This window comes from Quercus lobata, chromosome 2 (genome assembly GCF_001633185.2).
Source record: "Quercus lobata isolate SW786 chromosome 2, ValleyOak3.0 Primary Assembly, whole genome shotgun sequence".
NCBI lineage: Eukaryota > Viridiplantae > Streptophyta > Magnoliopsida > Fagales > Fagaceae > Quercus > Quercus lobata.
Genome location: NC_044905.1, coordinates 65,823,344 through 65,876,651, shown reverse-complemented (window position 1 = coordinate 65,876,651; position 53,308 = coordinate 65,823,344). Strand labels below are relative to the sequence as shown.

Below are 53,308 nucleotides of genomic sequence, written 5' to 3'. Positions count from 1 at the left end.
ACAGGAGATAGCCTAAAGATCATTGCTCGAGTCTTGTCAACCCACTGATATCAAGGAATCATCAATCTGTAATGCAGTTATTCGTTAGTTCCAAATTTTATATTAAAAATATTTATTTGTTTGGTTTTTCATAATTTATATCAATTTAGTTAATACTAAAATTAGTTTTTTTTTTTCATTTTAATAAAATCTAACAAACAAGTCGACGTGACTAACCCATTTAATAAATGAGTTGTGTTAGGATTGAGGAATTTTGACCCTTTTAATAAACATGTCAGGTTAGGGTTAATCCATATAATCAAATACTCATGAGTCGACACGACACAAACCAAACACGGGAACACGAATTGCCACCTTACTAAGTTTTAAATTTATCCAATTTAAGCCTTTTGTCCAATTTTATTAAAAATTTGCCATTAAAAAAATATTTTTCTCATATAAAAAAAGGGTAAATTATAACTTACCCACTTGTAATTTAGCTAAAATTTAAGTTACTTACCGGCAGTTTAAAATTTCACACTTTACCCACCTAAAGTTTGATCGAAATTTAAGTTACCTGCTTATAGTTTGAAATTTCATGATGCAAGTGTTCCGATGGATTTTGTTTTATCTTATTTGATCTTATATTTTTTGTGTTTTTGGAGAAGAGTGACATAGAAGTTGAGTAAAATTACATATTTAGTTTTATTTTTAACATATGTGAGTCATAGAAATCTAACTAAGCTAACATCAGGTGAATAAAGTGTCAAATTTCAAATCACATATAAGCAACTTAAATTTCGGGCAAACTACATGTAGGTAAGTTGTAATTTGCTCTAAAAAAACTATAAATTTAATATAATTTTTTATATTAAATTTTTTTCATTAATTAATTCTATACTTAACAACAATTTTTTAATGGAATTAAACGAAAAGCCTGAATTAAATAAATTTAAAATTTAGAAAACTCAATTGAAAGAAAATAAAATTAGAGGATTGAAATGAATTTCATTGAAACTTAAAATGTACTATTTGTATTATAACCTAAAATAAATAAAGTAACATACCAATAAAAAAAAAATGATAAATATTGTTGCATACAAATATATAGGATAAATATTATATGTAGTGTAACTTGTCTCACCCTCCCTTAAAAGTTACCATGATTTTTAAATGGAGTTGTGGTGTGCGTTTGTGTTAAAACTCATTTCCCACTCCCTTGTATGTGTATGTTTGTTTCTCAAAAAAAAAAAAAAAAAAAAAAGAATGGGTAATTGTCTCACATTGCTTAAGAGAGTGTGTTGTGTGTAGTATAACTTGCCCACCCTCTCTTAAAAATTACAATGGATTAAAATGTACCATTTGTATTATAACCTAAAATAAATATAGTAACATACCAATAAAAAAAATGATAAATATTGTTGCATACAAAATATAGGATAAATATTATATATAGTGTAACTTGTCTCACCCTTCCTTAAAAGTTACCATGACTTTTAAATGGAGTTGTGGTGTGTCTTTGTGTTAAAACCCATTTCTCACTCCCTTGTACGTGTATGTTTGTTTCTCAAAAAAAAAAAATGGGTAATTGTCTCACATTGCTTAAGAGAGTGTGTTGTGCGTAGTATAACTTGTCATACCCTCCCTTAAAAGTTACAATGGTTTTTGAGTGGAGTTGTGGTGTGCTTTTGTATTAGAACCTATTTTCCTCTTCATTGTATGTGCATGTTTGTTTCTCAAAAAACAAAAAAGAAAAAAGATTAATATTGTTTCAAATCATAATTTTAATTTCTTTTTCAGTTGGGAGTAAAAGTAAGTATAATAAACACTACTTTAAAAAAATATATAAAAATAGTAATTTAGCAAAGTTGAAAGTTTTCAACTTTGCCTACACAAAAAATCATACCCTCTCCTAGAAGTGTATTTTTTTTTTTTTTTTAAAGAAGATTATTTAAATAATTACAAAAATAATTTGGGCATTGCAAATATGTGATTAATCATTTTCAGCGTAACAATAACATTTTTAAATTCATAAAAAATACAAAATAAATTTAAAAAAAAAAAAAAAAAAAAAAAAAAAAAAAAAAAAACCCCTAAGCGGGGGTAGTTGGTAAAAGGTGACGTGTGAAAATGAAAACGGTCGTCTCTTTCATTTGAGAAGATCAAACCTCAATAAGTATATATTGAACTGGCAATGCGTTTGGTGTGTGTCAAATCCAATCTCCTCCACAAAGTCTCACCTTCTCTTCTCTTCTCTTTCAGGTAACATTTCTCTATTCCTTAACCATTTCCAATACCCACTTTTTCAATTCTTCTCATTTTTCATTTCTTTTATTGCATTTTTTTTTTTTGAGAATCTAATTTCCAATACTTTATATAGTATTCTTCTGCCACTATATGATGCTTTGGCTGAAATTCTGCATTTAAGAAGGAAAAAAAATATATATATATCAGTGTTCATCTTCTATGCTAAAAATATGATTTTTTTTTTTGGGGGTGGGGGGGGGGGTTGTCATGGGAAGTGAAATTCTTGGAATAGTTGTGTGTAGAAAACTCATGTCCATTTGTCATGTTTATTTTCTAATTTCTTTCTTTCTGATATGTGTAATAATCGAAAGAAAGAAAATCTCCTAGTTGATGTTGTGGTGTAGCTTTTAATTTTCTTTGTTGGTGCTAAATTCTTAAAATGAGATCATTTTGATGACCCTTTTTCTTTTCCTTTTACTGTGTTGCGAAATCTGATTAAAATGGCTAGATTAGATAAGGGTTGTTGGAAGATTTCATTCTTAATTTTCACAAAGAAAGGGTATGTTTAAAATTTAAATTAAAAAATAAATAAATAAATATAGGGCTAGATTAATGAGTAAGACAAAAGGGTACCTCTCTGATAATGAATGATTTTTTTTTTTTTTTTTTGATAATTCAATAATTGGGCTAGGGAGGATTTGAAGTCTTCGTTGAAAATACTAAGAGGCGTCAAATGAGCTATAAGACTCTTTTGTAGAAAATTTTAAAAATAAATAAATAAATAAAAATGATTCCTTTTGTTTTCTCTGCTCCTTTGTAAAATTAGTAATTGAATATGAGGCATTCTGGAGGAGAGTCCTTGAGTGGTCATTTGAATAGCATGCAGTTTCCTTCTTCTTTGTCATGACTAGACTTTAAGTCATGTTCTTCAGGTAGCTCTCAGGTTGCTTAAAAGTTAGTGAATTTAGGGCAGACGTACTACTGGAGGTAGTAATAATTTACGTAGATGTAAACATCAAGCAGAGTCTCACAGAAAAGAAGGCCCTTGCTTGGACTGAAGGGCAGGATTTATTGACATATTTCAACTGCTTAAAATTAGGATTTATGTTTAATAAAAAGTTAGTGCTTTGAATAATAGAGCTTTTCAAGTAGTCATGGGTTATGCACCTGGCTTCATTTTGATCCAGGGTTCCGATTCAAGAGTACATGTGTTTTGTAATTTGTTCAGTTAATAATTCTTTGGTAGAAAATGTTATCTTGAGTTATAACATGTGAAGAAGAAAAACTACTGTACTTCACTGCATTCAAAACTGAATCAATATATTTCAGAAAGCTTGCGGACACAAAGGCATCATGTCTGCATCCGAGTCGGTTGGAAACAACACTCAGAAAAAGCTTATAAAAATAGATATCAGTTCAGACACTGTGTGTCCATGGTGCTTTGTGGGCAAAAAAAATCTTGACAAAGCTATAGCTGCATCTAAAGATAACTATGACTTTGAGGTTTGCTCTCTCTCTCTCTGTGTTTGCACGTGCATGTGCACGAATGTTTGTGTTCCCACTCTTATCTTTTATCAACTACATTTGCAGATTAGATGGCATCCATTTCAACTTAATCCTTCTGCCCCAAAAGAAGGCATCAATAAGAAAGAGTATTACAGGAACAAGTTTGGATCTCAAACTGAGAGGATAGAAGCTCGGATGTCGGAGGTTTTCCAAATATTCTCTGAATCACTTATATACATATCATTGATTGGTTTGCATTAAGTTTGATTTGGCTGGTCATTGTATGCAATAAATAATTATGACTGCTTTGCAAATTTTCAGGTTTTTAGAGGCCATGGATTGGAATATAACCTTTCAGGACTCACGTAAGCATAAAAACAGTTTTAAATATATGGATAACTTTATATAGGTGAGGAAGCTATGAAGCAACTTTAATCTATTGGAGATTCCACTAACATTGTCTTAAATGCACACAGGGGAAATACTCTAGACAGCCACAGGCTTATGCATTTCGTTGGGCAACAGGGTCTTGATAAGCAACATAATCTTATGGAGGTGCTCTCTCTTGGCTACTTCACTCAGGCAAAATTTATTGGTGACCAGTAAGTTTGGCTGTGGAACGTTTGATCTTTATATTTTCTAAATGTTTAGGCTGTTTGAATAAATTTTATTTTCCTGTAAACAATGCTTAATATTAATTTTCTTATGGATTGATTTTTGTTTAACATGAATACCATGTAGAATGCACCCCTCCACCTCCAAAAAATTAAAATAAATTCTTTCAAAGATCATGAGTTATTAGAGACTAAACAACTGGACAAATCCTCGTTTTGACTTGAGCTCCACATGTTCAACTCACTTATCAAAATAAAATTGAAGAAAATATATTGCTTTCTAGAACCAAAATTTCTGCAATTATTGACCATTCTACTTTAGTTTGACATGGCACTGGCAGTCAACTAAAACTGCTGGTCCCCAGTTGGTTCTTTCCTGGAAATAAAATCCACTATGAGAACAATGATACTCTAGGGGCCAGTATTTGAAAGTTAAAAAACAACTTGGGAAACACCATTAGTCTTGCTATTATTTAACCTGAGTTGTTTGGCATGAAATGTTCCTCACCAGGGTAACCCAATAAGGATATAAGATCCTCCTGTGCAGCAGGCTTATTTTGTTTATTATCAGTGTAGAGTTGATTATCTTTGCACATCTTACTTCAGATATTAACAAACACCAATATTCGCAGGGAATTTCTTCTGGAATCTGCTAAAGAGGTTGGGATAGAGGGGGCAGAAGAGTTTCTTCGAGACCCCAACAATGGGTTAAAGGAGGTCTTTTTCTTTGCTAATTCTTATGCTGCAATTGGTTGCCAAAGATGATATAATAGGAGAAAATAAAATCTGACTTATTACTGCATTTTGGGGTTGAACTTGTAAGTTTTAGATATTTTTTCTTCAGCAATGTGGGCAATCAACTGGAGCATCATGTACATTTTTTCTTCTGTGCTCCTTTTGGTTGCTGAGAAAGTAAAAACTTGTAATTCTGCAAATGCATACCTGTCTCAATGTTTGTGAAAATCATTATTTATTTTCAAATTGTGTTCTCCATAATAGACCACGCCACAAGTTCTCCTTTGATGTTTTTGATAGAACTAACCTTACTCCTTTTGTCTGCTAAGGTTAATGAGGAGCTTGAGAAGTACTCAGCAAGTATTTCAGGCGTCCCATATTTTGTGGTGGGTGATAAAAATTCACAATTTGTAAACTTTATTTTTCGGTATAACTACCCAAGCAGGTCCATTCATACTATTGGTTTTTCTTGACAGATTAATGGAAGCCAGAAATTGAGTGGTGCCCAACCCCCAGAGGTCTTTCTAAGAGCTTTCCAAGTAGTCTAGTTGAGAACCTTACAGATTAAAGCTTCTATTTCAGTTGTTAATAAAAGGACAGCATATCTTTGCCTGCTTTAATATTATGATATGTGTGGTTGAGATACTTATTGGTCCCTGTATTATGCCTTGTGTTTACAGTTATAGTGACATGTATGTCTTATAGTAAAATGGTGTGAATAAGATTGTCTTCATTTAATAATGCTTTGCAAGAACATTTTCAATGATTTAAATTATGATGAGAAGTCTCCAAGTTGACAATTTTTACATTGCTGACTGTGAAATGAAAAAGGTTGGAGACTTCAAAAGAGTTTTTTTTTTTTAAATAAAAAAAAAAAAAAAAAATTTGAGATTTGAAGAGCTGTCAGGCTCAAAATTTAATCTAGGGATATAAAGATAGAATCACACCTCCAAGTTGACAATTTTTTTTTTCTTGAGAAATGGTGTTTTTACCACTAAAGAGCATTCACATAAACTTATATTTATATACAATTTCTCTAATTAAACCACCAAAAACCTTACTTTTTCTAAAGAACCACCTAAAAGAATATACCCTACGCTCCGTTTGTTTTAATGGAAAATCTTGTGTAAAGATAGTTTTCCATGTTTTCCAGTGTTTGGTAGCATAAAAAAATGAGTCAAAGGAAAACTATCTTTGGTCAACATAATAAGTAAGGCTTATTTTTAAAGATTGTTTTCCATTAAATTTTTTTGGAAAACAACAATATCTCATAGCAAGCTAAATAAGGGAAGTTAGGAAGTTGTTTTTCAACTCATTTAAAATTGCTACCAAACATTGGAAAATGAGATAGTTTTATAGAAAATACTTCTTAGAAAATGACTTGTTTTCTAGAAAACGTCATTACTGAAACAAACAGAGCGTACATCTCATTCTATATTTTGTAATGCATTGTATTATTATTATTATTATTATTTTCTCTCACAAATAGGATCAACACAACCCAAATCACTCAACCACAGCTACCTATCACAAAACCTGATCAAAACATCTCAAATTACCCAACCATCTTGCCTCTGGCAACCCAACGCCACCACAACCTGTCAATGCAAAACCCAGCGCCACTGCATGTCTGCAACCCAGCAACCATGGCCAACAACCTGCAACCCACACCCAACATTTTGCCTTCTAAATATCTCAAAGATAAAACAATATTTATATTAAAAAGTAAATAAAAATAATAATAATAAGGCCGAATAGAATTAATACAAGGTATAGGACCTCGATTTCTACCCTTTTTCCCAACAGTTCCTCTATTATTCGAGTTTTTAGAATTTGAATGATTGTTTGATTTGGCGACTGAACCTAAGATCTTTTTATCAAGCTGCCTACCTACTCTTTTGAAGGGATCAAGTCATAACATAGTTCTTGAACTACTACACCCGCACATACCTCTTCTTGCTTACTTCACTAGCAAGGTCTTCCCAACAAAGATCTTAACGTATCCGCCCTCGTGAGAAGATATTAGGATTTGAAATCCCTCTTCCTCCCTCTATTTATTCTTAGTCGTCTTTCGAGGAGTGATTGGTCTACAAGACCAACCCAATTAAAAACACAAATTGCAACTAAGTAACCCTCAATGCTGCAACTAGTTTACTTCAACGCATTTGTGATAACCACCATGAGAACTACCACGCATTTGGTTTACTTCAACGCGTTCACGAGGATCACCATGCCAACACCGCCCATGTTGATGGGGAACTGAGCCTCGATGCCAAGAGTGAGAAAGAGGCTAAAGAGAGTCTTTTTTAGGTTTTTTAGGAGAGAAAGTTTGAATGAAAAAAGAAAAAGTAATAAATACAAATGCTATAGCGCTCCTTCAAATTTAAAGGAGAATTATATCATTTTGCAAAATTTGACAATAATAAAGAACCAAATATATAGTGTTTTCTGTAATCTTGTGAACAATATCATCTTATTTGGCTTTTAATGGATTTTGGAGGATCGAATGAGAATGCTCTAAGTGTTAATGAATTTGGTTTGATGTAAAAACAAGGAGACAGAAAATGATAGATTAATATATTTTGTTCTTGTTTGGTAGGGTAGAATGAAATGAAAAAAAATTACAGTTATTTTCTATCCATGTCCATTTTTAATCTTCATAAAGTTCAGGCAAATTTTACAAGTAAATACATAATCTATGTGAATGCTTGGTTTTCTCTAGAGAAATGGGTCCATAATTCGTGTGAAAAATATTAGAACAAAGTTTAGTTACAAAATTAGTTGTAACCTAAGACTACAATCTTAATAAAATAAACATTACTATATATTTTGAAAATCTAACCGTTGAATTACATGTTCTTTACGCTCTTAATACACAAATTAAATTTTGGGTCAATTGGATATTATTTACTATATGATATATAAACTCATATTTTATGCATAATTTTAAACTAAAAAAATTTACAATTTAAACAATTTATTAATAACATAACGATTAATCTTTAATTTTCTAAAAATTTTGCAAACATAGAAAATATAAGAAGAAAATGTAATCCAATGATAGATTTGTCAAAAATCACCTTTAATAAAAAGATATTGAATAAGGTAGCTAAACTTTGTCCAAAATATTATTCAGCTTCAACAATTTAATTATAAACTTAATAACCTAACATAAATTGTAGTAACTAATAAAGAGTTTAACTAGACTCGACAAAGTAAGAAAGTCATTATTTAAAAAATAATAATAATAATAGCCCTAAAGTAATCAATTTCAATTTCATTGGAATAAATTAATATTTTAAAATAAACAAGTAAATTATAAGAGGAAAAAACCCTTAATTATTTGAATATTTGATGTAAACAAGAAAAATAATATATGCCATATGATTGAACCCCATAAAATTTATTTAGTGGGCTCAATTATAAAAGATTTAAAAACTGTCTAATATTTTATTTATACCCTATATTCTTTTTAAATATGTGGCCCTGCTATCAGTGCTATGACCTCAAGTCCTCTCTCTCTCTCTCTCTCTCTCACACACACACAAACACAAACACAAACACACACTGATCACTGATGCAAAAACAAATGTGACTGCCTCTTGTGCATCTTTCTTTAATAATTAAAGTGAAAGCCCTGTTCAAGCTTGACCCGTCATCTACCAGATGTATAGCCAACAATGCAAATAATAACACCAAAATATAAAAGAAAAACCCAAAGCTATACAGTTAGACCTAGAGGGACTTCAAATGCTTCTCCTCAGTCCATTCATGAGAACCTGTATAATGCCATACTGAAGAAACCATAGCCGTATTTCAAATAAAATTGCAAGCTTGTTTCAATTAGAAACAGTGAAGGAATTAAGGACATTTGGAACACGTACTCACAACAATCGATATGAGGAACAATTTTTAATATTTACTATATATAACAAACACTTTAACCTCTGATATTCACAATGACTACACTTTGGTTTTCTTTCTCCTCTCCGTGTGTTGCTGGCTTCCTCTACAACGAAAACCTTTCAATCAAGATTATGTTGTTTCATCGAATACCATCACCTATAGAAGCCAACCAAGTAAATACTAAGTCAGAATAAGTAAAGATTAAGGAAACAACATAATTTGTTAACAAAAATTTAGAAATATGACTTCTAGAAATTCATGCTTTTTTTTTTTTGGGTCCAATAATAAGCCATCCAATTTCTACAACTTACAAAGCATCATCAGGAATGAGTGATGCAGCTATAATGTCACCATTTCTGCAGAACTACCCAATCCAACTTGGGTTACTCATAAAATGATGATGAAACTTCACATATCAATAAAACGTAAGGTCACCTAAGCATGAAACCTTAATTGCTTTGCTTGAAAAAACAGTTGTTAAATACATAAAACACGTAGGACACCTACATTTAAGCTGCAAAAGCTCAGCAAACTGATTACCTCTTCACTGCACACGAAGAGCGATACCTCAAGATGCTAGCTGTTGTGATGCAGTGCATTAAAGCAATTGCATACACTCTTGTAACAGCTTGTGCTGTCTTTTTGTAACAATTACTTCCTTCTTGTAACAAATTGTAATTGGTATATTCAAGAAATCTTGGCCAAGAATTACTTAGTTAAAGATTAGCCAAGAATTACCAACAAGTAGTCATAAAGTAGTTTAGCCTGAGCCACACAACTTTGCATCTATAAAAGCAAATTCTAGGCATTCGTAAAGGGGTCTTTGAGTGAATTTTACAAACCATTCAGTTTAGAACTGAGTTTTCCTAGAGCGATCTTAAGGAGTTGTTCCCTTAGTTTCCCCTCTATGCAACTTAACATCCTTCCCATTCCTTCGTTATTTTCTCTATTGCATCCTAGCACATCTTGCACATACTCTGGTTCTCAGGTGTTCTGCAAGTTTTCTTATCCTCCACCCCTTTTCAAATAACTTTACAAAATGCTCCTCACATATTCTATTCCATCCAAACAACCTACAAAATATCTGTTCATCTGATAAACCAATACATATTCAAACTCTGTTTATATATATATATATATATATATATATTGGGTTCTGATAAGTAAGCTTTGGCCCAAAACAGAGGGTGATGGGAAGATTCAAAGTGGTGAACTCCGCTTCATGAGGTATAGTCCTCAGTTGATTGTGTTACCCTCACAGTTAATAAGAAATATCAAATTTCAAGGACCCATCGATTTCCCTTACAAGAGACGAATGGATGGAGATATCATGGATTTAAACCATTGAATTCTTAAACCAATAACTGACAAAAAAAAAATGCACTTATAGTATTGGTTGTAAATCAAATCTCTAAGTGGGTTTTCCAAATGGCAGACCTTGATCCTCAAAAATATGCACACAGGGCATGTAGAACGTTTGTTCAGTACACAGGGCATGTAGAGTGTTTGTTCAGTATAAATGCATTTTGAGATCTCATAAGAACATCCAGTATAAATGCATTTTGAGATCTCATAAGAACATGTGTTTTTTTTTTAAAGAGAAGATCTAACTTAGTGAGAGGGGAAAAAATGATTTCATGGATTAAAACTTTAAATAAATGGCCTTTTCTGAATAGTCAATTACCTTTTCAGGTATTTGAAAATATATTGAAGGGACTTGTTTGGACTTTTCAATCATATAACAACAATTTTTAATTGTGCCTTGAAGTGATGGAATGAGATCAGCAGCCAAAAATTTTATGCAAGCGGTAAAAACACTTGTCTATCCGAAAAACCCGCGTATATTAACAATATAGCCAATGGCATGGGTCTTTTCAACAAAAATTCGACATCCTATGTTAACAAAGAAAGAGAACTAATGTGACAAGATATCTACATATATGCTTCTAGAGCTAATTTTCCATCTGATGCAGATCAGGAGCAATAATCTTTCTTCCACTAGTAGAGTAATACTATCATGATCAGAAAAGAAAAATGAATATGCATATACTAAAAAGAAACTAAGGAAATTTGAGGATGGTAGGGAAACAAACCTTCATCACAAGTTCCTTTAAAATTATAATGATGATGCCATACCTTGCTTTCAAACAAATAAATAAATATACATACATAAATGTGCCCCCATGTAGACACATGCATAGATACATACATACATTACATACCTACATACATATATGAATGTGTGTTGTGTGTATATACAATGAACAAATATGCATAAAAGAAAATTTTACCTATCAAAAAAAAAAAAAAAAAATTACCTTGCCACAAACTGGACAACTGTCACTTCTCTCCATCCACTCATAAATGCAACTCAGGTGAAAATGATGAGAGCATTTGGTCATTATCTTGGGGTTCTCTGTAGTATATTCTGCACATCAAATGTAAGTTTCAAAGCTGTGAGAATTTACACAACAAAAGATGTACTCCATAAAAGTACATTTTCGAAGATAAGTTATCAATTGCAACACATATCACAAATCCACAAAATGCGGCTCCGAATTAACAGATTGGATTATATGCCCTCTGTCCTTACTAAGATAGCACTCTTGATCAATGCACAATCAACAGGTCTATGCCTCCCACCTTTGAGCCTAGTGTAGCAGAAGGCCAAAAAAATATGGAGATATAAGTGAACTGTGTGAAACATTCACCATTGATTCACCACATTTTAGCTTCCAGCTTCCACAGAAATTACCCTTATAGATCAGGCTGTTGGGGAAAATCTGCTATTGCCCTTTCATAGGAGGATTGGAAGGACATGAATACTAAAAAAATTTAAGGGTTAAAACTTTTCTAAAATAGAAATAGAAGAAAAATTTTTAAGATCTGTACTGTGATTTTCAAAAGTTTAATAGCTTCCAATAAGGTTATCTATTTTTGGGGTTTTTTTTTTGGCCTGTAATATTAACAATGCTCTCAGGCATTCTTGAGCACGGAGATCCAGTTTTTCACATCCTTCATCCTTTCTTAAGATAAAACAGTTACATGCATCACAACCTCTTAAATTTGGAAAACTACACATTTTTCTAATACACGATAACTGAATAACGAAATGCTCAAATATACAAAATAAACTTAAAACAAGACTTATTAAACACTTGGTGGATCACACTCAAAGTGGACTAATTCATGAATGGAATCAAATGGACCCTTTTAACTAAGCGGTAGAGTTGTTCTTTTTAAATGTAGTTCTTCAGAGAGGTGTCAAAAGAAAATAAACAAAAATACTTATTAAATTCCCAATCTTGTCCTAGCACTTGTCAAGTCATGTCTGTGTCAATTACCTTCCAACATATTAGAAAGTAACAGAAAAGTTGCTACAATTATATGTTCTCCACAATGCAAAAGTGAATATTAAAAGAAGAATTAAAAAATTTTACCTTCAAGACATGTAGGACAGACGTCCTCATCTTCTGATGATGTATAAAAGTTTCCAACTCCAGTTATAGTAGTTTTTGCTGATGAGATCTTAACTGAGGATTTAGAACGGTATTCTTTTGATCCATCTTCACAAGCAGATTCATTCCATTTGTCTCCTGAATTTAAAGATTCCGGATCTGTATCAACATCACTTCTTAGAGGCTCTGTCTCCTCATGTGAATGACTTGATCCCTTCTCACGTCTAGAGACAAGTCCATCCCGCTGCAAGCGGAAATATCTGGGGTCAGCATCATAAGGCAAGGGCCTTGGAGGAGAACGATACATGCCAGATAGAGAGTTGTCCAGTGATGCTGTAGAAGTCATAGATGCTGCCCCCTGAATAGACGAAGGGATGGAATTCACTTCCCCTCTTCTAAATAGTGATGTATACTACAAAATATGAAAAGAACCCAAAAGTCAAACGAAAAATATATGTTTTTATACTAAAGGTAATGATCTCATCATTAACATTAATATCTTCATGAATAATTTTAGACTAATATGTGCTTCATAATGAACTTGCATCAACATAAGCTTGTCCTACAAATTCAGAATAAGAAATGCTGCTGAACATTCCTAAACTGAGAAATGTAAAATAATCTTTTAACATGTTTCCATTTCTTTCAACAACCTTTGTATACAGTTCTTCAAAGAAATAAGCAAGCAATACATCAGCTTTCAATACAAAACCACAGCAGAGGGCAGGGGTTAAAACAATAAATAGTATACCTACGACTCATACAGTAAAAGCAACACTTTCCCCGTGTAGTGTCAAAATTAGATATAATCTTCTGTATATTACAATGCTGAAATGTTTGTAAAAAGAAAACAATTGAAGATGCACGTGCTTGCACATAAAATTCTTAGGCTTGATAATAAGAGAACAAACTTAAAGACTCCAACAGTAAAATATAGCAATAGAAGGGAAATGCTGGATTAAGTAACAGTATCATAACTGCAGGTATTGAATGTAAAATTTGTAATTCAAACAGATATCGCCCACAAAGAAGACAGATCCCCCTCCCCCTCCCCTCTCCCAAAAAAAAAGAAAAAAAGAAGAGTAATAGGAGTTAGATACATACCACATTAAGAAGGTTCTGAACAAAGCAACTGAGACATGTACAGTTCCTATATACAGCACTAGTTGGATTCACATACTCTTCTAAGTCATCATTATTCAAACAACAACAGACGGCACCCATTTTGCCAGCCGTAATCTTTTTCTTCCACTTAAAACCCTCCACAGAAACTCTCCAATCTCATCAACAGAAATCAATTGTGGTATGCATATGCCTCAAGAAGAAACAGCTCCTGTCGCAATAAGTCTACTTTGATAAATAAGAAACAACAAATAAGAGAGGCGCTCAGCTCGCAGAAGTCCCACAGCCTCCACAAACCAGTACCCTCTCTATTCTGTTTATAAATCACAAATTTCTTGATACTACTAACTTATGGCTATATTTCTTCACCTGTAGCAAACGAAAATAACTAAGTTAAAACAATTATGTGAATAACAGAAATCAAAAGGAGGCGAAAAAGGTGTCCTCAAATCAAATTGATGAATCAAAATAAGCAATGTCCATTTACAGAACCCAGAAGCTACTCTCTAATAACGTAATCAGAGTTCACAATTCTTAGAATAATCCAGTTATCCCCATCTTAATCTTTTAAATAATAATAATAATCTTTGGGTGCTCAATTGCTGCTGCAATTCTACAAGCCAATTATCCATACAAAGTTTGACAAATCAAAAGGGGAAAAACTGTCAAAATTGGTAAGTAATTACCAGAAAATTCAACAAAAAGTAAAATTTTCCTGTCAAGATTTTTACAGTTCTTCAAATTTAGGAGAAGGGTTCTTTCTTTTAGCAGCAAGGAATGGTCATAGTATCACATCAAACAACGGCAAAAATCCACCCACAAACAAAGATGATAATCATAATTATGGAACATATAATTGAGCCAAACGCATCCATTCCATAAAAAGACACGGAATTGAAAAGAAAAACAAATAACTTTCAAATAGCATTGAAAACCCAGGAAAGATTCTATCAATTTAGGACGATCAACCAAGAGATAACACATAGAATCATCAAAATAAGAGAGACCCATTTGAGATAATCGATGAGAGAGAGACCGAGCAGTACCTTTAGGAAGAGCTGAGGACTTGAAAGGAAGAAAGAAAGAGAGATTCTAGTCGTGTTATTGTAATTTATTTTTCGTTTATTTTTTGTTTATTTATTTTTTATTAATGGGTTTTGTGGGAAAGACAAGGACAAAGAGTCAAAGACAGAGAAACCTGAAACTCCGAAATTTGGGTGGTCGGATCAGATTAGATTGTTACTAAACTTACTATATGCTTTGGAAAATCGAATACTATATATGGGTTTGTGCGTGTGCCTGGAAATTTTTTTTTTTTTTTTTCTTTCTTTTGAGGAAAAAAGAAAAGCCTATGAAAGCGCGCAATTAAAGCCAACCCTCTCTCTCTCTCACTTTTGTCTCTCTGTGCGGTGGGTGGAAGAATCTAATCCAACTTTATTCATTGAATGATTAGAATTAATTTTTTTTTACATGAAAGTATTGTATATTATTGGGGTAAAGATAAATTTGAACATTATTATAGTACCATTTTCTTTAGTGGCTCAATTAATTAAGGATTCATTACTTTGTCTACTTGTTAAAAAAATATTAGTATTAAATATGAAGTAGAGCATGCTTAAAAAAGACAATACTAGGTGTATAGGTTCTAATAAAGAAGTATTCATAGGATACTTAGACATATCAAAGAGAAAAAGAAAAGTAGTATACATAGGTATTTTTAGCTTCGAGTATCTATAGGTCTTGTTTCATGTTATGAAAAGTTAAAATGAGAAAGAATAATTAAAATATCTTACAAAACAAATGGTATATGAATATTGTGTATATATATATATGTGTGGTTTTTTATATATATAGGAATATATATAGTTTTTGTTTAGCGATTAACATGCACCTATGACTTTAATATGGTTTTCTCTTTTATCGCTTTGGGCTAAAAAGAAAAAATGGTGTGACATAGTTTCATTTACGATGAGTTTGAATTGATATTCTATGAAAGTTATATTATTTGAGTTCATTTTGACATGTTAGTGACATTTTAAAAAAAAAAAATTAGTGACATGATTTCATTGACGATGAGTTTCAATTGATACTTGATTAAAAAAAAGGGTAGTGTACCCTTAATGCTACATAACAACAAAAACTAAAAAGTGACGGCAAAGTTATAATTTATTGACAAATATTTTAGGATAGACATTGTAGGGTATCTAACACCCTATTCACATGTAATAGAACTTTAGGTTAATATTTTTGGTTGAAAGTGTTAAATTTTACCGATTATCCCAAAAGTTTAAACTATTAGGAAATGGTGAGTTTAATCACTTAACCATAATTCTAACACTCTCCATCACTTGTGGGCCTAAACTTCCCCTTAATAAGTGGGAGCTCAACAAGTGAGAATTTAATATTTTAAATAGGAGATAGAGTGAAGACAGGGATCGAACTCAGGATTTTCTGCTCTGATACCACATTAAATTACCGATTGTCCCAAAAATTTAAGTTATTAGGAAATTGTGAGTTTAATCACTTAACCATAATTCTAACAGAAGGCACTTGTCTCCCTTTTAAGCTTAAGAATCCTTATGATTCCCTTAGTTAATTCATAAATAAAATAAATTAAACATAGGTGACCAATCATACTTAAAAAGCTCATAATTGGCAACGACTCCTAAAAATAGAAAATAAACAAAATGACTCATTAATGCACACACATCATTCAAATGTCTACACAAGTCACCCATTTTATACACACGTGTCACTAAGAACTCTCAAAAGAGTGGTAAGCGTCAAGATTTGGCGTCAACATGAACCATGAGGGGGAGTTTGCTACATGAGCTTGTAGAAGGTGAGATCATATACGTATGGCCTTAGAGAGGAAGATTGGCATATGAGAATGGAGGAGGTGAGGTTACACATATGGACCTCAATGGGAAGATGTCCTTGTCTCAAAATCCATAGGGAAAATTATCATCTTAAGTTATGTCCTTATTTATGATTCTATCTCAACTGGGGGATTTGAAACTTCAATGTCATTCATTTTTGCATGCAGGGCCTAGCTTGAAGAATTTTTGCATTGAAAACTATTCTTGACTTTATTTTCATATTGAAACTTTAACTTGAATAATTTTATGTTGAAAAGTAACTCCTCGCTAATTTTCACTTTAAAACTTTGATGTCATTCATTTTCGCAATTAAGGCTCATCTCGATGAATCTTCACACTAAGAGTTATTCACGACTTTATTTTCACACCGAAACTTTCACTCGAGTCATTTTGGCTTGAAAAGTGACTCCTCACTTGCTTTTGCACCAAAACTTCAACTTCATTTATTTTTCACAATTGAAGCTAACCTGAGTTATTTTGACCTAAAAAGTACCTCTTCACTCGTTTTTTCATGGAAACTTCAACATCATTAATTTTAATTTTTGTTATAGAGTCCCAACTTAAAGATTTCACACCAAGAACTATTTTCGATTTTATTTTCACATCAAATTTTCACTTGAGTCATGTTGGGTTGAAAGGTAACTACTCGCTCGTTTTTGTAACAAAACTTCAATGTCATTCATTTTCTCACCAAGGCCCAGCCCAAAGAGCCTACACACCATGAGCTATTCTTGACTTATTATCGCACTAAAAGTTTCATCAGTTGTTTGGCTCGAAAAGTAACTTCTTACTTGTTTTCGCATCAAAACTTTGACATCATTCATTTTTCACATGCAAGGCTTAGCCCAAAGAATCTTTGCACCAATTGATTATTATCTTTATTTTCATACAGAAAACATTTAGGATATATTTGGTAACGATTTTTTTTTCTATTTTCAAAATTTTTTTTTTGGAAATATAAAGAAAAAACAATTTTCTTATATTTTTGAAATCAAAAACATGTTTGGTTAGTGGAAATTAAAAATTTAATTTTTTGAAGAAAAAAATAGAAAATACTAAAATATGTTGTTACTGGGATTTGAATTTTAATGCTAACTCATTAAATGAAGATTCGTTTAATTAAATGCGTGTTTTCATTAACTTTTGAAAACTAGAAACTGAAAACAGCCTTTTTCATGTTTTTAGTTTCCTTCACAAATTGAGTTTTGAGAACAATTTTTGTTTTCTGTCCATTTTGGCTTGCTGAACAAGTTTTTTTTGTTTTAAAAATAGAAAATTGTTTTTGAAAACAGAAAATAAGAGGAAAAACAATTACCAAACATACCCTTAATCCTCTTGGGTTAAAACTCCTCGATAGTTTTCACTTTGCAACTTTGGTGGCATTCAATTTTGCACTCGAGGCCCCGCTCAAAGAATCTGCACAACAAGAACTATTCTCAACCTTATTTTCACAACGAAACTTTCACCCAAGTAGTTTTTGACTAAAAAGGTTTAACTCCTTGTATTCGTTTACGCAATAAAACTTCAATGACCTTACTTTGATTATGATCTCTCTTGCTACTTGAGAGAGAACATTTTACTTCCATCCCTATAATCTATTCCAAGCTCGCTCCTTTAATTTTGTGAAGGCTTATCTTTCGGCTCTTCCAACAGAAGATAACATTACTAAGTATTTCTAGTATTGCTTATTGTAAACATTCCTAGCATTGTCTTGATTTTTTCTTGTACGTGCTCGAATATTTTGGCTTGAAAAGAGTGTGGTATTCTATTTGTTTATTTATTTATTTGTTATAGGAGGCTTTTTCATATTCGTAGAGATCTCTTGAATATTTTGGATCTCACATTTTGTATATTTGCAAAAGAAAAAGGCTAATATTTGCACAAAAAAGAAAAAGAAAAAAGAAAAGAAACAAAATGTGAATAAGTTTTTATCCTTGTATGTTCATTACGATCCCAAGTAGTTGTCTTTCCTCCTCTAATACAAACCCATCGGTATAACTCACTCTTTAAAACTGGCTTACAAAGGGAAAGTTTCCAAGAACTTATATACATATACAATTAAACTTACACTTAATTCATGTGAGACATTAGGATCATAATATCCTTATCTTCCATCAGAAGTGCATGTAGTCCTTTCGAGCTAAGGCTTTTTGTTGCCGTTATTGGGTCTATATAGATATATATATATATATATATATATTTATATGAGCTAGAGTACTTTGGTTACTTCATCTGCCTTAAAGTCTTGCGTGAGCACCCTGTTCATGTCATCCACAACAAACCTTTTTTTTTTTTTAATGAGACAAACCTCTTTCAACTTTGGAGGATAGGAGACGTGTTTTAGGCATGGTTTTAAAAACAAGTCCGAACCGACCAGGAACTGAGTACCAGTTCGATTCGATAAAAATACCCAAAACCGGTAAAAAATTGGGAACTAGAGGCAAATCCGGTTTTGCCCTAGTCCAATTTTTAAAATCATGGTTTTAGACTAGAGTAAGTAAAATTGTTTTTTTATCAACCAAACAACTTACTATTATTTTTGAAAGCAACAAATCAATAATAATATGGCGAGTCACTTAATAGAAAGTGTAATAAAAAATCAAGTTGTAAATTCTGTCCGTTTAGGATGGTAGAAATTGAGTTTAATAAATATTAACAAAAAAGACATGTTCCTATAATAAAAAAATAAAAAATAAAAAATAAAAAAACAAAAAAGACATGTTTATCACTACATGCAGGGAAAAAAAAACTAATGGACTTTATTTTTTGGAGGAAAACTAATAGACATTTTTTTTTTTTTTTTTGGGATAGAAAACACACAAACTTTATTAATAATTAAGAGCAATAGATACATCATGGAGAAGAGCCTCTACAATAAAAAAAAGGGACTCTCTTTAATCCAAACAGAAAAGTCAAAAATGCTTAAAGCATGTTTAGCTAACTGGTGAGTAGATATATTGCTGTTCCTATGAACATGAGAAAATAAGACATTCCGAAACTCAAAAGAAGTAACTTGCATCCCATAATTCAGAGCAGCAATTGTTGAAGCAACATGAGAATTTCCACTAAGAGCAGGAACAATATTAAGTGGATCTCCTTCTAAAACAAAGTCCTGAATACCCATATCCTTAGCAAATTCCCAACTAGATTCAAAGGCCTTTGCCTCAACTTCAATAGCTCCTAGAGGACACCGAAACTTCTTGCTAAGACCTACAATAAAATTTCCAACATGGTCTCGAATTACAACCCCCACTCCAGCTTCTTTTTGTTCCTTAAAAACAACACCATCTATGTTAACCTTATAAAAAGGAAAAGCTGGAGGCTCCCATTTTGAAACATGAGCTTGAGAAAGCTTCATTGGGACTTCCACAGCCGCCCATTACTCCTCCAAGTAGTGAGTATACACCATAGAATTAGTTGCTTCCCATTCTTCCTTAATCCATCATACTGAACTTCATTCCTATTTGTCTAAAGTGCCCATAAAATTGTGATTGCAATAGCCTGATCTTCACACAACCAATCTGCCTTCGTCAAGATAAACCATAGGAAATCCATAAAACACCTAAATTGCACAGAGGCAAAGTCATTGAAATTTTGAAATAACATCCATGTTTCATGTGCCTTAGGACATTCCCAACAAAGATGCAGCAAGGATTCAAAATTATCACCACATTCCTCACAACCACCCTCTAATATAACATGTCCATGTACTAGATTCGCCTTTGTTTGGGAGAATATCACAGGCTGCCTCCAAATAAAGTGTCGAATCTTATGAGGAACTTGGATCTTCTAGAACTTTTTCCAAAACTGCCTCATGCTATCACCATCTGAGCTTGAAGCAAATTCAATAGGCTTACTCAAATCCATAGCAACTTTATAGGCACTCCTAACCGAAAATAAACCATTTGAAGTCTTTGCCTAGATTTGTTTATCTTCAAGAAGTCGGGTACTCAGTGGAATACCTCCTATAATTTCTGCCTCAAAAGGAAGGAAAATATATTTAAGTAAACTAAAATTCCATCCCTTATCTCCAACATCAATTAGATCACTAACCATAGAGATTTGTGGATAAAGAACTCTAGGGGAGATAACCTTAAATGAAGGAGAGTTAGGAATCCACTTATCCTCCCATATTCGGATTTTTTGATCATTGCCAACATTCCATCTCATCCATTTTTTAACAATTTCTTTGGCTACATAAATACTTCTCCATACATATGAAGGTCTATTTCCCAAAGAGGCATGAACAAAATCACAATCCTTAAAATAACGTGCTTTAAAAACTCTATAAACAAGAGTATTATTAGCCATCTGAAGTCTCCAGGCCTGTTTAGCCAAAAGAGCCAGATTAAAAGGCTTAAGCAATTTGAAACCCATCCCACCACATGATTTAGGCACACACAACTTCTCCCAACTCAACAACGGCATCTTTCTTTCATCCTATTTTTGTCCCCACCAAAAATTTCTAATCATACTAGTTAGATTATCATAAAGGGAATCAGGGATTTTGAAGCAGCTCATGGTGTATGTTGGGATAGCTTGACCAACTGCCTTGATCAAAATTTCTTTCCCGGTTTTAGAAAGCAACTTCTCCTTCCATCTAGCTAACTTTTTTGCCAATTTTTCCTTCACAGCATTAAAAGTATTTCTTTTATTCCTCCTGTAGGGGCAAAGACCCCAAATCATGTAATGGGCCTTGGGCCCCATCCAGGACAATTAGCAATGCCCGAGGAGAGAAAATGGATGCTAAAGGGATTTCCAACCTAGTTCTCGTAGACAAGGGGGCATTTGGGAGACGGTCCGAGGAGGGATGCCTCCTCGGATGTGATGAATATGGCTCAAACATGCACTCTATCTATTAGAAGGACCCCCCTAATAGACATTAGTAGTAGAGATGTGTCCTACAGACCCATAGGAAATAATGAAACATAAAATATCCAAGGAGAGGCTGCTGCTACCGCATTAAATGCGTTGTAGCTACTTTTTTGGCCACATTAATGTGGAGAAGACCTGTGAACAGTGTTGTCTTGGCCACCACAACTCACAGAAGGCTGAAAGAGGGTGTCCGATGGGACAAGCACTCAAGTAAGGGTCCAGATGATCAACAAGTGTAAGACCACGATGGCTTCAAGAAGACTATATAAGATGAGGAGTCCTCATGAGGAATGGACGGAGAAAAAAGAAGAGAGAACACTGTAGCAGTATAAGCGACCATAATCTTCAAACAGTGATCGACATATATTCATCTTATCTCCTCGAACTGAAGATCTATGGATGTTAACGTGTTTTACTTGTGTTCAACTGTTGTATAGCCCAATACCAATCGCTATCCAACTCGCTAAGACCTAGCTCTACAACCCACTTTCTACAAATTCATTGTTTCTGGGCTCCTTGGACCAAAACCCCTTACCTTTTGGGCTTGAGCCCTAAATTGTGACCCTACACCTCTCAACTAAAGTTGGAAGACCAAAGTATTTTTCGTGCTATCTTATAATCTGAGCTTCAAACCTTGTCTTAATTTCTTCTTGAAGTTGCTGATCTGTATTGCTTGAGAAAAACAGAGAGGTTTTAGCCCTATTCAATTGTTGGCCAAAAGCATCTTCATAAACTTTTAAGACATGCTGCAAAGAATCACACTCCTCCAAGCTAGCCTTACAAAAAATAAGACTATTATTTGCAAAAAATAAGTGTGAAAGAATAGGAGCACCACGACCAACAGCCACCCCTTCCATCTTACCTTCCTATACAGATTTTTTAATCAAAGTAGAAAGACCCTCTGCACAAATTAAAAAAAGATAAGGAGACAAAGGGTCCTCTTGCCGTAAACCTCTTAAGGGAATAATATTACCTCTAGGTTTACCATTAATATGTACATAATAGGAAATAGAAGAGATATATTACATCATCAAACTCCTTCACCTAGAATTGAAATCCAATTTTTCCATAATTTTATCCAAGCAAATCCACTCCACTTGATCATATGTCTTACTCATATCCAGCTTTAAAGCCATCTCTCCAATTTTTTCACCCTCTTAGAATTGATGTGATGCATAGTTTCAAAAGCTACCAAAACATTATCAGTAATTAACCTTCTATGCACAAAAGCGCTTTGAGTATCACTTTAAAGGCCAATTTATAAATCACATTACAAAGACTAATAGGACGATAATCAGTAATATGCTTTGGATCTTTATTTTTTGTTACTAAAACAATATGGGTTTCATTAAATTTTGGTGGAATAGTACCAAGATTAAGGAAATCCAAAACAGTTTTAGTAACCACACTCCCAATAGCAGGCCAAAAGTGTTAGAAGAATAAGGGGGCATACCGTCTGGACTAGGAGATTTAAGAGGATACATTTGTTTAAGAGCTTTATGAACCTCTATTCCTTGAAAATCACCTGTAAGTCTTTCATTCATATCTGTAGAGACGTTTGGAACAATGGCTTCCAATAATTCAGCAAAATCTAATCGGTAAGAAGACTTGAACAAGTCAGAATAATATTTAAGCACCACACCCTCCACAGCTCTATCACCCTCCTGCCAAATTCCATCTTCATCAAACAGCCCCTCTTGAAACCCCACATCTATATTTTCCTAAGTCAAGTTTCCATGCAAGTTGTTATCAAAAAAAAAGAAAAAGAGAAGAGTTTCCATACTAGTTTAATAAGGTTTACATCAAGATAAATCATAATTTATGTTATGAGATTCAACTGCTATCTACATCGATTTGTGGCATCAACCTGGTCATTCTAGCCAAAGTCTCAACAACCTCCTTTTAATTTTTACCTTTTAACTAATTTTACAAGTCATCCAATGCTTCTCCTTCCTTCTGATTTTTTTTTTTTTTGGAGAGTCTGTGGTGATGATTGCAATAAATTATTGATCTTGTAAGATTGTTTATCTCAATATATTAAGAGGATATCTAAAAACAAAGTTATGTTAATTTATGTCTTTATTTTTTGGTCAGGTTAACCAATGCTCTTAATATATTTTTTAATGAACTAATTTAGATAAATTTTGATGCAACTTTTATAAAAAATATAAAAAATTAATTAAATTTTTTTTTTTTCATAAAAAGTCTATAAAAGTATTTCCTAAGCAAATGACCTTAGGAGCAAAGTAACAGACATTATGGATTGAATGTCTCCAATTAAAATGATAGTAGATAAGATAACATTAGGACCAAATTAAAACATTTGAAATTTAAGTAACAAAATTAAAAATTACCCAATGGGAGACAGTAGTCTGTCTGTACATACAAATACGAGAGCGGGAATAACATACGGTTTAATTTTATATATTTTTAGCAATTTTTTTTAAAAAAATATCTGATTCTGATCTCTTCTTCTTCAGCCTTGAAGGACAAACTGTACACTACAGACACAGACACAGACACAGACACAGGCACACTCACTTCTCTTTCCTTCGCCGGCCACTCTCTCTCTATTATATGCTACTATATATTAGCATTTTCAAAATTGGGAATTACAAGTCGTAGTCGTAGTACCAATTTGAATCGGATCTAACTCGAATTCCACGAAATGCGAACAACTCCGCTTTCTCGTTCGATAGATTTCTCTCAAATTTTACCCTAATGCCGATTTAGTCGCCGATCGAAGCAAGCCCTAGGGTTTTGGTTGATTCTCTCACAACAACAATGCTGCATCAGGGCTCGACGAGCTCGTTGTCGTCGTCGTCGTCGGCGGCGGCGCAACCGGAGGCAATACTGGAATGGCTTCAGAAGGAGATGAATTACAGACCATTAGGTCCGTACACCGGGTCGAGCAGCAAGTCACAGTTACCTTCCATTGACTCGCTCCGCAAGATTTGCCGTGGCAACATGATCCCCGTCTGGAATTTCCTCCTCACCCGCGTCAAGTCCGAGAAGACCGTCGAGAATATCCGCCGCAACATCACGGTTCATGGTGGTGGTGGTGGTGGTGGAGAGAGTGGAGGCGGCGGCGGAGGTGGCAGTTCGGTGAATTTGAGGAAAGAGGAGGGTAGGAGTAGAGGAAGTGGGAGGAGGAAGGAGAAGGCGGTGGTGGTGGAGGAGGGATTGGGCGCGGCGGAGGTGAGGGAGGCGGCGTTGCAGGAGAGGGACGCGGCGGCGAGGGAAGTCGAGAGGTTGAGGAATATTGTGAGGAGACAGAGAAAAGATTTGAGGGCTAAGATGTTGGAGGTTTCGAGAGAAGAGGCCGAGCGGAAGAGAATGCTTGATGAGCGCACCAATTACAGGTTTGTTTGTTCACTTTTTATAAAATGTGTCATTTACCGTATGTATTTTTTGCTTGTTGAACAGATTGAGGAATGGAATGAGTGTATTATGTAGGGTTGTAGTTCTACACATTGCGTAGTTTGTGTTAGTACTTATATAGTTATATTGACTTAATATTTTTGAACACATTCTTGGTCGTTGGAAAGTGGATAGAGTGCTAAGAGCCTTGTAGTTTAGTGGCGTTACTGGGTTTCTCTCCCATGTAGAGAATCTGAATTCAAATCACCACAACCCACTTATTGTAAGCAAAGAGAAAGTGCGCTGAGTTTGTTGAAGTAGATGGAGGATGCCAATGAGTGATAGCTCAACTGGCACTTCCTGCTCTGATAATAATGGGGTGGAGGGTGAGGATTTGATTGCAAGACCCATTGGGTATAATGTGTATAATTTATCAATAAAAGAAAGAAGATTAGCAGCATTAGTATGAATTACCATAAACTGAATTGCATAGGCCTTTTCCCAATATTGGTAGTTAATGTTTTAACTGTGTTACTTTTTCTGTTGGTGTGTTTTCGTAATTTGTCAATTTAATGTTTAAACTCAATCCTACAAAGCAATATACTGCAATTAATTGGGCTGGCTTCATAGCCTATTTACACCTACCCCACTTGCAATGGATATTCAAATAATTAAACATTACGTGTTGGTCTTGGTAAATTTTATTGAAGAATCAGGTGCTGAAGTTGATGGTGTTTTCAAATAAGCTACCATCTTATTTCTTATTCAAATATATAGAGAATCTATTCCATATAAAAACAAATAAGTGCATGGCTACATGTTCAAGAATAAAATTGTAGTGTTGAATTTCATATGATTATGTATATTTTTGAGATATGTGGACCACATTGATATATGAAATTCATGGCCTTTTCTGTGAATGGATCTTTCTAAAGGGTACTATGTATCTGGAGTTTTCAATGTGGACCAGTCTCATATATGCTTACGCATAGTGCAGGCACAAGCAGGTGATGCTGAAGGCTTATGACCAACAGTGTGATGAAGCAGCAAAAATATTTGCGGAGTATCACAAACGTCTCTGTTACTATGTTAATCAAGCAAGGGATGCTCAAAGGTTAAGTGTTGATTCTTCAGTTGAGCTTAACAGCTTCAGTTTAAACAGTGAGAAAGAAGCAGTTTATTCAACTGTTAAGGGCAGTAAATCTGCAGATGATGTCATTGTTATCGAAACCAATCGGGAAAGAAATATCCGAAAGGCATGTGAATCTCTTGCTCTGCATATGATTGAAAAAATACGCAATTCTTTTCCTGCTTATGAAGGAAATGGCATTCATTTGAATCCTCAATTGGAAGCAGCCAAGTTAGGATTTGATTTTGATGGTGAAATACCTGATGAGGTTAGAACTGTTATTGCAAATTGCTTGAAGAGTCCTCCTCAGTTGCTTCAGTTAATTACTGCATATGCTTTACGGCTGAAGACTATTATTTCTAGAGAAATCGAGAAAATTGATGTTAGAGCTGATGCAGAAACTCTAAGGTATAACTAAACATTCTTTTTGTGTTTATTTGTGCTTATATGACTCTCCTTAGTGTTGGTTCTGCTTTTTCAATGTTTGACTTTGGTTCTTCAGTTGGTGATATCTAATTAAAGTCTTCTACTTAGTACTTGTGGGAATCTTCGATTGTTGTTTGTTAATGAGATTGTTGCTAGCCTTATCTACCATACATTTAAAAAGTTTCTTGTTATGATCTTTTGAGGTCTTCTTGAATGATCTTTTATGGTGTATTCGTGTTTGACTCAGGGAAGCCCGGTTATTGACTTACAAAAATACACTCTTTGACTCTAGGAAATTAAATAAAATAGTAATTAACTTAATTAATGAATAAGACCTTAAATAAAATCTACTTGACCAATGAATATGCAATTGACATCTAGAATTGAATAAAAATAAATTAAAATAAAATTTTCTTTATGCTTTACTCATCATTGCTTTTAGATAGAGTAACCAAGCTTTGTTTGGTCCTATACTGCACTTTTCATGTTTTGCTATACGCTCCCAAATTTATAGCAAAGCTTGGAGCAGGTTTTGCGAGCTGCAATGGAATCTATATATAATTGAGTTTTAATGGATCATAGTGTTGCTCACATAATTGAACCATTCGACTCATCCGTTTGATCCGACTTGACCCAATGGCAAACAAATGGTTTCAACTTGATCTGCAGTGGGTTGTTTTGGCCTTTAAACCTGACTTTTATCGGTCGGCTGGTGGGGTGTAGGCGCTTGCCACCTGCATAACCTGACTCTCCCATATATTCCCCCACCATCCTATGGCGGCCCTTCTCTCTTGTTTCAAACTTCCAATCGGTCTTCACTATTTTCTCGTATTATGAGGTTATTTGAGGTGCACCAAATTTTTTTTTCCCTGAAAGAGTACTTGGTGTGTTAAGGCTTAAGGTCTCATCTATTTTTGGAACAGCAGCTTGAGGGAAGATTCTTACTTGTGATAATCTTAACAAGCGAAGACTTACCTAAGTTGGATGGCATTGTATGTGTTTGTCTAGTGGAGAGATGGTAGATCATTTGTTGATTCACTGTGATGTAGCCTATGATTTGTGGAGCTTGGTTTTAGAACCTTTGGGATCCGGTGGGTGTTACCAAGGCATGTGGCTGATCTTTTGTTTGGGTGGAGGAATTGGTTTGGGAGGCAAACTTCGGAGATTTGGTACGTTATACTGTTATGCTTGATGTAGTTATTGTGGAAGGAGAGATATAATGATACTTTTGAAGATGCAGACAACTGAAAGAATGAATCAATTGGAAGCAATGTTGGTCTCGTGCGTGGGGCCTTACAGCTAGCAACAATCTTATAGAGTTTACAAAATCACTTTCATTTTGTGCATACTTTTTTGTAGTTCTTTTAGGTTACACAATGCTCATCATCGTGAGCATGAAGTAACTTGTTTTATTAATAAATTTTATTACCTATATAAAAAAAAAACCTTCCGGTTGACCTTGGCACTTGCAGTGTTAGGAATCCCAAATATAGTTTAGATGGATGAGATCCTAAGGGTTGAATTAGATTAGGAAATTTAGTTACAATTAGATAAGTAAAAAGCTGGTTAGTAGTCTAGCACACTAATCACTTTTGTCACATGGGAGATTAATTAACCAATAGTCTTAAGCCATGTGGGCCAATTAGATTAGGGCTAGTTATCTATAAATAGATCCATGTAGTCCCCTTTGTATTGTGTTGAATAATAAAGCAATTTGTTGCTTTTGGCATTTCCTTTCTCCCTTAATAATTCTTTGGAGGTTGAATAAAATGAATTAAGTCAAATTCCATATAATTTTCATCCATTTCCATGCACTTCCCATCCATCTCCTTTAGGAACCACTGGGTTCCTAACAGGCAGCCCCAGACCCATCACCAATGATCCCAGATTGGCAAGGAGCAATGCCAAACTCTCCTCTCTCCCTTGTCGTTCAACCGCCATCCCCACTAGATGAAACTGTCATAACCTACTGGTGATCTGAACACTCAATCCGGTTGAGTGGCCTAATAGTATCAATTGGTGGCAGGTTCGTATCTCCCCTCACTTGACATGGTTGGGTTGAGTGGTGGCTTTAACCCATTCCTGAGCTTGACTGACCAGTGAACAGCCCTAATGGGCTCTATTTGGTGCCTTAAATTGCTCTTGCTACTTCAGCAACAAATGCTCTTACTTATTCTGTTCCCTCATTATTCCTCTATTATTCCTTCTCGTACACCAATTTGGATAGCATGGGCTATGATACAGGGTTGTGTTGCTGGAAGAAGGTGGAGGATTTGACTATTCATTTGAGTAGAGCTTTGAGAATCGGAATGTGGTATTATATTTTGGGTTAATGGCAACGATGTCAACTCAAGCATCTTGGAAATATGTTAATTTGTTTAAGGTCCTTTATGGGATTTATACTCATCTTTGGTTTAAAGGCTGCAGTGTCCCTATTTAGCATCCCTATGGGGTAGTGTATATAATTTATTTCTCTATTTGCTGACATGGGGTCGTTTTCTTCTTGATCAAGTTAGATTTGAGGGTGTTCCACTGGTTTTATTGATTTTATTCTGTCATTCTTTGCTAAAGAATTCATCATTTATGCTTATATTACTCATTTTTTCTAACTAACTAAAAAAAATGGTTGTTTGAAGACATGCTTTTTATGAGCCAGCTTAAATATTTTCCCAATTGTATCCAAAGTTAACCTTGATTTTAGCCTTTTTATTCATGAACATCAAGTGTTATTTTTTTCTTGGTTATTTTGGCTCTTAAGGGGAGTTTGTTGATGCTTGAATTGGTGCTAAGTTGCATGGAACATCATGCTGCACACCCATATCATAGTTTATCCCATATGTTTTACACCTTCAGCCGACTTTGGCTTTTATTCGGATTGGAGTTTTTGTGCCAACTTTGGAGTGTATATTCAGATTGTGCTTTTGTTTGTAGTGCTCTGTCATGTGTGCCATGACTAGATATTAGGACAAGGAAAAATTCTCTTTGCTTCCATTGAGACAGAGCAAGATTTGGTGTACCCCATCTCCTTACTTTGTTAGTGAAGCTTGTCTTTGCTGCCCATGGACGTATGCATAAGGCCAATCACAGAAATCTTGTCTCTGTTATGATTTATACTTCCATTTCACCTAAACTCACCATACTTGGTTTCACTCACAACAGAGTTTTTTTTTTCTGGAATTTTTATTAGTTAGCTGGTCTGTGTCAGAAATTTAATGGATTTAGTTACACAAATTTTGTTCCCTTATTAGGTTACATCTACCTCTGAGGTCTGTTATGTTCCTATGCTACATCTGAATATCTGATGGAGAAGGATTGAGGCCAATCTTCTAATCACTAGAAGTTAGTAGGTTTCAGTTGTTTGTTGAGGTTTGGTATGGTTCTCTCATTATCTTCAAAACACCTATTATTTCTTTCCCTCCAAAGACACCACATTAAACAATGGAGAACAATTATTGGATTGGTTGACTGCTTTGCGAAAGCAATCATTCTCTTCTTTTCTTGATTTTCTTGATTCTTGTAATTTTTGTACTTGACTTGTTGACCCCTGTACACTCCTTGTGTACTAGGGTGTCTCTTTTTTGATATCAATAAAACTTATTACTGATAAAAAAAAGGTTTCAGTTAGTCACTAATAAATGAGAGCACACTAATGAGTCCCAGCGTAATGATTGGGTGTTAAGCATCACAAGCTTTCGAGGATCTAATGACTGGGCGTTAAACTTCACAATCTTTCGAAGATCTTTCTTAGATAATGTGCCTATATGAAATGCTGTTTTCGGTTTTCAAATTAACTCATACATAGTGGTATATATAGCAACATTACATTTCTCATTTTTTGATTTTGATTTTGATTTATAGGATGCTTGCTATTCATTTTAAATGATATCTTGTCGTGCTCAAGAAATGGATCATAATTTCCAGTAATTCGTCCATCCATCTGTGTGTCCACAAGTTGAAGTGGATAATAGTCTGTTTGATCCCCTGTTTTTGTGTAGTAAAAGTGCGTTTTTTACAAAAAGGGTGAAAAATATTGTGTTTGGTCCTGTAGTTTCAGAAAAATTGTGTTTTTTGAAAATTTCCAAAACCCGCATTTTAAAATCTGAGGTCACTCCCAACTTTTTTGAAAATGCTACTTTCAAATTGTATATTCACGTTTTCACACATAATATTTTTAGGGTGTCAATTCCGAAAATATCCTTAAAACATTTGCTTAAATGACCAAAATACTAGAAGCTGGTATTTATGCACAAAAATATCACGTAACCGTCATTGTAAATAGTTAACAAAAGATCTCACTAGTAAGGATTCCATACATGACTCAAATCTCAATCTCATACTCTGCAAGGATTCAGAACTCTACTCCATAAACCTTACAGCAATCAAATTTGAGTGCTGGGCTCCAAAAATGGCTTACTTTGTAAATCAAACCTGACCGAGGAAATTGAATTTTTCATGTGTGTGCGTGTTAATAAAAATATTGGACAAAGTGATATATAAGCTAGTGACTTGTAAGGATTTTGCAGAAACAAAGCAACATAATTGAGAAAAGTAGCTTGAGAGCATGTCTTATTTGGTTAATCTGGAAGGAAAGCAATGCTTGAACATTTGAGGACATTGAGAGACCTGTAGATTTGTTGAAGCCTTTGTTAGATAGGACTTTATTTGAGTGGTCTCGTATTTAGGGTTTTACACACTGTATTTCCATGTCTGATTTCCTTATTTCTGTTAACTCTTCGCTCTGATTTGTTTGTATTCGCTTCAAGTGTAGTGAGTTTACTATTTTAAACACATTTCACTTTTCTTATCAATAAAACTTTTATTACCTATCAAAGAAAGAAAAGTAGCCTGAGAGCCAACAAGTGGATAGAAGTCAAAGAAAGCATGATTAGCTGTTGGAAGAGATGAATGAATAAAAAATGTGGCGACCAAGAAGACTAGTGGAGCAATGCAACGATCAATCATAAATCTTTAATGCATTGTTTTATTCGTTTTAATTTTTTTGTGTGTGAATCTATTAGTATCTTCATATAATAATAAAAACAGCCAATTATTATTATTATTACAAATTTTAACATTGATTGCATTAAAAAAATGGCAGGATTACCTTAATAGCATTTTTAAGTCCTTTTTGGTAATTTGTACCCAAAACAACAGTTTTAGACTAAAATTATCCAAACGCTCAATCGACAGAAACAACAGTTTTTCACAAGTTTTACCAAACAATTTAACTGTGATTTCAAAATGCACATTATAAGATTGCTGTTTTTTAAAAATGCACTGTTTTGAACGTCTAATCAAAGTGGACCCTTACTAGTAGACAGTTTTGAAGTGACATATTTGTTTATATACTATGTAGAAATTTTTTGGCATGATTTATTCCTTTGTTTGAATTTTGTCATCAATGAGCTTCATTTTTGTTCCATTTTGTGATTTTGTCCCAGGTGATACTTGATTTTCTTGACTGGTCAGATTAATGAGGCGTTTTCCTGGTTTTATGTTTCTGGTGAAGTTTCAGTCTCTTTATCAATGAAGAAACACGTTTTTAATGAATAGATACTTTCTGATTTCTTAATAGGTACAAGTATGAGAACAACACAGTCATGGATGTTTCTTCTCCGGATGTGAGCTCGCCATTACACTATCAGCTTTATGGCAATGGAAAGATCGGAGATGCACCTTCTAGGGGAACTCAAAATCAACTTCTTGAAAGACAGGTCCTTTTTAGATGGTAGTTATTTGCATAGTTGTTTTTATGAGGCCTTGTAATAAGAGTTATCTGTAAGCTACTTTGTTATTGCTCTCTTTGGACCTTGAACTAATCATCTTTATGTTCTAAATTTCATTCAAATTGTAAGTAGTTATATTTCTATATCTGTTCTTATTAAGTTCATCTCTCTCTCTCTCTCTCTCTCACACACACCTTTTTTTTCTCCATCCCAGTAAAAGCCTTCATGCATATCATTGAAAATGGGTTTAAGCTGGTTTTAGAACCAAACTCACACCTTTTTAACTTGAAAAGTGCTTCAATTTAACCTTTCCCAATCTACATCTGCTCTCTTCCCCGCCCCCCTCCCCCCCCCCCCCCTCTAGTTGATTTCTTTAAGGTGTTGAATTGATTCTAGTATGTCTTCTTGTACACAGAAAGCTCATGTTCAACAATTTTTGGCTACTGAAGATGCACGGAATAAAGCTGCAGAGGCTAGGGACTTGTGTCAAAAACTTGTAAAACGTTTACATGGAAGTAATGATGTAGTTTCCTCAAATTCACTTGGTGTTGGAGGTGCATCGCAAAATGTGGGTAGTCTTAGGCAATTTGAGGTAAGTATGTGGATAAAATGGTTCCAGTTACCATTTATTAATGATTTCGCTAAAACATTGCCATCATTAGAGTTTGTTTTCTTCATAATTGTTCCATGTCATTGTTCCTTTAAGGTAATTTTTTTACTAAAAAATAGATATTTCTTTCTGTTATAATAGATTTGATTCCTGACTGTCAATATTCTGTTCTTGGTTGGTTTAAAGTGGAACACTGTGTTTTTCAGATCAAGAGTTTTGTTGTTAGATCTTTTTATACAATTATTGAGGCACCTCCTACATTGCTTAAGGCAAACTGTTGGTAGGTTTCACATATGTCAAAACTGAAGAGGAAATTTATGTTTGTTTTTATTTTTTCCCTCTCCCTTTTTCCTAGTGTGATAAGAAATTTGATTTTAGACATACATGGTGCACATTTGAGTTCTACAACCATAATGGTTATTGGGCATGAGATATTGAAACCAAGATTTTCTTGTTGATTTTTCATAACAAAATAATCAATGTGATGCAGGAGACGCAAGAAGATTATTATTTAGTATTATTTATGTTTGCAAGTCAGTTGTAATTTTTTGTTTTAGGTCCTAGTAGTTTATTGGGCTATTAGTATTTTAATTTGGAAGTAAGATTATTTTTGTAATAAGACAATTAGGGTTTCCTAGCCAATTAGAACTAATGTTTAGCAATCCTTTATAAGCAACCTATTGTACTCCTTGAGTCCTTGAGGAGATGATTGATATTTTGATGAACGAAAAAATGGCCGTTTGGTCTCTCTTTGGTCTAGTGCTGACTCTAGGTTCATCTTAGATGCTGACTCTTAGTGGTTTTCCTGCTTGGTGTTAACTCTAAGCAAGGCCTAGGTGCTGACTCCTAGGTCATATCCTTTATTTTCTTGTTGTTTAATTTTGTTCTGGTTGTCTTGCATCAGTTTTCGTATCAAAGCAAACACTGATCTGTTTGAAGCATCACCGCAGTCAATCCGAACCAGAAAATACTTAAAAAAAAAAAAAAGTTTCAGCCATTGCATTTTCCACCCACTGAGAAATTATATCTTTGCCTACTACTACAGAAAACACCACAAAATCCTGCCGGCATCACCCTTTACCTCCACCATCTCACCACTGTCAAAATCCCTTGTTCCACATCCCATCAATCCACAGTAACCCACACACCATAAACAATCACTGCAAGTGACAGCTCTACCACCACCACAGTCCAAAAATCCTTTCTCCACTGTCATGCTCTTCTACACACAGAAATCCCAAACCCACGCCACCAATAAACCAAAGCTCCTAGATCACAAGAACTGCCATCACTGAATGCCCATCGACGTTGCTGCCACAAGAGCCACTGCTGCCATGGCCCTCACTTGACTAGTACGATGCCGCTGCAATTCCATCAGCAACCCAGTGATGATATCAATAGGAAACCCGCAGCCCGGTCTGAGTCTTTCTATTTTTTAAATTCACCCCTTTAGTTTATCTTGTAAAGAGATTTTACCCGACCCATCTTATTAGAAAAAAGCTCAGCTTGTCCCACTAGCCCCAGCAAAAAAAAAAAACCCACACAATCCAGTCCACGTTGATTGGGTTTTTCTATTGCTGTTCAAATAGTGAAGCTTTATTTGGTTAGCGCCATGGCAGTGCCTTCTTTAGTGGCCGAACTTAACAAGTCAAGTTGGCAAAAATCTTTTTGCCCAGTGAGCTATGGTAATATCACAAACACCTTATTTTGATGGTTGTAAAAACAATCCATGGGATTTTGTCAACTGGATGAATGGGATGGAGCAATTCTTTGAGCAAGAAAATTTTGCGGATAACGTAAAGGTTAGATATAGGTTAGATATGCAAAGTTGAAGTTAAGAGGTGGAGCACAACTATTTTGGGAGGATCTTGAATATTTCTGCAAATATAAAGTACGAACATACCATTAGTGTGTGGGAAGATATGAAAGAAAAGCTTTGTGATGAGTATTTGTCACCATACTTTCGAGCTAAGTATCTACCCCAATCTCAGTGTGGTGCTTTTCAAGTTGAAGCAAATACGATGAATCCTCATCCCATTTCATGTCCTCAGTGCACTTTTGAACAATCTACCTTTCGTTGATGCAAGGAATTAAATGAATTATCTAAAAAGCTCATGAAAGGTGTTCAAGACTCGATTGCTTAGATGAAGCAAATGAAGACTCAAACCGATTCAATTGGGAAACCAAGGAATGAAATTATTGCTGCCCCCATAGAAGACAACATTGATGATGATATCTTGGTAGTGGAGAATCCTCAAGTAATGCCAAAACCTAATGTTGACAAAGATGTACATGCCTCTACAAGTGTTGCTTTAACATGCGTGCAAGAAACAAATCTATTAAAGAGCAGCAAGTTGAAGAGATGGTTTCTAAAGATAGTATTATGTTAGAGGGAGCACATGATGTGATATTGGAAGCTAATGAATCTGCTTTTGATCAGCCTTCCATGGTGCATGAAGACAAACAATTTGCTAAAGTGGAGAAAGTGGATAACATAGTGCTTCCAATGGTTCAAGATAAGATTATGTTGATTCCACACATTGTTTTTGTTATTCTAGAAGAGTTTGACGTGGTGGAATTCAAGGTTTTTCTTTTCTCTGTGCTCCCTAAGGTGATTCCAGACTTGAAGCAAGTGTTACTTGTTAGCATCCTAATCCTTCAATGCTTTAAAACTCGAGGTCGAGTTTTCTCCAACCAGAGGAGAATGATATAGGAGACGTAAGAAGATTATTATTTAGTATTATTTATGTTTGTAACTCAGTTGTGTTTTTATGTTTTAGATCCTAGTAGTTTATTGGGTTATTAGTATTTTAATTTGAAAGCAAGGTTATTTTTTTAACAAGACAATTAGGATTTCCTAGCCAATTAGAACTAGGGTTTAGCAATCCTTTATAGGCAACTTAGAAGCAATTAGGGTTTTCTAGCCGATTAGAACTAGGTGCTAACTCTTAGTGGTTTCCTCGCTTGATGCTGACTTCAAGCCAGGCCTAGGTGTTGACTCTTAGGTCATATCCTTTTTTTTTTTTTTTTTGATAGGTAATAAAAGTTTGATTGTAAAAATACTACTTCATGCAAAAAGAAGGCACATATCTTTGTATTGTGATTATTTGTAGAGGATATGTAGTTAAGGGAAACTACTTATGGGTTTCCACTTTTGTAAACATAATATCAATGGGCATGAGATTTTACGATCAAAATTTTCTAATGCATTCAATGTCATTCATCTCTTTAGTATCCTAGTTAGTTAATGTGAAAAAATTGTTTGTGAAGTTGGTGAACTACTTCCAGGCTACTTGCTGCATATTTTTGGAATTGTTTTTGGATAACCTTAGTGTGGAACAGATGTAAGAGGCTAATAAAACTCATCAATATTGTCATCCCAGTTGACACATTGTTATGGCCATTTGTGTGGATCCTTTAGAGGTGATAACCTTATGTTGAGCCTTGTATTTTATCATGTAACCTTATGTTTTTTTGGATAACCCTAGTGTGAAACAGATGGAAGAGGATAATAAAACTCATCAATATTGTCATCCCAGTTGACACATTTTTATGGCCATTTGTGTGGATCCTTTAGAGGTGATAACTGATGACCATATGTTGAGCCATGTTCATGTAACTTTTAATATGCTAGTTTCCATTATCCTCTCTTTCTCAGAAACATTTATTGTACTCCTACTTTATAGATTTTTGTGCATGTTAACATGTCATTCTTGGGGGACCAATTCTTGATGCTCATTTGTTACTTATCAAAAAAAACAAAAATTCTTGATGCTCGTATGTTGCGCATAATCTTGAGGTGCATTTCTTGATTATTGAATATTGTCTTGATGCAGTGTCTTTACACAACTTTCTACACCTTAGTTAAATCCAATCGAACGGTACTTGATGTGTAAAACCATTGTAGACTCACATTAAATGTATTTTGTGTACTAAATACAGAAAATATGCAAGATATGGGGTAATAATATAATAGGTACCCTTTTTATCTTTAAATTTCTATTAGGTTTTTGATGGGCTGGACATTATTTCAAAATTTTTTTTATGCGAAGAATGGAGGGAATGTCAAAGGAGGGAGGACTGTTTTTTTTTTTTTTTTGATTTATTGGGTGGTACTAGTTGGGCTGCTTCATATTCTGCTTCTTTGTTGGTACAGTTGGAGGTCTGGGCTAAGGAGCGAGAAGCTGCAGGGTTGAGGGCTAGCTTGAACACTCTGATGGCTGAAATACAGCGTTTGAATAAACTATGTGCAGAGAGGAAAGAAGCTGAAGATTCTTTAAAAAAGAAATGGAAGAAGATTGAAGAATTTGATGCCCGCAGATCTGAACTTGAAACCATATATACTGCTCTTCTTAAGGCTAACATGGTAAGATATCTCAACTTTAAAATTTCTTGTAAAACCACAGCTCTGTTTGGAGGCTTTGTTAGGGCATAATTTGTTGTTCTGTAGAAATTGGATGGTCTTATTTATTTTGTATAGCATTGAGAAATTCAATAAAGCTACGGATACAACAAAAATCACAAATTAGCCTACCACCTCACACATGGGCCCACCACAATTTAAATTATAATTTTTTTTTAAGGGTACCTCTCTGCATGGAATTTAGGCTTTGGATTTAGATGCTTGAAAATTCCATGGATTTTTTTTGAACATTAGAACTGAGTAAAATTCCATTTCAAAATTCCTCATTCAGGCACAACGTTAGCTTACCAACCAAAAACAAATGGTGAACATTATTTTAGATTGTTTTCCATATACAGATAGGGGGCTCTCAATAGCTATCTGGGCTTTTATGTTCATTTTTACCATTAATGTTTAGTTTTCTAATCTTCATTTATGTCCTGCGGCAATATATTTATATTGTAAAAATAAAATATGGATTCATTTTTTGCATTTTTGGCTGTTGTTTCTTTTAGTTAAGCAAAATAATTTCAACAGTATATAGCTTTTTTATTTGTCATAAATGATTTTCTGGTAATTTCATTATCTTGTAGGATGCCGCTGCATTCTGGAATCAGCAGCCATTAGCTGCAAGGGAGTATGCATCAAGCACTATAATTCCAGCTTGCTCAGTTGTCATGGACATTTCCAATGGTGCAAAAGATCTTATTGATAAAGAAGTTTCTGCTTTCTATCAAAGTCCTGATAATAGCCTCTACATGCTTCCATCAACCCCACAGGTTTTTGAAACTATGATGGAACAATTTAATGCTAAATTCAATTAACAACTTATCCGTAGAATGTTGAGCAATCATTGTTTATGGAAATTGTTGGTTTGGTTGTTTTGTGGAGGAGGTAATCTGTATATTATTCTCATTGAGCATGGACTATGGATATTGCTGGTAATCAACTATGCCATTTTATAATCTGACTAATTTTTCTATAGGTAACTACAATTGCTAATTAACAGTCATTGATTTTTGTAGTAGTTTTAGATCCTTTTATTTTTAGGTGAGACTCAATTGTTCAAATCTGTTGAAGTAGAGAAGAGTAGGTTTTGAAGATGTAACAGAGTTAGATAAGAATCAATTAGTAGTCACATGAGATTAATAGTGGATCATACTTAGGTTTGCTCATTGTGTCTAAGTTGGGCATGAATGTAAATCTATAATAAAATAGTTCTAACGAGTTTTTGTAAAGAAAAGAATATGCATCAAGAGGTGCTGCATTCTAAGGCAGGGTTACATGTCTTTGGTGTCACATTTCTAAGCCATGCCCAGTGCTAGTGATAAATTGGAATTGCTAATGCTGCCTCACTGTATACGTGTCAAAAGTTGCATCCTTTTCTTATCATATAAACTTATGCTGACTGAATAATCTTTCCCTCAGTTTGAGAAACCCTGAACTCATGGAACTGCCGAACATCCTAATCTAGAGAAAGATTCCTTTATACTGAAATTTGTGATGGATTGTTATTGTCATGGTCCTCATGGCTCTTGAGATACATTTTGTAAAACTCATGAACCTTTTTCTTAACCATTGCCTGCAACGAAGCAATTTGCATCTTTTGCGGGACCTGAAACCTATCATTTATTGCTTGAGCTATAAAGTTTTGTGGTTCAAATACCATAGATACCATTCTGTCACTTATATAAAAAACCATTGATAATATTTTGTCAATTCTGTGATACATTGACATTCAAGTTGGATGCTGACAATGTTGTCATGGCCTAATGGGATTCCTAAAATTGATTACTAGTAACTAATTATGATGGCATCATTGTATGGGAAACTCAACTTTTTAGTGTACTTGCCATGGTTTCAGCCACTGGGATTCAAATTTTCTGTAAAAGCATGAATCCATGAGCTGTTGGACTTATCTCTTTAATTGCATCAGGCACTCTTGGAGTCTATGGGGGCTAATGGATCTACTGGACCTGAAGCTGTTGCTGCTGCAGAAAAGAATGCGGCTTTGTTGACTGCAAGAGCCGGTTCCAGGGATCTATCTGCAATTCCATCCATATGCCGTGTTTCAGCCGCCCTTCAATATCCTGCTGGTGAGTTTTGGTCGTTAATATAGAAATGCTAGTGTCATGGCTTATATAACAGGCCTAGTTACCTTCTTGGGTGTTTTAGATATGTTTTTAAAGATTTTGATAGTTATTTATTTTAAAATTTTAAAATAAACATAAAATGTGCTTATACACGACGTAAGTATAAAATACGAGGAAGCACAAGTATGGGAATGGGTATAGGTATGGATATGATATGGTGACATAGCAATTTTTGAAAAATTAGCCCTTACCTAGGAAGCATGGGTACGGATACAACACCCCAAATGAAGTGTCCTTGCTTCCTAGATAAAATACCTATATATAGATACACACACATACACACACAAATTAATCTTTATTGTGTTATGTCCTAATTTTTCAAGAATTGCCGTATTGCCGTGTCCTGTGTCATGTCGTGTCCATGTCCATGGTTCTTAGCATAGAACTAATTTCTGGAAATTCTTGGATTCATAGAGTTCTATGAAAAGGCTCAAAGGAAGCATATATGGTTGATGTGGTATGTTCTACAGTTTAAATAAGAAACACAGACACTCCAAAATCCCTGACATGTTCATTAGGGACGGTCTTGCATGTGTGGAGGAAAAAATTATATTCCATTGATTTTAAATATGTTTTGAATATTTTTGTTAGTTGTTATTTATTTTGAAAACTTAAAAATAAACATAAAAGTTGCCAAAAAATAAATATAATATACCTAAAGATATATATATTAATTAATTTTTGTTATCCCCACTGTGTTGTGTCCTAATATTTCTAGAATTGCTGTATCACTGTGTTGTGTCCTTGGCCATGTTCATGCTTCTTAGGTTTAAAGCCTCTAATTTTTTTTTTTTGAATTGTCAATTAATAAATTTATTTTGTGTTATTAATAATAAAATATAAGTTTATTAGACTGGACTTCCTCATTTTGCAAGGTGGTTAAAGTCCATTTGATTGGTGTGCATCAACATTGACCAAGTGTTCTTTAGACTTGCTTTTCTCTGTAGAGACCATCACTGCTTATCAATTAATACTTGGTTGATGCCCTACTGATTTGAGCAATGATGGTAGTAATTGTTGAATGGCCATTTGATGGGCATATGCCTGCTATCATGTTTTTTTTTTTAAATCATCAACTCAATTTTTTTACACCATAATCAGGTTTGGAGGGTTCAGATGCTAGTTTATCATCAGTATTGGAGTCCCTGGAATTCTGTTTGAAACTTCGTGGTTCTGAGGCTAGCGTGTTGGAGGACTTGGCAAAGGCAATCAATTTGGTTCATATACGGCAAGATCTTGTTGAAAGTGGTCACGCATTGTTGAACCATGCTTACCGTGCTCAACAAGAATATGAAAGGTGAAGCTGAAAGTGTCTTCTTGATTAGCATTTTGTTTGTTTGTTTTTTCTTTTTTAAGCATCCATCTTCCTCACTGAAAATACTATGGTCAATAACTTGAGTGTCTTTAAAAACACGACCAGGCTAGGTATTCTACCAATCTGGTTTGTTTTGTTTGTCTGGGCCGTTTCAATTTATTGCTGATATCTGTATCCTTTGATGCATACATCTAGTTCTATTTATTTTCCATTCTTTGCCTTGTGCTGTGTTGGAAGTTGTTGTACATGATCAAGCCATTCCAATCAGGAATGATCCCATATGCATTGCAATTATCTGTCACTTTTTTGCCTCTCTCAATTTTCTAACTTTATAACAATACGACTTGTTTAATATTGACTACTTCTTGCAGGACAACAAGCTACTGTTTGAATTTGGCTGCTGAACAAGAAAAAACTGTCATGGAGAAATGGTTGCCCGAGCTTAAGACTGCAATCTCAAATGCTCAAAAGTCTTCAGAAGATTGTAAATATGTTAGGGGTTTGGTGAGTAACTACCATTGGTAAAAAAATTAGTCATCTGTTGAAGCACTGTCTGTATGTTTTATGTCATGCATTTTACTCTCTCTCTCTCTCATGCATAATTTTGTTGGTTGAGAAATAGAGAGTGTGGGTGGGATGAGGGGTGATTACTGATTTTCTCTTTCCTTCCCATCCCATCCCCTCCCCCAAAACAACAAAACACATGCACACACAGAGCTTTTTTGCTGCTTTGCTTGATTTTATGAACTATTTGAGGTTCTATATTTTAAATGGATTAATTTACAAATAAATTTTAACATTTTGGGAGTTAAATTAGTATGGGTATTCTAGTTTTTCTTATGGACTAATGCCTTCTACTTCTTGAAACCATTAGTGCTCTGATTGGGGCTGAGGTCAGGTTATGGCTCAACCACCTAAGGGAGTACTTGTGGCCCCAAGGCATTGGTTTCTCAAAGAATAGAGGAGCTACTATGGCCATGCCTAGGGACAGTTGCCATGGCTGGTCCCTTGCACAAAAAAAGAGCCCTTTTCTTCTCAGGAAAAAAAGAGTATGGTTAAGATTCTTTGTTTGGGAGACAGCATGGGTAATTTATTTTCTGGCCAAATCTCTGAATTTGGTAAGCATGATGTAAGAATCTATTAGGTAGATCTTATTTTGTCCTTTTCCTTGCATTGGCACATTTAGTTGCTGTGCTTTGATATGGTGCAGCTTGAGTAACTTGTGATAATTTCTTATTGAGATTCAAAATCTAGGGATGATAGTTAATGATTATCTGACTGCTTTTCCTTGTGCTTTGTTTGCATACTTCATAGGAAACAATTAATTTTCCTTTACTTTGCATTCGATGGATGCCCAATTGTGTTTGCCATATCATATTTAGGAACTAATGAAATTGGCTGAGTTTCAAAGTAGTATGGCAAGAGCAAAAGATTAATTCCAAGTAGAAGTATGAAGCTACTTCTGTAGGATATTTTCTAAATTGAACAGTTAGCATTCTTGTTCATGCTTGTAAATCACTGATAACATAAAATTGATGTTATCTTTATCTACCTTAAAAATGTGTAGAGCCTTTTTTTTTATTTATTTATTTTTTTTTTTTTTTTTTTTTTTTTTTTTTTTTAACCTTTTAAAAAACTTCAATCCCTTATACAGCGTTATGTTCCTTCAGCACTTCAAATTGTATGCATGACTTTTGAAACTCTCTGTTTAAACTCATATATGCTAAACAGCCTAAACGGTATTTCTGCGTCTATGTTTCAGATGACCAATCACTGTCCCTGCTTCCATATCTTTGCTGTAGTTTGTCATTATTAGCTTTTTCTGCAAAATGTCTTTATATGTTTAACTTAATTTCAATGATGGGTGAGAGTAATTGTACTTCAGGTCAATTGTCTTAGGGCCAAAAGGCATCTCTCCCCTTATACACAAGGGTGCATGAGTTGTATTTGACTATTATGAAAGATTGATTATATTTCCATTACAGTCAGTTGGTGGCTTAATCATTGCTTTTTGTTCTTTACTTTTTTATTTTAATTATATATATTTATCTGTGTATTGTGCATGACTGCAGCTTGATGAATGGTGGGAGCAGCCAGCGTCAACTGTTGTTGACTGGGTTACAGTCGATGGGCAAAATGTTGCAGCTTGGCATAATCATGTGAAGCAGCTTCTTGCATTTTATGATAAGGAGCTGTTGTAAATAAAATCTTTGAGCACTTAGGGCAACAAGATGTTTCCAGAGACTCTCTGCCTTCATTGTTTTTCCACTTTTGCATCAATATGGCGGACTTTGTAAACTGCAGCCTGGTGAAAGTGGCATACTGCACGGGGTACACTTTGCTGAAGCATGTGGAGGCATCTATTCAGGATATTTTTAAGTGTGGTTTGATTTGGGGGAGATGGCAGTTGGGGCTTCTATTCATTTTCTGTTTGACTTACATCCAGGCCAATCCTTTTTCCATTTCACTATTGACTTTGTACAGGATTGTTCTTCATCACGAGGATCTTTTTGTATCATAGGCCACCATAGTTGGGTTTTGGATGAGTTGTTCTCTCATTTTGGGGCTTCTTTAGTGATATGTGATTTAACATTTGAAATTTACTTAAGCCACTTTAGTCTAATTGGCATTACTAAAGGAGATGATTGAGAAGATAAAAGTTCCCACATTCTCTTTCTACTTTCTCCGCAAATAGTTATTTCAATAGCACATTATATCAAATTATTGGATGTCGGTGAGCATTTGGAATTGTGGTGTCATTGTTCGTATATCCATGCTTTCTGAGCATGGAGATTTACTCGAAGCCTGTAATTATGAGTATGACCAACGTTTTAAGATGTTTCCAAGTTTCTCTTTTGTGCTATATTTGGAAGTTTGGAGGGAAAGGAGAGTAGAAGGAAGGAGAGTAGTGGGAAGGAGAGTAGAGGAGAATGGTTATAATGGAAGGACTGATATCATGGAGCATGTCAGTCACTTTAATCAGAAGATGGCCATCCACGTCAGTAATGAGGCCTTTATGTACACCCCTCCAGTCTTGGGCCTGTCGCTATGCGCTGGTTTGATGGGTTAGAGGAGGGGTTAATTGGGTCCTTTGGGGAGCTAACAAGGGCATTTGGCGCTAGATTCATAATCTATAGTAGAGTCCTCAGGCCATTAGATGCTTTGCTATCTATGGCCATGAAAGAGATGGAGACCCTCAAGATCTACTCGGACTGGTATTGGAAAATGTACAATGAAGTGGATGGAGATTTTGAGGATGTGGCTGTGAGGACCTTCAAGGTTGGCCTTCTGATCGAGCATGAGTTGAGGAAGTCATTGACGATGAAGCCTACCTCGAACATGCACCAACTTATGGCTCATATAAACAAGTATAAGAGGTTAGAAGGCGACTAAAGTCAAGGAAACGGAAAAGCTTAAGTGTTCTCGGAAAGGCGAGATCCTTAGGGACGAAGGTACCATAATGATTAGCCCTGAAGAGAGTTCCATGGTCATATGGTAGCCATGGGGGTTCAACTGGTCAATTCACTGTTTAAGGAGCCGGTGTACCTAATTGGTTGGGTTGGGATTCATTAAAGAGAAACCTGAGCTTCTACTGCCATTACTATCGGGTTCAACTGGTCAATTCACTGTTTAAGGAGCTGGTGTACCAAATTGGATGGGTGGGGATCCATCAAAGAGAAACTTGAGCTTCTACTGCCATTACACTATTGAGGATTGCAGAACCTTGCGCGATCACCTCAATCAGTTGGCAAAGGTAGGGAAACTCAATTATTTCTTGCATCAGCCTATGGAATAGGATGGGCACTCAAGAAATGGGGCACATAGAAATGACACTCCTCGGCCAGCATTAGGCATTATTAAGGTGATCCTAGCTAGGCTAGGGGGTGGTGTTGGGTTAGGCCTCGGGGTCATGTCCGTGATGGGGGGCTCTGATATGGAGGCCGGGAATCAGACTTCCAAAAGAGCAAGGGTGGTAGCTCCCCTAGCTTGAGTTTTATCGAGAAGGACGAGGAGGACAAGTAGGGAACCACATGATGACGCCTCAGTGGTTATCGTTAGGATTAGGGGGCTACAATGTGAGGAGGGTACCGGTTGACCAAGGGAGCGGAGCAGAAATAATGTACCTAGATTTGTACCGGGGACTAAACTTGAGACTCGAGGATCTGGATACATATGACTTTCCTCTGATGGGTTTCGATGGCAAAATGGTAGTCCCCTATGGAATGATTAGACTTCCTGTACAGGTTGGCAATGTGGAGGGCTAGGTTAATTTCATAGTGGTAGAAGCATTCTTCTCGTACATGGCAATCCTAGGCAAGCCTTGGCTTCATGCCGTGGCCGTAGTGTCTTCAACGTTACATCTGAAGATCAAGTACCCTACTTAGGGGAGAGTGGGAGAGTTGGTGCATGATCAGGCCATGGCCAAGCAGCACCTGGTATCAGCAATCACGCAGCAGTTTTCAGGTCCTACCGCGTGATTAAGGATCCAGTCCAATAGTAATCAAAGGGGGCTGTAGGTGGGCAACAGATGAGACATCGGGAGAATCATTTGAGGAGTTGGAGAGGGTGATGATAGGGCTGGACCCAGAGCAATATTTCCAAGTAGGCTCATAGTTGCCACCTATAGAAAAGGCAAAATTGGTGAAGTTCCTAAAGGCAAATCTTGACGTTTTTGCATGGAATGCTTATGACATTCTAGGAATTGATCCCAAGTTGGTCTGTCACTGGTTGAATGTGAATCCCAAGGCAGTGCTGCGTAAGTAGCCCCCTCGGTGGTCATCCAAAGATCACGTCAAGACAGTTAGGACAAAGGTGAACAAATTGAAGCAGGTTGGAGTTATTAAGGAAATCTTCTACCCTAAATGGCTGGCTAACATGATAGTGGTTAAGAAGAAAAAGGGGAAGTGGCGAGTATGTGTGGATTTTACAGACCTGAATAAAGCCTACCTAAAGGACCCCTTTCCCATCCCTAGAATTGACCAACTTATGGATGCCACAGTGGGACATCCTCGGATGAGTTTCCTGGATGCCTTTTAGGGCAATCATCAGATACCTCTGTCACCGTTTGACTAGGAGAAAACAGCCTTTCACGCCCCTAATGAAAACTATCATTATCGGGTGATGCCCTTTGGGCCTTAAAAACACGGGATCCACTTATCAGAGAATGGTAACACGGATGTTTGAAGGACAGAGTGGAAGGGCCATGGAAGAATTCATTGATGATATGGTAGTTAAGAGCAAGAAGGTAGAAGAGCATCTAGCCGATTTGGGAGAAACTTTCTTAACATTGAGAAAACATAAACTATGCCTTAACGCATCCAAGTGTTCTTTTGGGGTCAGTTTGGGCAAGTTCCTAGGGTACATGATAACCCATCGGGGAATTGAAATCAATTCAAACTAGATCAGGGCTATTAACGGCTTGCACCCTCCTCGAAATCCCAAGGAGGTGCAAAGGTAGACTAGGATGACAGCGACCTTAAACAGGTTCAACTCTCGGTCCGCAGACAGGTGTCGTCCTTTCTTCCAACTGCTGCACAAGTGGAAAGATTTTCAGTGGACCGTGGAGTGAGTAATAGCTTTCGAGAACCTCAAACGGTACTTGTCCAATCCACAAATACTTTTCCGACCTGATAAGGAGGAAGTGTTTTATGTATACCTTGCAGTCACCAAGCACATTGTTAACTTTGTCCTAGTCAAGAATGAGGACGGAATTCAGAGGCCCGTCTATTATTTTAGCAAATCCTTGCAGGAGGTTTAGATGCGTTATCTTCCCCTAGAAAAAGCAGTATTGGCCATTGTGCATGCCACCAGGAAACTTCCTCATTATTTCCAAGCTCATACCGTGGTTGTGCTTACTCAGCTCCCTTTGCAAACCCTATTTAGGAAATCTGATTACATTGGCAGGATTGCTAAGTGGGGGACCAAGTTGGGAGCCTATGATGTCTAGTACATGCCCCAGACTGCCATAAAAGGACAGGTTTTAGTAGACTTTATAGCAGAGTTCGTTGAGGGTGTCCTCGAGGAGGAAAGTGCAGTCATGGGTGCATTGGTCACATCGGCCACTGTGGCCCCCCCCTTGGAAAGTCTACACAGATGGAGCTTCCAACTGAAAGGGGGTAGGAGTAGGGGTTGTGTTGATCACCCCCAAGAAGCTGATAATGGAGAAGTCGTTGCGATTGGGGTTCTTGGCTACCAACAATGAAGCTGAATACGAGGCCTTACTAGCACGGATAGACCTGGTTAAGCTGCTGGGAGGAGAAATGGTAGAACTGTACTCAGATTCTAGGTTGGTCATGGGCCAAGTCAATGGCGACTTTGAAGCTCGATATAAAAGGATGCAGAGATACCTTGCTAAAGTACAGAATGCCTGAGCTCATTTTAAGGGTTTTATGTTGAAACAAATCCCGAGGGGGCAGAACTCTCATGCAAATTCTCTTGTGATGCTAGCCACTTCGCTTGAGTCAAGTCTTCCTTGGGTTGTTGTTGTTGTTAAAGAGATGAATACCTCAAGTCTTACGGGGGCACCTTTGATCGGAGTATGCAGCCTCCATGTGGCGTTGAGTTAGATGGACCCTATAGTAACTTTTTGAAGAGGGGATCCTTGCCTGAAGACAAGTTTGAAGCAGAGAAGGTACGCAAGGCTGCCCCTCGCTATTAGCTGTCCGAGGAGCAGAAGTTGTACAAACGCTCTTACTCAGGACCATACCTATTGTGTGTACATCCAGAGCCGTGGAGCCCTTATTAGAAGAGTTGCATGAGGGCATTTGTGGGAGTCATACTGGAGGAAGGTCTTTAGCACATAGGGCCCTCACCCAGGGGTACTGGTGGCCCAGCATTCGACAAACCTCTTAGGATTATGTAAAAAAGTGTGACCAATGTCAGAGGTATGCCCCGAATGTTCACTAGCCAGGGGGAGTTCCGAATCCTTTGTCCAGCCCCTGGTCATTTGCTCAGTGGGGCCTAGATATAGTGGGACCCTTTCCTCGTGCCATAGGGAATCAAATATGGCTCTTTGTCGGCACAGACTACTTTACCAAGTGGGTGGAAGCCAAGCCCCTTTCCAACATCAGGGACGTGGATGCCAAGAGGTTCATTTGGAAGAATATCGTCACCAGGTTTAGGGTGCTCCATACACTGATCTTGGATAATGGTCTCCAATTTGATAGTAAAGCCTTAAGGAGATATTGTGGGGAGTTGAGGATCAGAAATTGGTATTCTACACCTGTTTATCCCCAGGGGAATGGGCAGGCTGAGGCCACCAATAAAGTTATAGTGGCTAGACTAAAGAAGATGCTGGATGATGCAAAAGGAAAATTGGTGGATGAGCTACCCCACATGCTATGGACTTATCGTACTACACCCCGAAGATTAACGAGGGAGACCCCATTCTCAATGACGTATGTGTTAGGAAATATGTGTTTCACATGTTAACAACATATGTCATGATTTTATGTAATTGACTTATCCTTTGACAAAATGCACTTTACTTGTATTGGGTAGATTTAGGATATGTATAAATACTTCAAGAAATCATGTTTCAAGATCAAGTGTTGAAGCCTTTAAGTCTGTCCAAGAAAACAAGTTGAAAGTGCATAATTACTAAAGCTCGACAGCTAGCATGTGTCAAGGTTTAGGGAAGCTGTTTAGCCCGTGTGCTCAACACCTGCTCGACACCTCCTATTTGTCAAGGTTTAAGAATTTCAGAATTCTGATATGATTTTCTTGGGATCCGTGAATGTGTCTATGGGCTTTCTTTTCTTTTAACCCTAGACATATAAAAGGATTGTTTTAAGGGCTGTCAAATAGTTTACAAGTTGCACAAGTATTAAGCAAACTTTGTTCAAGCAAATTGTGACTGAAGACGAAGTTCTTGTCCTAGTTCATCTATTTCTCTTTGAAGAAGTTGCTGTGTATGTACACCGTAGGGTTTTGTGACCAAGAATCTTCTTGATTTTCATTCTGTGGATGGACTGAAGAACTTTGCAGCCAACAACCTTCTTAGTTGGTGATTGAAGTCACGTACTGAGATCCGCGCAATTGTTAGTTATGTACTTGGGAACCGTGCATCGAAAGTGGGAACTGTCACTACAAAACAAGTCCAATTGGGTATTGGGGTAAGGATTCAACTGTTAGTTGGTAAGGTACTTGGGATTCCTTTACTTGTAATCGCTTATTGTGATAATAGTGGAGTTTCGGGAGTGGTAACCTGAAAATCACCCGGTGGGGTTTTTGCTATTAGGTTTTCCCCATTAGTAAACAAATCATCGTGTCATTTATTTTCCGCTGTATATTTAGTTGTTTGGTGATTTGTTTGTGTTACCATGCGCTTTACTTGTTAATTTGATTAATTTATAAATTTGGCTAATTAATCAATTAATTAATCACAAGGGGGTTAATTCAACACTTTGATTAGGTTTAATCATTGCTGTGTTGATCCATTGACCCCTATTTGTCACGGATAGAGGACAATCATTAATTATACCTCCTTTATTTGATGGCACTAATTATGCATACTAGAAAGTATGCATGAGAGTTTTCTTGTAGTCTTTAGATGAAAAGGTGTGGCAAGCTGTCGAGATTGGTTGGACTAAGCCAAAGGAAGCGCCGGCCGATTAGGATGAAGCCAAGATCAAGGCGGCAAACTTCAACAGCAGGGCATTGAATGCTTTATTCAGTGCAGTCATCAATGAGGAGTTTAAGAAGATATCCTTTACTGAAATTGCTAAGGAAGTATGGACCATCCTCCAGACAACCTATAAGGGTACAAAGGCTGTTAAGGATTCAATGTTTTAGAGGCTCACTACAAGCTTTGAAGAGATAAAGATGGAGGAGGATGAGTCATTTGATGAGTTCTATGCCAAGCTAAAGGACATAGTGAATTGAGCCTTCAATCTTGGGGAAACCATTCCTGAACCTAAGATTGTAAGGAAGGTGCTCAAATCTCTACCTAAGAGATTCCATGCCAAGATCACTACGATAGAAGAATCAAAGGATATTGACAAGATTCCTTTGACTGAGCTGGTTGGAAACTTGCAGGCCTACGAGCTAGGGTTAACAAGAATAGGTAAGTCGGGTAAAGGCAAGAGCATGGCTTTGAAGGATAAGAGCAGTGACATAGATGAGTCTTCCGACGATGAAGATTCCAAGATGACGTTCTACATCACTAGGCAGTTCAAGAAGTTTATGAAGAATGCCAATGGAAAGGGCTTTGACAAGGACCGTAAGCAATCTAGTTCCTCTCAGTTTAAGAGTCAAGACAAAGGGAAGAAAGATGCTAGAGATGGTGGTCAGTACACTGTTCCCGCAGGGCCTAAGTGCTTTGGGTGTCAAGGTTTCGGTCACATGAAACATGAGTGTCCTACATATCTCAAGAGCATTGGGAAGAGCAAGACACTTGCTACTACCTTGAGCGACACCAAGCCTGAGGATGATTCCGACAATGAGGATGACAGAATCTTGAATGCCTTCACTGCCACTGTTAATCCTATTGATGGGATTGTTGACGATGTGGTTGAAGAAGAGGAATCGGTGGAATCTAAGTTTGAAAAGATGGATGATCAAGATGACATCCATACAGCCTATGAGAAACTGCACAAGCTTTCTAAGAAGCATGAGAAACTGTATAGGCTAACCACCAAGAAGCTCAGTGATATAGAACTTGACCATGAGGAGCTTTCCACAAAGTTTGATGAGGCTAATCAGAATATTGGAGCACTAAGGTTCGAGAACAATTTCTTGGCTGAGAAGACCAAGAAGCTTGAAGCGGAGCTGTTTCAAGTTAGAGCTGAATTGGAGAGGACTTCCAGTGCGAAGCTTGACGAGATGCTCAGCATTCAGAAATTTGCTTCAGATTGAACAGGTTTAGGGTATGGTTTATCTTCCTTTAATATTGCTTCTACTAGTACTACTGTTTTTGTTCCTCCTACTAATAATGTTAAAATTAAGAACAATGAAATTAAAACTAAATTAGTTAGTGAGAACTTAGACAAAGGTAAATCTATCTTAGGAGCATCCCTTAAGCTTGAGAAGAAAGATGTAAAAAACCTTATGGCTAAAAAGGCTAACTCTTAAAAGCCTAAACAGAAGAAGTAGCATCTCTGTCATCATTATGGAGTTGCTGGTTATATTGGACCAAATTGCTATAAGTGGCTAGCCACTCAACAGAGCAACGGCATGATAGCATCTGGGAACCAGAATCAGCTTCAATCCTTTCTTGCTCCTCTTGGAGATATTCTCAAAGCCCTCACGTTCCTTTCGAACTTGAACGGTTTTAATTCTTCCCCCTCACCGCCGGTTCAAGGGTTTACTAGACGGAAAGGTTCTTCCAAGGTGTGGAAGGAAAAAGGGCTTCAAGTGATTCTATCACTTTTTTCTTTCTCTCTTCTTGTTTTTGTGTGTGCATTACTTGTGTGTTTTGCTTTCAAGTTTGAGTTAGTCTAGTTTTTATGCTTTGCTTTGTTTAACATGTTTTTGTCTGGTTATTTTTCAGTTTTGATTTGTTTTGTTTTTCATATAAAAAAAAAATTGAAAAATCTGAAAAATACAAAAACAGTGTGTGTTTTGTGTACGTTGGTACTTGTATACCTTGGATGGCCATTGAAACAAAATTTTCTAAATTTTGTATCTTTTGTAACTTAGATAGGCATCTCTATGCACAACTAAACAAGTGAGCTTTGTGGCTCTTGTTTGTAATAAGTAAGATTAAGTTATCTCTTGTACTTAACACTCGTATCTCTCTTTTTGACGGGTAGGACTAAAAAATCCTAAGAGAAAGGCATAAATAACCATCTCACTACTGTTACTCGCCAATCATAATATGACACCTATATGCTTTGGCATAGCAAAAGTGCAGTGCCAATGACATTTGTGTGCCTCGGTATAGCAAAATTGGAATGTCAAATGCTTACCATCATTTGATATTTCTTTTCTATCTCTTATATGCCCATGCATGATTTGCTTAAAAGAAAAATAAAAAGCAAAAAGATAACAAATGCTTTAAATATGATTGCAAGTGTGTATTCTAGTAGATGTGGGAGTTATAGGATGTACCTCGAAGGTAATAGTCCCCATTAAGTAGTTATGATAGTGTGTGAGTTAAAGTGATTTTCTCATATCTCAAATCATCATAATATGTATACACTTATGTAATCTTGCGATATTTTTCACACACAACACGTAATATTTTTTGCTACTTTTGATACATGTGCATGTACAATGTGATTTAACCATCACAAGGTTTTACATATGTTAATGTATGCTCACTAAACTGTCTTGACTTGTTTTTTGAAAAATAAAATCGGTTAGACTTGTTTAGTGTGTGTGTATGTGTGTTTTTGAAGATTCATGTGCTTAAAATTTTTATTGAGAGATGATTTTGAGAGTTAATATGTTGATTGGATCATTGGTTGAGTTGCATGTTGGATTGCAATCATGTCTGTGTTTTTCACTCGAAAAAAGCTAGCTCGACACCTCCTCGATACCTTGCTATCTGTCGAGCTTCTTCAGCTTTTTCTTATCATAATCTCGACACCTGGTGGATTGATTGAGAAAGTTCGTGCCTCCTTGATAGCTTCTCGACACCCATATCTGTTGAAGACCATTTTCTCGACACCTTCATCGATAGATGGATCGACACCTCTTGACACCTTCATCTGTCAAGATTTACTGAGGCATTATTTAAATCTCCTCATGCGATCCGAACCCTATTTCGTTCGATCTCTCTCTCGATAGCTCTCTCTTTTTCTCTCCCAAACAATCTCATCTCACTCCAATCTTGATTCTTAAGGTTTCTTCAAGCTTTTTCAAGATTTTCTTCATTTGGTAAGCTTCTAATCTCTTCCATATTCATGCATTTCATGTTTTGAAACCTAGGCTTTGGGGTTTTTGAAAAAGTTTTGGGTTTTTCAAAATTGATGAGTTATTGTTGAAATTTTGGGATGGGTCTTCACTTAAATGAGTTTAAAATCTCATACATTGCATCACATCAGCATTATAATAGTGTTGTCATGTATTTAGATGTGTGCAAACTGTTTGTGTGCTGATAGGTTTGGATTGGTCTAAGCCTATAATGCAATTTCTTTTGTATGTCACATGTTTATGCATTTCCCATGTATACGTACTCTCTTTTCAATATATTTGTTATATTTGAATTGCTTGGGACTTTTTTGATTGTCTTTCTTTCTCTCCCTTTCTTTTTGTTTACGTTAGTCATGTCTATGACACTTAAGCGTAAATCTACTTCGGCTCGGAACCCTCTTCATTTCGGAGCTTCTTCATCTTCTGATTCTGCTCCTCTCTCTCTTCGGTTACATGATGATGATGCCCACAAGGTATTCTCGGAGAACTTTGCTAGACGAGGTGTTCATTCAGAACATCAAGTCATTCTGGCGGACTTCGTCGACACTGACCTTCCCACTGTCATTCATAGTCGGGAATGGGAGTCATTGTGTGACATCCTAGTCACTTGTCATCTCATGCTTATCCAAGAGTTTTACTCCAACATAGACGAGATTGATCGCTCAGTACCCTTTTTCTTCACTCGCGTTCGAGGTACGCGCATTCCTATCTCACTGCAGCTTGTTGCGGATGTGCTTCGAGTTCCTAGGATAGAGTTTCCTGACTATCCTAGTTGTGAGCGTTTGTGGACTGTATCCAAAGATGAGCTTATGGCTGCTTTCTACGAGCGCCCTTCTGATTGGGGTGATCGTCAGTTTACACCATGTAGGCCTTTAGCTAAAGTTCCTAGATTTATTAACATGATGATGACTTTTGTACTCCATCCACTCTCTTACTACAACTCCATCACAGAGCCTCGTGCTCAGTTTTTGTTGTCTCTTCTTGAGCATCTTACTATAGACTTCCCTTCT

General features: G+C 35.8%; 4 protein-coding genes across 4 annotated transcripts; 2 read left to right on the top strand and 2 right to left on the bottom strand.

Annotated features, from left to right (window-relative positions):
* The first annotated feature begins 2,124 nt into the window (after positions 1–2,124).
* On the top strand, positions 2,125–5,823 carry LOC115976249 (uncharacterized protein YwbO). The gene is made up of 8 exons (XM_031097422.1): positions 2,125–2,241; positions 3,556–3,729; positions 3,817–3,936; positions 4,054–4,097; positions 4,209–4,334; positions 4,979–5,063; positions 5,411–5,467; positions 5,558–5,823. The coding sequence occupies exons 2-8, from the start codon at positions 3,580–3,582 to the stop codon at positions 5,627–5,629; spliced, it is 654 nt and encodes a 217-aa protein (XP_030953282.1). The 5' UTR covers positions 2,125–2,241; positions 3,556–3,579; the 3' UTR covers positions 5,630–5,823.
* Positions 5,824–8,876: 3,053 nt separating this feature from the next.
* Positions 8,877–14,907, bottom strand: LOC115976248 (E3 ubiquitin-protein ligase At3g02290-like). Its single transcript, XM_031097421.1, has 5 exons — positions 14,614–14,907; positions 13,550–13,936; positions 12,428–12,857; positions 11,306–11,415; positions 8,877–9,143 (listed from the first exon to the last, which is right to left on the bottom strand). Exons 2-5 carry the CDS (start codon positions 13,667–13,669, stop codon positions 9,117–9,119), a joined length of 687 nt encoding a protein of 228 aa, XP_030953281.1. The 5' UTR covers positions 13,670–13,936; positions 14,614–14,907; the 3' UTR covers positions 8,877–9,116.
* Positions 14,908–19,315: 4,408 nt separating this feature from the next.
* On the bottom strand, positions 19,316–19,804 carry LOC115968561. The gene has a single exon (XM_031087981.1). It carries the CDS (start codon positions 19,802–19,804, stop codon positions 19,316–19,318), a length of 489 nt encoding a protein of 162 aa, XP_030943841.1.
* A 3,951-nt stretch (positions 19,805–23,755) lies between these two features.
* On the top strand, positions 23,756–43,125 carry LOC115976247 (AUGMIN subunit 5-like). The gene is made up of 10 exons (XM_031097420.1): positions 23,756–24,683; positions 25,679–26,218; positions 31,812–31,950; positions 32,378–32,554; positions 36,729–36,938; positions 37,568–37,753; positions 38,911–39,070; positions 40,229–40,424; positions 40,814–40,946; positions 42,515–43,125. The coding sequence occupies exons 1-10, from the start codon at positions 24,106–24,108 to the stop codon at positions 42,641–42,643; spliced, it is 2,448 nt and encodes an 815-aa protein (XP_030953280.1). The 5' UTR covers positions 23,756–24,105; the 3' UTR covers positions 42,644–43,125.
* The last annotated feature ends 10,183 nt before the right edge of the window (positions 43,126–53,308 follow it).

Bases quoted from the DNA above. Each gene is read 5' to 3' on its own strand.
- LOC115968561 (XM_031087981.1), bottom strand. From the start codon at position 19,804: ATGAAGCTTTCTCAAGCTCATGTTTCAAAATGGGAGCCTCCAGCTTTT.
- LOC115976247 (XM_031097420.1), top strand. From the start codon at position 24,106: ATGCTGCATCAGGGCTCGACGAGCTCGTTGTCGTCGTCGTCGTCGGCG. The intron at 26,219-31,811 runs GTATAACTAAAC...ATTTCTTAATAG, and splicing joins GCTGATGCAGAAACTCTAAG to GTACAAGTATGAGAACAACA. The intron at 40,425-40,813 runs GTGAAGCTGAAA...TACTTCTTGCAG, and splicing joins GCTCAACAAGAATATGAAAG to GACAACAAGCTACTGTTTGA.
- LOC115976249 (XM_031097422.1), top strand. From the start codon at position 3,580: ATGTCTGCATCCGAGTCGGTTGGAAACAACACTCAGAAAAAGCTTATA. The intron at 4,335-4,978 runs GTAAGTTTGGCT...CAATATTCGCAG, and splicing joins GCAAAATTTATTGGTGACCA to GGAATTTCTTCTGGAATCTG. The intron at 5,468-5,557 runs GTGGGTGATAAA...TTTTCTTGACAG, and splicing joins CAGGCGTCCCATATTTTGTG to ATTAATGGAAGCCAGAAATT.
- LOC115976248 (XM_031097421.1), bottom strand. From the start codon at position 13,669: ATGGGTGCCGTCTGTTGTTGTTTGAATAATGATGACTTAGAAGAGTAT. The intron at 12,858-13,549 runs GTATGTATCTAA...CATATTTTGTAG, and splicing joins TTCAGAACCTTCTTAATGTG to TATACATCACTATTTAGAAG. The intron at 9,144-11,305 runs GTAATTTTTTTT...TGGCTTCTATAG, and splicing joins GTTGTCCAGTTTGTGGCAAG to GTGATGGTATTCGATGAAAC.